Source organism: Sciurus carolinensis, chromosome 5 (genome assembly GCF_902686445.1).
Source record: "Sciurus carolinensis chromosome 5, mSciCar1.2, whole genome shotgun sequence".
NCBI lineage: Eukaryota > Metazoa > Chordata > Mammalia > Rodentia > Sciuridae > Sciurus > Sciurus carolinensis.
In genome coordinates, this window is record NC_062217.1 from 159,037,060 (window position 1) to 159,109,148 (window position 72,089).

The window sequence follows — 72,089 nt, forward strand, 5'->3', positions numbered from 1 at the left end:
GCCAGTTTGTGACTTCTGCTTGCAATTTCACTGCCTGTGGATAACACCAGGAGGTTCCTTCATGGTGACCTCTCCTTGGAGACTTGTTCCAGAAAGCTCACGGGCTTGTATGCAGGCCCACCTGCCGTCAGAGAATTTTCCTTCTTTGATGTGGGTTTGCCAGATTTCCTGACTGTTTGAGGCCAGAGAGATCAGTCTTGTAATAATATTTAAGAAAGTGTATTTGGAACATCTTTCTTTCTGCAGTCCTTCTATTTTAAACGAGTGATATTTGTAAGAATACGCTTTTTACAAATGACAGCGGAAAGTGCTTTTGTTCCTCTCAAACTCGCTGTTACCAACAGTCTTTCCTCATCCAATCTACCTACCAGTCAGGATAGTGCTTCTCAAACTTTAATATGTATAAGAATTACCAGAGGCATGTGTTAAAATGCAATCTCAGGCTTAGAGTGTTCATATAGTTTTTTATTAACATCAGAACACTTTTGAGAATGAAAACAACTGAGTTAGTGGTTGTAAAATGGTTCATGCTGTCAGCTCACCCTGGCCTCCCTTGCATAAAATCTGATTAGGTGGTTCCTATGAACCTCTACTTTTAACAATGTACCCCAAGTAACCAGGATGCAGGTGGTTTGTGGACTGCACTTTAAATGTTGTCTTAGGAGTGAGAAGGGAAGACAGTAGAAAACATTCACATGGGGATGCATGTCCTCTACCCAGAGGACTCATTGAGACCCAGTTGTTTTGTGGTGCTCGATGCCTTGTAAGATAAGCAGCCAGCCAGCAAGGAAAGTTGGCACGAATGCTAATTGCTAATCTCACACTTTCCTTTTCCCAGATTCTTCACAAAAGTAATTTGTTAGCTCTACTTGATTACATAGTACTTGACTGTCTTCAAGTAAATGCCTAAAGGCAACTGGTAATTAATGAGGTGCATGTAAGCATTGTGATGAGCGATAAACATAGGCTGCAGACTTGCATTTTTATGAAGATATGCTAATGAATCTTAGCACCCCAAAACTGAAAGCATCACTCCAGAGAGGTTTCCTTTTTAGACATTCCTTTTAGCCAACAACCAAGTAATAAGTAATGAGTTCACTTGGGACTGATTTTACAGGCTATGGATGCTGGGGTTTCTCTGCTGCAGAAACCCAGTGAGTTCTGTGAGACCATGTTTTCAGGAGCACAAAATTGGCACATAGGATTTGCATTTTATATCTGTTAGCCACAATCATATATCTGCACAATATGAACTGATCAAGAAGCAGCTTCCTTGTTTAATTTTGTTTTTAATCAGCCAACTCTTGCCTGATACATTCAAGTCAGAGGGGTCCAGAGTGTATGGGACTGCTTTCTGTCACTGTGACAAAATACCCAAGAAAAGCCAGCTTAAGGGAGGAAAGGTTTATCTTGGCCCACAGTTTTAGAGGTTTCAGTTGGAGGTCACTTGGTTCTATTGTTTCTGAACCTGTGGTGGGGCAGAACATCAAGGTGGGGAGGGGTGGTAGAGCCAATCTGCTCATCTCATGATGGCCATGAGGTGGAAAGAGAAAGAGAGAGAGTGAGAAGATGCAGGCGGGGACAAAATATGCCCTTCAAAGGCAAGCCCCCAGTGACCAACTTCCTCTAACCAGGCCTCCCCTCCTAAATTTGCATTGCCTCCTCATAGCCCATTAATCTAGGAATCCATCGGGGGTAAATCCACTGAGGAGGTCAGAGCCTTAAGGACCCAATCACTTCTCAAAGACCCACCTCTGAACATCGCTGCACTGGGGACCGAGCTTTCAACATGTGAGCTCTGGGGACACAATTCATATCCAAACCAGGATGCAGGGTGGGGAGGCTGTTTGGACTTCCCAGGGTAACTTGGGTATTCTATGCCTTTTCCAGACAAGCAATAGAGTTTAGTGTTCAGAGCTGAGTCTGGAATCCTGCTGCCCGTGTTTGAATCCTGGCTCTGTGATTCATCTCTGTGTTCTAGAGTTTAACTTCTCTGGGCTTCGGTTTCCCCATTTATAAAATGGGGATGATTATAGTACTTATTTCAAAGGGCTTGATGAATAATAAATGAGCTACAACCTGTGAAGCACTCAGAAGGTGCCTGACAAGCAGCAAGAGCTAAGAATGCGCACAGTGCAGTTCAGAAGACCCCACCTCCCTTGGAACAGAGTTCCCACATAGGAAGTCGGGATAAGGGACCTGGTCTCTCAGATCTTAGCCATGAATCACTTGCCATAGTCCTACTTTGCATCAAAACTGCATCTCAGTTTCCTCTTTTCCCCAAAGTCTTCTTATGACAATACTAACTTTTGGCACAGTCCATCCCATGAGACTGTTGGTTGGTTTGATACAGGAAACAAAGCTGCCAGCTAAAAAGAAGGAAGCTTTGCCCAAGAAGTTTCAGAGTGCAGCCACAGATTGTACCAGAACCCTGGGGGCTTCCTGTTCTTGCTAGCACATGCTAGGCAGCTGCGTATGCTCCCAATGACTGTGCCCTGGCTTTCCTGGGGTCCATGAGCTGTCCTTCCCAGAGTGAAGTTGGACCTTCCCACCTTTTGCCCCAGATACAGTCTACACACCTCCCCCTGTCCCTGACCATCTTCAGGAGAGACTGAAACTCTGTGCAAGCTTCTGTTCCCTCCTCCTCCCCACAGACATTCTGTGTTTAGAATCATAGGCACCTTTATTTTCAGCTTCAAGCAGCTGTTCCAGGCAGAAAATGCCTGCCAAGAGTTCTGAGTTGCATTCAGGCAGTTGAGCACATGCTTTGCTGAACAAAAGTCTGTGCTGACATTCTAAAAAACAGTAACACTCTAGGGCAGCAGTGAGGCATCCCTCTTCTGTGTGGAAAGGGTATTCCTGGGAGAGATTTGAAGCTGCAGAGGAACAATTACAGTGCCTTCTACTTGACATAATTTTACTAAGTTCTCACACATCTGTGATTTCATTAGCATCTTTTAACCACTCTGAGAAGTAGTCATGACAGGCAGTAGGACCATTATTTTATAGGTGACAAGGCTGCAGAGAAGAGATGCAAGCCTTTGACATTCATGCCAGAACTTAGTCTCTTGACTTTCAAACCTGTGTGCTATTTCTATAAATGACATGAGACATTTACACATTGCTTTGATATGCAATTTACTATTACAGGGCTGGGGCCTCCCAGGAAACTGAGGCAGTGCAAATGCCCCCCATGAAATCCCGATTCTTGCAATCAAGTCAGAAAAAAATTCAAATGAGTCACTCAGAGTAACAGGCATGGTTTTATTAGGAGGGATAGTAAAGGGTAAAGGGGACACGCTTTAGGGAGAGAGTGGGTCCTCTAAGAGAGGAGAGGGAAAGTGTGCCTCTCCTGCACTCCAGTTTTATTGGGTATTCCAGAGAAGTTTCCAGAGAGTCCCACCCAGGTCTACCTCTTGATTTTTAACCAACAGCAGGATGACATCAGACTTTCAAGTCCCCCCTGCCATGACTGTAGATCACATTGGCCCACGCTGACCAATCCTAACAGGATTTTATGGTTAGGAGGAATTATCCTTATCTCCCTGAGTTTCAGGATCTGATCCATGAAAAGGTTCACAAAAATTCCCTCTCAAGGGTAACCTGGGTTCCTCTTTTTTTTCATTTTTTCATTTGTTGTTTGTAAATACATATGTCAGTAAAGTATATTTTGACATATTATACATATATAGAGCATATCTTATTCTAATTAAGATTCCATTCTTGTGGTTGTACATGATGTGGAGTTTCACTGTGGTGTATTCATATATGAACATAGGAAAGTTACATCATTTCACTGTCTGTCCTATTCCTATCCCCCTTCCCTTCCCTTCATTCCCTTTTGTCTAAGATGTTCAATGGGTCCCTCTTATTGACATTATTTTGGGCTTACATTTTTCCTGCAGATACTAGGTAGCTTGTTAAGAAATATGACATTTCCTGTCCACTTAAGTCAGGTAGGGCTGCAGGTAAATTGTTTCTTAAAAAGAAAGAATATGGGGTTCAGCACAGTGGGCCCATTTTATAGACTTATTCCCTTAACGTCACGTTCCCACCACTCAGTCCATCTATCCCCTATTATTACCACAAACTAACAAGAGAGCAGTATCAATTTTATTCTCATCAAAGTCTCATAAGTTTGGTGAGGAAATGTTTTAGTCAGGACTGAGTAGGTTATGCTACAGTAACAAATAAAACCTGATATCTCCGAAGCTTAGCCATAGAATGGTTTCTTACTTATTTCATAATCTTGTGAAGATCCAGATAATTCTCTGTGATTTTCCTTCATATAGTAACTCAGGTAGTCAGGTGTTTTGTAAATTATCATTTTTAAATGGAATAATGGAGTAATAGAAGACACTGGAAAAAGGAAACAGAATGTCATCAATTGACCAGAAGATAATATAACTAGGTCTCAAAATAGAGCATAGCACTTTCACTCATATGTGATTGGTCTGAACCCAGGCATGACCTCAATCTACCTGCAAGGGAAAGGTGGTCTGCTTGTGTGTCCAGGAAGAATAAATATAATGCATTTTGGCAAACACAAAGCATTCTTTCTGACACTTTAAATTACACTAGCACTCATACTAGGCTGCCATGGAGGATTGGATAGTAAAACATCACACTCACAATCTTTTGATATCATGCCAACTACATGTTATCAATAAAATACCTAAAGGGCAAATTGAACTCTTTCCAAGATTAAGCTCCCTACAAGCCAGAGCATGTTATTGCATGTCACAATACGCTCCCAGACCAGAGGGAAGGAAGCAGAAGAGGGTGCACACACAAAGTGAAGTAGAGATATTGCTATTTATTCATTCATATTTTTGTATCCCCATCTGTATTTACAAATCATTTGAATTAATGTCTGATCTTAAAGCATACTCAAAAGGAAATAGCAGTTAGAGCAGAGAATTATCTATACTAAATACTTGGGACCAATTAATTATAACAACTGAGCTCTGTGCATGTTGGAAGTTAAAGTAGAAAGGAGAGTAAGGAAATCACATATTTGAATACCTTCATTGTCTCAGTTACTATTTGAACTAAACTGATGTGTGGATCAAATAAGCTGAGATATGCAAAATATTTTACATTAATTAATCATATGATAGTGATAGTAACCATTACATATTGGATGTTTTGTATAGACCAAGTCCATGGTTAAACACTTATACATACTACTATGTAAACCTAACTAATGTATCCATTTTATAATAAGAAAAGAGGAGGCTCAGAGAGAAGACATAAAATGCCCCCAGTACCACCAGTGACCATGGCTAATTTCCAGCTCAGTCCTGATTCTAAAATCCGTGCTCTTGTCCCTTTGTCACATAAAAGGAAGCACATAATTCTGTAGATTGAAGAAAAAATAGAAGATTCATATACTCTCTATTTTACTGAAAGAAAAATATCAGTATCTTAATGAGCTCCAAATCAGCAAGTATAAAATTTTCCTGACTATTTCAAATCCCTGAGGAATCCAGACAGAGTTTACCTCTGAGGACATGGAAGGGGCCTGCAACCTGCTTGGAGGGAGAAGATCTGAAAGCCCAGGGAGGAGAACAGCCAGGTAAACAGTTGGAGCTTCTGTGTAAGGCCACACAGCAAGGCAATGAAGAAGACTGGTCAACCTTACTCCTGCATTCCTTTTATTAGATTGGTTCTGAAGGTTAAAGCACTAGAAAAGAGTGAATTTTCATTTTCATTTTAATCAAAAAGTTAAAAATAATGAAGAGAGAAGAAAACATGTAGTCTACATATTAGTTCCTTTCACTACCACTGGTGGACACACATGGGCTGTCACTGGGTTTATTGAATTTGCTAGTAGCACTGCTGCTTCTCAGTACATCATCTCCCTAATTAACAGCTGTTTTCACGGCACAGACTCAAGTCTAAAAACACATCCTTTCCTAAAGCTAGAGACCAGGTACACCAGCCAGGGGTGGGCATTGGATAAACCTCTGTGCTTTCTTGCCTACTTCACAGCCTCCTGGAAGTGTTTCAGAGATCATGAGCCAAGTGGATGTGTCCTGAACACAACACAAGCAGCCTTCGTTCTGTTTAGTTCTGACGTGAGCAGATTTCAGCTACTGTGGTTTAGTTCCATAACATCAGTCCCCCAACAACACGGTTCAGTTTCTAGTTACCATAATATATTAACTATCCTTGAATAATGTACAAAGTTTGCTTCCAGGTGTCCAAAACACAAGCCACTATGTAAATAACAGAGGCACCCCCTCATCAAAGACCAAGTAAGTCACTTCCTTCAAAGTCTGTGGTGATTGGTCACCGCACACCTATTATTCAGGCTATGCACAACCAGCAAAACATGTTGCTGTGTTGTTTCCTTGTCTTCCTGTGGTGAACCCACGAGGCATTTTACAAAAAGGATAATAAAAAGAGAGAGTTGGCCAACAAAGAGGAAAGTATGGCAAAGAAACAAAAATTAAAACCCTGAAAGTGAGATTCAAATCCAGTGTTAAGGGTGTATAGTAGCTGCAATGGGGAATGGCCACTCTGTTGCTTTGTGAGAGACCAGACACATATAGAGCAACTTGGAGAAGGTACAGTTTCCTTTTTTGTGATTTAAAAAAAAAAAAATTTTATTTGTTCTAATTAGTTATGCTTGGTAGGAAAATGAGGGAAATATTCTAAAAAAATTGGCACCATCAAAAAAATTCACTAAAAGACCTCTTGAAATAAGATATCTTATTTCACAGTATTGTAAATACAAAGAATAAAATGTTGGAAGCCAACTCAAACTTGGAAAGAAGCTTGAATATCCAAGGCACAGAAAAGATGGCCGCACATATTACAACTTATACAAACACAAGAAAGCGGGCACCAAACTAATCCTTATAACATTTTCATAAAAGAAATAAGTCCTTTTGTTCTATTTTAAATATTTTTATAACACTGTACTAAATAAATACTAGTTTCACTATTTTTTTTACATTTCCCTATACATTTATAAGTGACCATAAGAGAGCTTTTAATGTTTTGATGGAAATGTATAAAGGTCACAGAACAATTGTAAATTTCCCCATTGAGTATTAATAACATTCTTTATGGTTTCAATTTGCATGGTCATTTTGTCACACAATGCTACACAAACCATGGACCTCCTGTGTATGCTAGCTCTTCGGTGAGGATTTCTACTCACATAAGGCATCATACAAAATCAGTGACCCATAACAGAGGCCCATAGTATGCCCCAGAGAATAAAGAATGTTGACATGACCCTGTTCATCTGACTGACCTCGGGTGATGTTTCCAAAAACCTGAACCCGGTGCTACCAATAAATGGGAAGATGAACACCACTTGTGACATTTTTTAGGAAAGCGCTCCTGGGAGGTTTAAGTGGTATATAACTGGTGGTATACCAGTTGTCCAAAAGGAAGATGCATGTACCTAAATGGAATAGTCAAGCAGATAGTTGGAGTTTCCCATTTGATTCTCAAAAGAACCAAAGATAGATCATTGAGATGTGCTTTCCTGTTGGTGACAGCAAAGGCCATAAGACACGATTAGGAGTCAACCTAGGAGATACTGAGGTGGGAGTCACTCAGCCTGTCCACATTTCTATTTTTGGCAATGGAAGTCAGGTTTTGGTTAGCTTCACACTTCATGTGGTTCTGTGTCGGGGGCAGGCCTCTCCCTGTCCTTGGGACGTTGAGTCCTGATTAGCCTGATGCTGTGAAGGTCATCCCATGCCTTGTGCAAGGTTTAGGGAAAAGCTGGGATGTGGCTCTGGCCAATGAGAAGTGAAGAGCAGAGGCTTCCAGGGGAGTGTCCCTCACTGACGGTAAGCGTTAGGCACCAAAGTGTCCGTCTCTGGTAGCCAGTGTATATATTGTGGTAGTCCATCATGAGACCAGGACTCTGGAAACCTTACAAGAGAAGAAAGAATAACCTGAGCTGTTGAATTAACCAACCTGCAACTGACCCATGTGGGGATTTCTTGTCATGTGGGACAAAAGTCCTTACATTTTAAACTCTCCCTTGCAGATGGAATATCCTAATATGTCCAGTCAGAGCTTGAGAAATGACACAGGCCGGGGAGCCAAGCAAGGAGACTAGAGGAGTCAGGGAGGAGGGAAGAAATCATGAAGATCCAAAGAGACCTAGGATAGAGAGACTCCTGACTCACAAGGAACTCTCTGACCCAAAGATTTTAAAGCTAACAAGCCACCTTCTCTTCCAAGTGTTAGCCCTCTTTCCAAATCTATATGCACAACAATGAAGACTTACGATTGTAGCACATGGAGGAATAAAAATCACGGTCACCACAAGAGGGAATTGTTACAATTTTTTTCCCCTTAAAAATCACGGTGCCTCTTTCAAGACTCTCAAGGCTTTCAATATGAAATGAAGATGAGCATCTTGGCAGGTGGTATAAAGGGAACAAGCACAGGCAACCAGCAACAACAGAAATGAGATAACCTGCAGCTTTGGTAATGCTGAAATTATCCACAACCCAGGAGCAGATGATTAGGAACAAAAAGTCACCAATAAAGGACCAAATGGAATGCTGAAAACTAGCCCAATCTTGTGTCTGCCTTTCAAATTAAGCAGGATGTGACATCTGTATTTGAGAAGAAATGTCCATGGAGATTTTGTTATATGGGATTAGGTCGGGAGGTCAAGACAGCATCCCCTGCTAACAGACTGAACAATTAAATAAGGGGTCTTTGAGCAACAAATGCTTCATAATTATGATGAGACATTGCTTGAAAGTCAGGGTAGCATGAGTTACTCCTATGGAGTTGGAACTGAAGTTGGGTCCAGAATGATAGATCTCTTTTCCTCATTGTTCTACTACCAGAGATTGAAGAAATTAAATAGCAGTTAAGAGCTTGGGCTTTGAAGTCAGACAAGCCTGGTAATACCAACCCCCCCAATTAATGCAGATGGGTCTTATGCAAGTCACAAAAACTCTGGACTTCAGTTTCCTTGTGTAATAGGAACAGTCATAATATTAGGTTGCATAAATATTTAGTAAGATTTTATTGCAATAATTTAAATGACAAAAATACTAATATTCATTAAACATTTATTATGTGACAGACACATTATGAGAAATGCAAGTGAGAGAGATGAGAGCTGAGCTCATCAGCAATGCCAGGGTAGTGGTGAGAAAATGCATGCTTGCATTGAAAAGGTGCCGAATGTGGCTTTTCTCTGACTGGGCTGTTTGTCATTTCAATAAGTAAGACAGCCGATTTCTTAGACAGACAAGGTGTTACCAATATTGAGTAATCTGAGTGACTGTAAGATTTGCCCCCTGTACTTGCTCCCTATTTGTGTTTGAAATTCAGTTGTTATTCCTTCTGTTAAGCTTTGCCCTCTCCCAGTTCTGTAATGCACATTTATTTTGTTGGCCCATTTCTTCCTTCCTGAATTTTTAATAGCCTCTTGCCTCCTTTGAGCAATGGCACATGCCCCAACTCCAGGTAGTTTTGATAAGGCTTCAGATCCTCCCTCCCTGGATCCTAGCTATCAGACTGAGCAGGGAGGTGAGATGGGTAGAGTATCACATGACATGGACTGATCATTAACACTGACTGCTAGGGTCTCAATGTTTGTGCTTCCCCCAAATTCATGTTGAAACCCAATCCCCAATGCAATAGTCTTAAGAAGTGAGTCTTTAGGAGGTGATTAGGTAATGAAGGCAAAGTCTTCAAGAATTAGATTACTTTCCTTATAAAAGAGACCCAGAGAGCTTATTTGCCTCTTCTGCCATCTGAGGACACGGTGAGAAGGCATATCTATGAAGAAGAGAGTCCTCATGGAACACTGAATCTGCCAGTGTTCACATTTCCCAGTCCCCAGAACTGTGAGCAATAACTTTTTGTAACCAGTCTAAGGTATTTTGTTACAGCAGCCCAGTGGACTAAGGCATTCACTGTCCTGATCCAAGACGGGCAGGTGACTCTAGATTTTAGAACTGGATGCTCAGAGACAGAAACTCTCTGTTCCATGGATTTCAGGCTATAAGGATATGACTCAAGCTACTGGCAGCCAGGATACAACTCCCGGGAAGAAAGATATCTGCAGGAAGAGAAAATGAAATTAACAAAGAGAAGCAGAAGAAAAAGCACATCCAAGTGACGGGAGCCCTGAGGACATTGCTTGGATCACAGATTCAGTCACACCTCAATTTAGCATCTTCTCCATCCCTCCAAGCTATGGAAATAAACAATTCCCTTCTTTGCTTATGCAACTTTGGTTTAATCAAAAGAATTCTGAATATTATAGATCTAATCTAAAAGAAAAATACACAATCCTACACAAAGTTGTAGGATAGAAATGTGTGTAAGTTGCTGGTTTAGAGCACAGATCGACCTCTACATATCTTCCAGTGATCCCTTTGAAATGATCCCTTTGAGATTTCATGTGTCTCTCTGCCCTCAAGGACTTGTAAGTCCCTGAAAAGAACTTTCCTCTTACTCTAGCTCAGTTGGTCTTTAAAATATTATTTGCTGGAATTGTCGAGAAATAAGGTACCATGGAGAGTCCTGAGTCTATTCAAGTCAGGACAGCTAGTCCCAGAGTAAAGTCTGCCTTCAGACTTTCCATATATTCATGGAACACAGTGTTTGATGACTTTGGAGATTGAAAAATAAATTAACTCTTGTCTACAGAGTTAAACTGGGCCTATGTATAGGATGAATTCCTTCTGTCCCCTAGAAGCACAATCAGCTTAATAAACATATTTGACTATGGAACACTTTGTTTTTTGAACACATGTTGTTGTTTTAGATAATAATGTCCACATCCTATGGAGCTATTAGGATTGGTTCATCTAAACTAATAATAGTCTCTTTTATATTGAGTGCTTCCTATGTACCAGGCATCATATGAAGCCCTTGGCCTGCCATATCTCACTGCATTAACACAGCAGCCTTATGATTTAGTGATCCCTGCTTTACAGATGAGGAAGCTAAGCCTCTAATGGTTAAGTGACTAACCCTAGGTTGGTGCTACTCAAAGTACTGCTCAGTGAGGGAATAGAAAACTTACACCAGAATGTAAACCAACACACTGCTTCCTTCAGTGAGAAAGTCTTGTCATAGAAATAGAAGTCAGCAGAACAAACCATGTACCTAGGGACAAGGTTGATTTACATTCTGGGGCAAGCTCCTCATCTCCCTGCTGCCTGGAAACACATAGTTTGTGAACTGGCAGCTGTCTGTGGACTCCACTCTTTATTACCTTCCCCAAGTCCCAGAACTGCATGAGGAGAGGAACCAAGCAAAGATGGCTTCAAAGCCTCCTCTCTTAAAACCACTGTGACCTGCAATCTCCTGGAATTGAATTCTATTGCCATCAACTATTTACCCAGTTTCCAAACTATGATGAGTTAGATTTCTCAAGTTCCTGGAGAAAGGTACCCCAGAAGGGTAATATTTCCTTTCAGAGGTGCACAGAACCAATAGTCCAAGCAGAACCTATGGGGTATGGAAGGCAGGGTGTTAGAGCTGGTGGCCTAGAAGCTGAGAAGATGCATCCATGGAGCAGGCAGTGTCTGAGTCATGTGCTGACACAAGACTGCTCAGGCAGTGGGAGACCCTGCCATGGAGTCCCTTTTGAAAGGTGATCCACTGTAGCTTATAATTAGGATTGTCGCTTTGATAACCAAATGGATTACAGTGAGGCTGACATCAGGGAGGATGACAAGAATTGAAATGGGTAAGTTTTACAAAAATTAATAGCTTGGAAAAAAATGATCTGAAATAATGAGTCAGGCTTCTGGGAAGCCGGTGTCAGAAGTTTCACAAGGCATGACTGTGATGACTTAAACAATAAAGTGCTGGGGACGGCTGCTTTTCTTCCCACCCCTGATTCTCATCTGTATTCGAATTATCTTTGAAGTACATCCTTTCCCTTCTCTAGTTCTTGCAGGGATCACCACTAGTGTCTAGGAGAGAAGGGTAGTTCATTTTAGTTCAGCTCATTCATTCATTTATTATCTCATTTAAACATGTATGAAGTCTTATTTTGTGTTAGGAACTGTATTGAGCACTGAGAAAGAACAAAACTATGCTCAGGCATCATAGAATTTGAGACAAAACCACTCTGCTGTCTTTGACCCAGCCACAGAAATTGAGAGGTAAGGAAAGATCTTAGAATCACACCAGCTTGGAACACATGTCTAGAGATAGACTCTGAGGCCAGGTAGAAATAATAGTAAAAGGTAACATTTGAAGATGAACCAATTACTGAGTTAAGTATGTCACATGCCTTGCTGCATTTAATCCTCATAATTACTCCAAGAGGTAAGTCTTATTATTAGCTTCCTTTTACAGAGAGGGAAACTGAGGAACAGACAGCTAAGTAACTAGTCAAAGTTCCTATTGTGAGTGTTAGATCTTGAGCACAAACCAGTGCAGTCTGGATTCAGAGACATTGTTCTTAACTTTAAACCTTTTCCAAGTAGCCTGTTAGCCTGTTCCTTCTTCCAGCTGAAACCTATTTTCTCTTTCATTTAATTTATCAGGAACAAACAACCTCTGCATTCAAACCACATACCTTTCTAGACTTGGGAAGAGGGAAAATTAAAAGACCTGAGCCATGGTCAGTTCTCTTGGCACTTAGATTCTTACTGGAACACATGTGCACAAAACTTTTGACAGACAAGATGGCTTTTGATAGTACAAAATCATCTCATGCTACAATGCCGAACTGCATGGTTCACTCCATGTGTTAGTCAACTTTCCATGAAAATACCTGAGATAATCAACTTACAAGAAGGAAAGGTTTGTTTTGGCTCACAGTTTTGGAGTTTTCAGTCCATGGTCGATTGGCTCCATTGCTTTTGTGGAGAGGCAGCACATCATGGTGGCAGTGCATGGCAGAGGAAGCTGCTCATCCATCTCATGGAGTCCTGGAAGCAAAAAGAGAAAGGAAGAAGCTGGGGTTCCAACTCCCCCTTCAAGGGCACAACCCTAGTGAACTAAATTTCTTTCACCAGGCCCCACCTCCTAAAGGTTCCATTACCTTCCAAGAGCATCACAGAATGAGAACCAAATTTTTAACACATGATGGATAGTTTATATCCAGATATAGTACTCCATTTGCAAAGAGACAAGAAAGAAATCTAGAGTAATGGTTCCTAAACTTGGTAGCACCTGGTGAGTTTTAAAAATAGTCACATCTATCCCCAGAGATTTGAATTTAATTGGCCATCAGGATTCCTAATGGGCATCAGTCTTAACACCTGCCCTGGTGATATGAATGTGTAGCAAGGTTGTGAGAATGACTGATCTATGGTTCATTGTGTGGCATGTTAGAATGAAAAACCAGAGGTATTACTATAAGCTATATGCTTTATACACAGCTGCTGAGTTGCTTCCTACATTCACATAATTGTCCTTTTACATAACTCATTAACTTGTCAGTGAGAAGCTATTATCATGTCCATTTTACAGATAAGGGATTTAAAATATAGAAAGAAAACAATTTTCCTGGGGCATAAGTCACAGAATCAAGATCTCCATTCAGTCCTGTCTGCCTCTGAAGACTATTCACTTAACCAAGAGCCTATTGCACTTCCCCACAGGTAGAAGAACTCTTGAGGAGATAAATCGGAGCTAGGTCCTAACAGACGGATAGTAAGTCAAGCAGAGAGGGTGGAGGACATGTCATGGTGGGAAGCAGGTGATGGAAAGGCATCAAAGCCTGGAAGCCTCTCAGCACTCAGGGTGACAGATCAGAGGGGTTGCTGAGGTAAAGCTGTTTTTTTCTGCATCAAGACAACTGAAAAAAAAAGTTTTTTTCAAGTAGGTGCTTAGGGTCATCTGAAGAGTTTATTAAAACAGATCCCTGGACCCCACACTCAGAGTTCCTGATTCAGCAGGTCTGGATGAGTGCTCAGTTTAAGTGTTATGTCAGTATTAGAGGCTTTTTTAGTAACGTTAATAGGAAGCAGAAAATGCTTTAACATCCTAAAGCCTAGTGTTCGAAGAACTTTGTAGATTTTAAGAAATCCTTTAATAAGGAGTTAAGCCAAAGTTTTGTTCTAAATGAATTTGTAATTAGATTTGTAAATACATATAAATATATGCATTTACTTATATATGGAGCCTTAAAGAGAGTTCATGAATTTTTCTTCCTATAGGGGTTGAGCAAGAATAAGAATCTTATATACATACAAATATTAACATAGCTTGGGGTCAGTTGTTAGGAGGGGTTTGTGGAGTTAATTGGTGAAAGAGACTGTGTGTGTGTGTGTGTGTGTGTGTGTGTGTATCTTGCCTTTATTTTTACTGAACATGGATTAACACCTTACTGATTTAATGTGAAAAACACAAAATTTAATCTCAGCTAGAGTTTCCTTCACTGTGTCAAGGTCATGATGAACATGTTGGATAGCAGCATTCCCCACATTTTCATTCTGTACTTTGGAGGATGTAAGAGAAAGGGTTGGTCCACCCTAAGGATAAGTAGTGAAGGAAAACCAGTGGACAGGAAAGGCGATTTTGAAGCAGCCATTATGAGACCTGCCAAGAAGCCAAAAACAGCATTTGGCTAGGGTTTTGGGTATCAGGAGCATTCGCTGGGAAACTGGGAGGGTTTGATGAGGATACCTTTGCTGGTTATCTTGGACTCAGTAATACAGGTCAGGTGTCCATCCAAGGTCTAGAGAAATTGGATGCATTCATTCATTCATTCAGCAAATTTATATTAATCTCTTCTATGGCTCAGGCACTATTCTAAGACATTGGGATTATCTGTGAACTGAAGAGAATCACATGTGCTTTTAATGAGCAACTGCTTGTCAGCAAAGTCCAGATGAAAGATGTCTACCACTGCAATGATGAATGAAAGGTCAAGAGGCCTTTCTAATGCTTTCCACATTGAAGCTTGCCATCATTCATGCTCTCAGTCTTCCCTTCCATAAATTGGAGCCTATTCCTACTTTACCCATCCAGTAGCAATAGAGGAAACAAATAGATAATCAAGAACAAAGAATGCAGTATTCATCAACAGCATACTCTCTCCTTGCTTTAAACCTCTTTTCCTGAAAACTTTTATATAATTGCCAGTAACACGTTGCTCAAGAGAGCGGGTGAGGACATGCTGTCTGTTATTCTTCATTTCAGCTCCTGGACTCCTGCTCTCCAGAGGGGCTGGCAGATGATTAACAAGTCATCTGATGAATATGCAACATGATTCGAGTTTAATAAGTCCTGCAGCTGTTGGGAACTTGACAAGGAAAACAAAGCCATAGAAATATGTGTTATTGAAAAACCTCCTGCCCAACTTCACAGATCTCCCAAGGGGGGTCTCCCAGACACAAATGTCCTGGGCTATTCCTGAAACACAAGATGTGCTGGTGTTGGGCCACAGGGACCCTGTCAGTAGTGCCCACTCTAAAGACATCCTCTTTCCCCTTGTAATTTGCCTTCTTATCCGTCGATCTCTCAATTCTGAGCATGTGCACACACACCAGTTTTTTCTAAAGTCCAAAGTAGGGGGCACAAGGGAAAGAGCTAGGCTCCTAAGACAGACCTGAGTTAAAATGCTGCTTCCCCTCTTTATAGATATGCAGTCTCGGCAATTCACTTGACCTGTTAGAGTTCCAGTTTTAACTTTAGTAAAATAGGCATAAGAACTTCTAATCTCTGGTGTTGTGATAAAGATTGTTAGAAGAGTGCTTAGAATATAGTAGTTGCTGAATAAGCAGTCATTATTATGCTAATTAATATTATCATCTCTTCACCATCTCACACAGGAGGAAATCAAATTCTCCCTCTGAATTTTTGTAGATATTTGTTGATTTTCTTGTCCTGCATCTATTGTCCTCTCTTCTGGTATCAGATTCATAATTTTCCTCTTCCCCGATGCATATGGTACAGATGAAACAGACTACTTTCAGTCCATAGATGGGCCACAAAAATTGGTTCTTGGGAAGGCATGCGACCCAGTCTAAGCCAAGAGATGCTTTGGTTGGAACTATTAGATAAAGGAAGTCTTGTTAGGGATGTACCTCAAGAGGTAGAGCACTTGCCAGCATGTACAAAGACCTGGGTTTAATCCCCAGCACTGGATAAATAGAGAAAAGGTAATCTCATTTCGTCTGGACTTCAGTTTGGGAAATACAAATGTGGAATTATTAGGGGAGAAGGGACGGTTGCAACCAACGAAGAAGCAGAGCTGTTCTGAGGACATTTGCCTTAAGTCCCCGAATCCCACAGTCTCTAAAGTCCTAGAACTTTCAGCCACACAAGGAACAAACTTATGGTGTTTAAGCCACTTTGACTTAGTTTTGTCAGGTTTGGTCACACTCAAACTAAATGGTTCTGACTTTGTGCATTTTTCTCTATGCAAATTATAATAATACAAATATAATTTCATATCAACATTTTTCCCCCGAGTTTCATATAGCTCAACATATCTTCTTAGGAACAATTCTCATTGCCACTTCCATTTCTCTATAACTCATTCTTGGCCCATGAATGTGGACCAAGTGCTAAAAGCAGCTGGTTCACACCACCTCCTACACAGAATCTGTGACTTGACACAGTCTTGCATATTCTATGAGGTTAGTGGATGCATTTCACTCTAACAAAGCTAGGTGGTTTTTAATGTCTAAAGATACACAGATTACAACATTTGTAGGCACTGATGTTTGCTTTCTCTTTTCAAGATTATTATTTCAAAATGTGGGGATTTCCCAGGAAACATTAAGGTTTTGTTTAAGTGCAAACTACAGTTTAATTCTGCAAATCAAAGGGAGTTTTATGGGGCTCTTGGAGGGAAATGCACACTGTACCAACCACAGTCAACCTCTTCCAGTGAAGCTTGCTGACATATGGCCACATTTACGTCCTTGTTTTTCCTCGGTAGAGTGTCATTTGTGCTTTGCATTTCTCATTAACAATTTGATTTATTTCCAGGTCATTCAAGTCTGGGCAAAGCCAATAGAAAGAGTACATTTTCTGAAAAGTATCTCCCTGCTGGAGATGTGACAGATAAGCGTAGACAGAGAAGAACCAGAAAGGTCGTGAACAAGCACAGTGGGGCCTTGCCCACTCCCACAACCCAGTTCCAGGAGGAGAAACTGCTGGGAGCATCCTTTTCCCTGTGTTTTCAGTTTGGGGTTCCAGTGACAGCCCACATTATTCTGGGTACACAGTGACAAATCTCCTTTATAGCTACTTATCCTCTTTACCTCCTATTCCGTATCATAGCTTACTTACGTTTTGACTTCTTCACTAGAAGACAAGCATGTTACAATTTCAACATGTACACACTTTTGAGCTGGCCACATTTCTCATCCCGGCAATGTCACCTTCAATCTGAGTCTGGATTTTCTCATCTTTAAAATGAAGACAGGGCTGATTCAGTGACCCAACACCCATGAAGCCCCTAACCTGGGCTCTGGTCCCTAGCAGGTGCTCCACAGGTGTTCACCTCCCGGCTCTCCTGCTCCCTGTAGGATCCCCAAGGACTGCACCCAACAGATCTCCCCTTGGTATTCCTCCAGCTGCTGGGAAAACAGCATGTCCTAAATATTTTTGGAATGAATAAGGATGAGTTTCATTTATTAATAAAATTATTTGACTAATATTTGTCTACACCACTAGACTGGACTAAAATGAACTCATTTTTCTTTCTTTAGTAACAGCACAGCCTGGCACACAGTGCATACTAAATAAGCATTTGTGGAGTGAATGAATGAATGGCCAAAAGACATCATCATTAAAAACAACACTAAGAAGCAGAGTTACATGGGTATGAATGGAGAGTAAGTGTGCATGTGTGAGTGTCTACTTATATTTCACAATCAGAAAGGGCCATTGTATTAGTTTTCTCATAAGTTCCATTCCACAGTTTTAGTGTTCTGGGAGAGGCTGGGGGAGTGGAGACATTGAAATAAAAGACAATGAGAAAGAAGAAAATTGGGGAAAAGTTGGAGAACAAATGAGAGAAGAGTATTAAAATCTGGCTTGGAGTTCACTCTACCAAAGCCATCTTCAAAAGACCAAGGCAATTTGGTCCCTAAACACAAAATCTTAGCGTGCTAATAAAAGCATACATTGTTTTATAGACACCACTCTATGCTAACTTCATTTGCATGTGTCAAATTTATGTTTTCTTTTATTATGACCTGTTAACCAGGTGCATTTCCTCCATTGCCAGGATCAGTACCTGGGCCAGTCTGGCCACCATTTTGGTCCATTGACCCCTTAGATTGCTCTTTCACTATCTACCAGCCCAACCTGAGAAGGATCTAGAACTCAGGAGATTCTGCCACCTTGGCAGCCTGGCTTGCCCTGTGAGTTGCCCCTGGAACCTGCCTGCCTCTGGGTCCTCACTGTGGCTCTGTCTTCCCCCATGTTACTGTGAAATTTCTACTTCTTTATTTGCTCAGCTTATCTGAGCATTATTACTAGCATAATGTAGTATTTATTGTGTCTCTTTTCTGATTATAAAATGTAAAGATTTGGGGGGAAAATAAACATAGAGAAGAAAATCAAGGTCACCTATAATCCTATTCCCAAGAAATAATGACCATATAATACACACACACAAAAAAAACCCTTTTCCCCTCCATGAAACTGAAGTTTTATTCTTCATATATTTGTAATATTTCTGATCTGTTTTTCTTTTCACTAAGAGTACACTGTGAGCATATTTACTCCAACATAAATATTCTGAGTTTTGATTTTAGAAGTTGAAAAATATTCTATGATATGATGTATCATAATTGACTTAATAAATCTCATATTGTTGGGCACAGGGCAGTTTCCCATATTTCACTATTATAAATAAGAATGTTTCTTCATAAGAAATTCTTAGAATGAAATTACTTGGTCAAAGGCTGCATGTTTTTTAAGAGTCTTGACACATGGTAACAAATTGTCTTGCAAAAACAGCAGATTCATTTCCCAGTACAAATATCCCAACACTGAGTACCATACATTTTTTTAATGATTTTTTTTATAATTTAAAAAAATCCAATGCTATTTCCTGTTACAATTTGTCATTCTTTTTGTTCAGGAGTGTGAGGGTTTCTCATATGATAAATTTATTAATTCTTTGTTGTCTGTGGGCACTGCAACTATTTTCCTATATTTTTTCTTTTAGTTACATACATGAAATTTATTGATACACAGAAGATATATTAATTTCTTCTCAAACTACAGCAGTCATTTAAACATATTTCTCTGTTTTAAACTGCTGTTATTACTTTTTCTTTTACATTTAACTTTAAAAACTTTATGATGTGGCTTGTTTTGGTTTGGTTTGGATTTGGGTTTTGTTGTTGTTTAGTAGGCAAAACAAGAAATATTTATAAATACGTACTTTTCCCATTGGTGAAGCAGCTGTCTGAGCATCATTTACTAAGCAATCCATTTAATGATTGATTTGCAATACTGCATGTATTATGTACTAAGTACTGTTTTATCTTTGTATATGTTCACTTATTACTACCTGATAAACCTTATCTAATATTTTGTAGAGCAACACATCCCATAGCCAATTATGTTTATATTTTCTTTCTTTCTTTCAATAAAATGTACTTGTCTGTATCTTCTTTTAAATTGTGTTCTTCCAGATGAATTTTATCATCTTGTTTTACATTTTAAAAAGCTCAATTGGAATTTTCATATTAATGGAATTTAAAGTTGTGTAGAATACTATTTGAAACCTTGAAACTTTCCATCTGGTAAATATTTTATTCATTTAATCTTTTGAAATATGTTTCTATGTTTTTTAGAAGTTTTAAAAATGTTCCTTTATTTAGGTGGTTAATATATGTTTGATTAGGTTATTTATGGATATTTTCTGTTATTAGCGACCATGTGCATGAAATCTTTAATTTTATGTAATTTGTACAATTTTTCTAATTTTTAGGGTATATTAAAGTGACTTCTGTGTATTCAATTTATAACCAATCAACTTTCTGAACTCATATTAGTTTCATATTTATTTCAGTTTGATCCATTTTGTGTTTTCTAGGAAGACCATCTCCATTTACAAACAAGGACAACCGTATCCACATTATATGTTGATTTTTAAATTATTCTTATTCTGTCACATTGGTAGAATTTCTAGGATCAATTTTTGTTTGTTTGTTTTTAAGTTAAGAGACTTTCTTTAGAATAGCAGTTTTAGATTCCTAGCAAAATTGAGTGGAAAAGAAAGAGAATTTTATTTATCCCCCAAAACACATACACATACACACACACACACACACGCACACATACACACACATACACACACATACACTCAATCAAGCTCTCGCACCAGTGTGGAACATTTGTTATAATCAGTGAACCAACATTAGCTTAGCCATATCAACCAAAGTCTATAGTTTACATTAAGATTCACTATGTTTAAATTCTATGGGTTTTGACAAAGGCATAACATCATGTAATATCCACTACAGTATTTTACAGAATAGTTCCCTTGTTCTAAAATTCTTCTGTGTTCTCTCTACTCATCCCTCTTTCTCCAGAGTCCCAGGCAATCTCTGATTTTTTTTTTGCTATCTCCATAATTTTACCTCTTCTGGAATTCCATTTAGTTGGAATCTTCCAGTGTGTATCTTTTCAGATTGGCTTCTTTCCCTTAGCAATTTACCTTCAATGTTTCTGCATAAATTTTTGTGACTTGTTAGCTCATTTCTTCTGAGTACTGAATAGACATATCACAGCTTATTTTCCATTCACCCATTGAAGGATAGCTTGGTTGATTTCAAGTTTGGGCAATTATGAATAAAGCTGCTATAATCATCTGTGTACAAGATTTGCATGGAAATAAGTTTTAACTCATTTCAGTTTAAGTATCAGGAGTGCAAATCGCTGGATTATATGCTAAGATTATGTTTAATTTTGTAAGAAACTGCTAAAATGTCTTCCAAACTTCCCTTTCACCCTAAAAACTGTCCTGATTTGGGATATAAATTATGTAATTTCTACATAAGTGATCCGTTTAAAGCTGCTTGCATGGTGACTATGTAAAGAAAGGACTGATTCCCTCTGAGGGGATATAGGTCCAACACCATAAAGTAATAAACCTTTCAATATAGGGGTGAGAGTCCAGCGAGGGTGTGTATGTGAGAACATATGCCAAGCACTGTACTCACGCGAACACGTGCTCTTTTTAACAAGATATATTTTATTTTTAGTTGTAAATGGACATGATACCTTAATTTTGTCTATTTAGTTTTTTTATGTGATGCTGGGGATCCAACCCAGTGCCTCACACATGCTAAGTGTCTTAGCTATTTCACTGCTGTGACTAAATGACCCAACCAGCATAATTATAGAGGAAGAAAGGTTTAATTGAGGGCTCACGTTTTCAGAGGTCTTAGTCCATAGAAGGAAGATCATGGTGGAAGGGCATGGCAGAGGGAAGCAGTTCACATGGTGATCAGGAAGCACAGAGAGAGAGAGAAAGAGAGAGAGAGAGAGAGAGAGAGAGAGAGAGAGAGAGAGAGAGAGAGAGAGCGCAACTCTACTCTCCAGGTACAAAATATACACCCCAAAGCCGTGCCCCGATTCCAATCTCCTCCAGCCACACCCTACCACTTCAATTAATCCCATTAGGGATCAACTCACTAATTGGGTTAAGACTCTTCCAACCCAATCACTTCTCTGAACCTTCCTGCATCGTCTCACACGTGAGCTTTTGGGGGACACCTCACATCCAAACCATAGCACTAGGCAAACGCCCTACCACCGAGCCACAACCCCAGCCCCCATGTGCACTTCCTTCCATTTGTTTAGATCTCCTTCCTCAGAATCACCCACCCCTTTGGAAGTCATTTCCGAGTCCACTTTTGGAAAGCAACTTCCTAATACATCAGACTTCGTAATCAGAGGCCGTTGCGCTGCTGGGACTCCCTCAATCTCCTGCTCATCATCAGTCTCTTCAGTCCTGGGAAAGCCACATCCGGCACACAGCTTTAGGTGACAGAAAAGGCTGATGGGCCATCATAAGTTGTCAGCCTGCTCAGCCCTGAGCAGTGGGAGGCAACAGCAGCAATTAGGTCCAGAATGAGTGCCAACGCGGAAGGGGGTGAGCTTCCCCCTCCCACCCGTTGCCAGGCAGCCGGGGCCACTGAAGCCCGCCCCCTGCAGCCCGTTTTTAGCCAGGCTAACAAGGGAGAGGTGGGAGGCATTTTGCTCACCAAATACAGAGCAGGCACACTTGGCAACACAGCAGCTCTGTTCCTCCCCAGATAGATCCCCCAGCTCCATCAAGTCCCTAAGCTCCAGCAGAGGCAGGCTAGAGCTTTAATGCAGACCCTAACTTCAACCAGCATCTGGAGGCCCCACCAGGAGCCATACTGGCAGTGGAAAGGAGTGATGCCCAGGGCCAGGGATAGTCATTGGGGCACAAGGTGTTCCCACTCCTACCTTTAAATCCATCAGTGGGCACTTTGCTTTATGCCAAAGAGTTGAGGAAAGGGGGTGACAGCTGACTTCAGCTTTATGCTTCTCCATCTGATCCTGCCCTGACCACTCCTTGTAAAGACAGTGTTCAAGAACACGAGATTGGAATCCAGATAGACCTGGTGCACACCTTTGCTCTGCTCTTACTCACTGGTGCTCTTAGAGAATGCGCTCACCCTCTCTGTGCCGCATGTCTCTCACCCGTAAAACGAGGATGACAGGACACTGCCCATAGAGCCATCATAAGGCATTAGTGAGATGGCATTTACAAAATGCTTAGCATGGCCCTGGCACATTTTTGGGAGTTAATTAATGCATGATTAATATTTGTTGAATGAGGGAGTAGGTGAATGGATGAAAGGAGACTGCATTTGAGGGTAGAAAAGTGAACCATAATTAAGTGACTACTCTAGACAGGCACTGAGTTAGAATGCGGGGGGGATAGGGAACAGAATTCAGATGTCATTCCTGCTGTCATGAACTATATATGGGACTGGAGCCAGACCTTCATTTCAAAAGGAAATACAGCACAGATAAACATACTTTTTTTTTTTTTTTTGGTAACTGGGATTGCACTCAGGGACACTTGACCACTGAGTCACACCCCACTCCCAGCCCTTTTTTGTATTTTACTTAGAGAAAGGGTCTCACTGAGTTGCTCAGCACATCGCTGTTGCTGAGGCTGTCTTTGAACTCGCAATCCTCCGGCCTCAGCCTTCCAAGTCGCTGGGATTACAGGGGTGGGCCACTGCGCCTGACTGATCAACATACATTTTAAAGTGGACTTAAGTGCTACATGAAAGCACACAAGAAAGGAACATGATCTGAGGGAGGGCTTCTCTGAGGATGTGCCATTTCTCAAGATGTGATCTCTGAAGGATGCGAGAGGATTAACCATAGTGACATTCAAGAAGAGCAGAGAACATGCATGAAGCTCTGAGGTAGAAGGGAATGTGGTATAGTCAAGGAACCAAAGGGTAGGGCTGTGCCTTTGTAGTATCCAAATGAGCAGCTGGATTCATGGAGCTAGAAGTCCACGTGAAAGCACCTGTGTCCTCAGGACCCCTCTGTGCCACCCATGAAAGGCATGGGTAAACCATCCTAGGAAACTAAAAGTGAAGTGAGATTTAGGAAGCAAACTAGGAGAATTTGTTACATCAACCAGGGTATTTCAGTCACTAGTGCTGCATAACAAATAGCCCCCAAATGTAATAGCTTAAAATAACCATTTTAATTTGCTCATGACTTTGGGGGCTACAAATTTGCCAAGGGCTTAACTCAGCAGAGCTCACTAGAGGTCTCTCATGCAGTTACAGTCAGACGTCAGCCAGGGCTGCAGTTATCTGAAGGCTCAATGGAGCTGGACACTCAGGATTGCTCACTCACAGAACTGACAGTTGCCACTTGTGATAGCCGGGAGCTCAACTGGGCTATCAACTGGACTGTCTGTACAGGGCCTCTCCACATGTTGCCAACTGGGTTTGACAGACTAGAACACTGCTCAGGAAACATGGCTGAAGTGACGAGGAACAGAGGGGAGGGTGGCTATGGGGGGAGGGTGGTAGAAAGACATTTTTCTTCATTTCTTCCTCCCTCCTTCCTTGCTTCGTTTCTTTCCTAGTGGGGTAGCTTTTAAGTATGTTTCAAGTATTGCAAGGAAGCAAATATTCAGGAGTGGGAAGACATGACTGACAGTTTGAGGTTCCTATGAAGGCTGGGATCAGGGTATTCACATCAAGGGTAGAATTATTAGTCTTACAAAGAAGGAGGGCTGTCTTCCAAAGCCCTTCCCTGTCTCATTGTCTTCACCATTGTGCATCCTCAGCTTCTCCCGCCCTGAAGTTCTCCAGCAATCAAGCTGGCCTCACTCTCCACACAAAAATACATCAGCAATAAATCAGCCCTCATTCTTCATGTGGTTATGTTTTATAGCCTTGGAAAACTGTAAGTACTTGCTCCCTGCTGTAGTTCTCATAGTGCCTGGTGCAGCAAAACTGAGCTCAGTTAAAGTCTCAATCAATGTGCTACTTATCAGTGCATTTGGGTTACAAACTCAGAAACCCCCAAGGATAGAGACACATCATTGTCTGTCTCCCAGTGTGGAAGAGTTCAGAGGCAACATGGGGTCCACAGCGATTTAACAAACCAAACCAGAGACAAATATGCTCCAAATGAATGTTATGAATGTTTTTGAGAGAATGAACCAATAGTGACCACAACCACCTAATCAGCTATTGCATGAGAACTTTTCAGATATATCCCCTGATCAACAGTGAGATTCTTCCAGAGATGAAGATCAGACCTGGTTTTATCCATATTGATTGAGGATCTACTGCTACATGCCAGACACTTTGACTTGGGAAAAATTCATTCCTCTGACTCAACACTTTCCCGAGGCAGTAGATATTGGCCTCTGTATTGTGCATCTTAAATGCCAAATTTCCAGGTGCCTTGTAGCAGGCTGCTTTATTTAGACAGCAAACAAAACTTTTGGTTAGAGGTTTTGAAAATAATGCAATCTATTTTTCCTTTCTCCTAGCTATTTTCCATTCTTATGTAATGTGTGTTCCACAAGATTTGAGCCAAGCAGGAAGCAGAAAGCAGCAGGCACTGTACATCTAATGTGCTCAGAAGCAGGAGGCCAAGGCTTCCTGCCAGCTGGTACTGGACTTGCCAGTTGACTTTGGACTTGCTGGATCCCTTGGTTCAACAAGTCCACAGCAAAACAAGGCATGCAGGTCAGTTCAAACCTGACCGTAGGGATGGATAGACAGTTTAGGGGGAGGCCTGAGCTCGGGACAGTGCTGATTATTTGCAGAATGGACTTCATTGGCTCACCTTTCCTGGAAGAAGGGATAGTTGAGTCAAGGAGATCTGCTCTCAACTGAGAACCTTTCTTTTGGGTCCCCTCTTCATTTTCTTACTAGGAAATGGGGAGACCACAAGGCAGATTTACCTGACAGCACCACCTCCTGACATTTTTCCCTCTCACTGAACCTCCCTCGCCCAACTCCTCATGAAATACAGGAAGCCACAACTGTCAGATTTCTTGTACCCATTCTAACTAGTAGCACTTTTTCTTGTACTCCTAACCCTTAGAGATAGATACATATTTCTATGTTTAATTGAATACTACTTTTTAATAATTGTTCTTTTCAGAGTCTTGAAACACACAGTCCAATCATCTTTAATTCAATATAAGATGTCTCATGATACTCTATGAATCTTCCAATACAAGGAGATACTGTCATTAGCACAAGTGGCTGGAGAATACACAGTAAACTTGGTCTTTCACCCGACACCAATGTGAATATAAATCACTTCAGCTGAAATGAGAAAAGTATAAATGGCAGCCTTTGATATTGAAGTGTGATGGGAAACAAAATTATTTTCTTTCTTTGATTTATTTGCAAAGAATTAGAAAACCTTGCCTAAACTTGTCTTCTATGAAGAAAAAAAAGCAAAGTGAATATTCTCCAGCATAGGTCCTCTAGAAACACAGGAACTTTTTTTTTTTTTAGTTCTTTTTAGTTATATAGGACAGTAGAGTCCATTCTGATAAAATTATGCATGCATAGAATATATCTTATTCTCATTGGGGCCCCAGTCTCATGGATGTACACAGTGGTGGGATTAACTGTGGTATATTCACATATGTACATAGGAAAGTTAGGTCTGATTCTTCCCACTGTCTTTCCTATTTCTATCCCCACTTCCCTTCATTCCCTTTGTCTAATCCTCTGTTCTTCCTCTCCCTCTCCCTTTTTGTGGGTTAGCTTCAGAACTTTAAGGGGTGCTTCCTGCAACCTGAGAGTGAAAGGAGAAGAGAAAGAACCCCTTTAATATCCATCTGCATAGCAGGCATCAGGTAAGTAGTGGGGAAGGGAAGGAGTTAAACATGTGCTCTAAAAATAGACATGGCTACCTGGGCACAGTGGTGTACACTGCTGCTTAGGAGGCTGAGGCAGGAGGATTGCAAGTTCAAAGCCAGCCTCAGCCAAAGCAAAGTGCTAAGCAATTCACTGAGATCCCATTGCTAAATAAAATACAAAATAGGGCTGGGGATGTGGTTCAGTGGTCAAGTGCCCCTTAGTTCAATCCCTAGAACCACCTCCCTGTCAAAAAAAAATAGTCACAGCTATTACGATATCTAAATCCTAGTGTTCTATGCTACCTCTCCCTTAAAGACAGTGTCTTCATATCCACTGGCTTTCAACAATTTTTTAAGCCACATGTTTCTTAAAAGAATCTATCACAGCTCTCAATGCCCAGTAGAATGTATGACGTCATGAAATGTGTGGTACTACCTTATTTTAGCCCTTGACCCTCTTATTTCTCCAATGGCAATCAGTACCAAGTAACATCAGTATTACTTTATAAGCCATTCTCTTCTTACCTTCAAGTTCTCAATGCCTCCCACTGCATAGCCCCTTTAGGTCCTGGATATTATTATTCCAACCACAAATCAGTGTCTAATTCACTATTTTGAACATAAGCGCTTGGGCTAAAAGGAAAGATGAGTTTGAGAATCAGAGAGATTCGAATCTGAGACTCTCTTCTTTCTAGCTGTGTGATCTCTGCAAGTCACTCCGCCTCTCAGAGGCCCTGTCTACTTACCTGCAACACAAGAATAGCAACACTTACTTCACAGAATCACTGTAAGAACTTAACAGAACTATGTGAAACCCCAGTCAATTGCAATTAGTCGTTCATGCATGCCAATGCAGTCTGTAATAATGTCTAAAATAGTCTTACTTGAAGTTCAAGTTTTATCTTTTAAACATTTTGAAGTTGAAAAACAAAAAATAGGGTCCTAGCAGTCATTCCTCTTTTTCATTCAATTCATCATTAGTTCTTTACGAAGTCTGAGACTTCAGTCTCCATTTCTGTGGCCATTCTATGGGAACACTCCCTCACAGACCTGAAGAGCAACAACCCTCTAAGAACATTTCATTTTCTCTGTTCTTCCTGTGGCTCCTGTATCCCTTTAGTTCCCCTGCTTCCCTCATTTCCAATCCACAGTTCCTCACTCATGGCGTCATTGCTGGTAAGGAGAATACTAGGGGCTTTATGTCCCTAAAAACACTGAGGGATCTGACATCTGTGAGACATTCCGCCATGTCATAAATTGAGCTGTGTCTCTGTATTAGTTTCTCATGGCTGTAACCCATCAACCCAGGCTAGTAGCTCCAAAGAACTCACACTATCATACAACTTGTAGGTTAGAATTTCAACATGGTTCTCACTGAGTTAAATCAAGGTATTGACAGGGCTGCATCCTTTCTAGAGGCTCTTGGGGAGATCTATTCCCTGCCCTTTCCTAACTCCTAGAGGCCAAACCACACAATCCATGGCTCCTTTACTCCACCTTGAAAACTAGCAATGTTGTGTCTCTCTAACGGTTCTTCTATCACATCTGCCCCTGATCCTCCTCTTTTGCTTCCCTCTTCCACTTTTAAGGAGCCTTGTGACTTCACTGAACCCACCTGAGTAATCTCCTTATTTTAAAGTGAGCTCATTAGCAACCTTAACATCTTCTGCCACCAGAGTTTCTCTTTCCCTTATAAACTAATGTTCCACTGTTGCATGGATTAGAACAGGGCTATCTTTGGGAGGCTTTTCTTTGGCTTACTAAAGTTTTCATTTCTTTTTCTACTTTGAATTGCACTATCAAATGTCCTCTTTCATTAATCTTACTTCAATAAATTCCACATCCCATTAAAAGAGAATAATTTTTGAGGTCCTAGGAAAAGGGGTAGGGACAAAACATCCTTCTACATGTCTAAAGAATTTAGTAGTATGCCCATTCAAAGACTAATAGATGACAGTCTCTCTACATGTCTAAAGAATTTAGTAGTATGCCCATTCAAAGACTAATAGATGACAGTCTCCTCCCCTTTCCATGGAAAAGCAGCTTCCTATAAACTACTAGATATGGGTGAACTTTCCTGGTCCAGTATTCGTGGAGGTCTATAGTTTGATTCAAGCTGTCCATACATGTCATCATTCCCTGGTATACTCTTTATCTTCAAATGACAATGAAATCCTTCCAGAACCCAATCTCTGCACCAGACGTGGTCCACATGCAGAATAAATATATTTAGCCCAACCCCTTCAAAGGTCTGATATTTAAGAGTTTGTTTGGGTGGAGTCGTTTTGCCATCACTTTCTGCCTAGCTGCTCTTGGCTCCTGGCATGTTCTTGAGCCATTTTCTTCTCCCAGCATATTGGTCAATCTCACCTCTTTTGTGAAACCTTATGTCAAGAAGACATTCTTTCCCAGCTTAAATTCAATGCATACTTTAAGACATGCTCATTATTTGATGCAGTTTTTACATAGCCTTGGGATATCTCCTGGGACATTGAATGTTTATCTCATTTTCCCTAAACAAAATGCAAGTCTCTCAAGGGCAGAAACTGTCTTCCATTTTTTCCTATTGCACAAGTCAAGGAGTGGGTGGAGTTGAGGGAGTGGGGTATTGAGTCTTTATATGTAACAAGTAGGAATTGCAGAATTGCTTTGGAAAAAAAGACTGGAAAAATGTTCAGGTCTTTAGTCCTGGTCACAAATAGGTCTAGTTCTCCTCAGAACATAAGGATTTGTACTTCCCAGTACCCTTGAAGTTAGGTGTGGGAAATGACTCATTTCACCCAGTGAACATATGAGCAGAAATGACAGTCATTTTTCTGAACATTTTTTGAGTATATAACGTGTCCTTCCTTCTTGTCCCCTTTTCAAGTTGACTAGCTAAAGTTAGGTGTGGAAGCTCAAGAACCAGTGCCCCAGAATGAAGCTCCCACTGAATTGAGATGGACCTGGAGCAGAAAAGAAAATTAGATCTGGTCTGGTACATTTGTTACAATTAGTGAGCCCATGTTGACATATATTAACTAAAGTCCATATTTTTTCACATTCCCTTAGTTTTCATGTTATGCCTCTTTTCTGTGCCATGATTTCACCCAGGATACCACTTTACATTTAATTGCCCTAACACTTCTGGGCTCCTCTTGGTTATGACAGTTTCTTTGTGTTTCCTTGCTTTTGATGACTTCAATAATTTTGAGTAACACTGGTCAGTGATATTGAAGGATGCCTCCCTATTGAATTTGTCTGATGTTTTCTCATGATTAGACAGGGGTTATGTGTTTTGAGGGGAAAGAACACAGTGATAAAGTGCTGTTTTCATCATATCATATAAAGGCTATATATTGTCAACATGACATGACTATTGATGTTGACCTTGACCACCTGGCTAAGGTATCATTTTTTAGATTTCTCCATTGTGAAGTAGCTCTATATTTAGCCCTGTTTATATTCTGTACTCTTTGAAAGGAAGTCACTGTGCATAACTCTCACTTAAAGAGTGGGGACTTTGGTTCCCCCTCTTTAGGGTGGAGTATACATATATTATTTGTTGTTTCCTGCATAGGTGATGTATCTTTTTCCCCATTTATCAATTTATATGAAAGTTTATTTATATCAGAATGGTCTCATGAATATCCATCATATATTTGGGGTTACATTCTAATACTACTCTATTTAGTCATACTGATACTACATTCTAGTCCTGCTCTTGATGTGCCAAGTCATGGAAGACTTTACTATATATGTTCACTTTTTAAAAATCGAGTTAAGAGCTTCCTTAGAAGGCATGACTTTTCCTACCTCATTCATTATTCTGAGGTCAAAGGAAAATTCAAGTTAATACAAGGAATGTTCTCTTTATTCTACACTAAATCTGCTTCTTTAAAAGTGTAGAAGATATTATGGACTTTGAGTATTAATGCTCCTCATAACTAGATGATTGTGCTTTTAGGGCCCAGGAGCAGATGAAATCCTACCCTAACCATTTCCCCTTTGCCCACAAACCACTTTTTGGAGACCAGAGAGGAAACAGATCTTGACTGTACCATTGAGGTTTGAAGATTGACAAATTTGAACTCATCAGGGTAGCAGAGAGCCCGACATGAGCCAAAGACAGCCATATAGCTAGTCTTCTGTTATACCCTTATTCTAACCCAGACTGGCCCTTAACTACCAAGCCTGCCTTATGATCATGCCCTTGGAAACTCTAAAATTCATTTTCAATCTTGCTTTTCCTTTAGAAGAGGATCTTAATAGCATTCTGACTGTGACCTTTGAAAGTCCAAAATTTAAGGGGAAAGAATGATAGAAAACTGACTCCTCAAACACATAATACCATTCAATTATTAAATACAGAGCTTGAGTAAACACCAGATTGAATTACTCTGGTTTGCTTCAGAAGCATAACTTCAGGAACATAATGTTGTAACTTAGCCATAATTCCTCAGTGTTGAACTTGGCTTTATATTGAGTACAGCGTTCAGGTATAGTGGGCCTGCCTGCTTGAACTAATCTCCATGACACATACTTGGAAAACTTGTGGTCTGCTTCTTCAGTGGTGGTACAGAATTATGTTTCTAAGTAGCAGCAAATCCCTTGTCAAAAAAGATTTTTTTAAACCTCAGAGACTTGTTAGCGCTGGGTAACTAATAATAAGAGAATACTTGCAGATTAAGAGAACTATACCAATGCTAAGATTGCCTGACATAAAATAGGTAGGAATGTGCATGTGTGCATATGTGCACATAAACACACAAGAACTTTTACACTATAAAAATGTGAGGAAGACTTTCTCTCAAGGCAACCTATCTTATTTTGTGTGTTCATTTAGTAATATTCCTAAATATTAGAAGTATTTAAATACCATACTCAATGCTCATAAAAATTCACAATTAGTAAGTTTCAGAAAACACAAACTTATTAAAATGTCTTACTTGGACATTTTTGTTTATTTCTCAAACTATATTTATACAAAAAATCATCATATACATGCATCCTCTACTTAAGAAAACTATTACCCAGAGTTCTAGCCTATTAAGTGTGTGCTTCCAACAGCCAAGCATTGAGAGCCTTCTAGTCTTAGAACCAGAGGGTCAGCATGCCTCTGTCAGAGCATTGATCTACAACCCAAGCAAGAGACAATAAGTCAAATACAATTTTGAAAATGTAATATGTCAATTTAAAACTGCTGTTCACAGAGGGTTAGAAAACCAATTTTCAGAGGAGCAGGTCAGAAGTGGTAAACAAATTCCCACGGCTAAGCAGTTGCTGATGTAAATTGTCTAAAATGAAAGATATTTATTCATGACCACAGTGGGTTCAAAAAATTAATTCAGAGAAGTTTTTTTTCACCTTCCCTGGAGTATGCAATTCTTAAATAAATGATCAATAGCTGACTTGAGCCAAATAGAAGGACTTGTCCAGGATCAGGCAGGTAATTACTTACAGTGATGAGCCGAGGAAGTAAGACAGCCAGGGACACAGTGGCATTAATCATGGCTTGAAACCATTTCTCCCCTTCTAGCTGCATCATCTGAAAAATCACTGAACAACTTAGTCCACTAGGAAATTCATAGATCAGAGTGTGTATTTCAGATCCCTCTGTTTTCAGAACAACCCCCAGAGCAAGCAGAAAAGATTGTTAATGGGAGGCAATATCATTTTGTACCTTTTAAGAGACATTGGAGCTACTGGTTAGCTGAGGGAGCCTGAGTACATGGGGGTTGGGGAAGGGGAATGAGACGTGAGCAATTTGGGCCTGTAAATATCTGTTTAGTTCCCTGGTGGGAATTGAGAAGAGAACATTTGCTTCATTTAGTCCTCAGAACAAAATACCCACAGCTGGAACCCAAACTTTCTGCCTCTATAAGCGAGGCCAAGACGAAAAGGCTAATGTGGAATCAGTCTGGCATTTCAGCCCTGGAAGTTCCTTTATTTGTTCCCAAGGGTGACTCACTGACAGGTCTATGGAAGAAAATGGCAGGACGTCAAAGCAGAAGGAAAGGAACCCTTGATGTGCGGATATAGTGACCCCACAAATTTCACGTCTAGGAATCCAAGTATAGCTGAAGTTAGAACAGTAAACAATCTAATGTCCATCACTAGGGAGACAGGCTAAAAAAAGTGAATATTCTGTAATTAGAAAAACAAGATAGATATGTGTGTGTGTGTGTGTGTGTGTGTGTGTGTATCTGTGTGTGTGTGTGTGTAGTGCATATGTTGTATGGAATGATTTTCAACATGAATTATTAAGTGAAAAAAAGCAAGAAGCAGAACAAGATGTATAGCTTATTTCCACTTGTAGAAAAATATATATTTATAAACATTTTATATTGTTATCATTCCACATACATAGATAATTTCTGCAAAACACCCAAAAACTATTGACTTTGAAAAATTGGGAAGTCTTGAAAATGAGGAGAGGGATTTATGTTTTCCTTCATGTTTAATTTTTTTCTTACTACAAATGTATATTGATTATAAAATTAAAACACATTTAATAAAAAGCTTCCCTTTACTAAGAGGAACATCAATCTAGTAGTCTGTAGCCCTTAGTGATTAAATCTTTAGTCACTAATGACCAATGAGAAATTACTGAAATCCAAGGTGTTTGAGGTGGATTCTGTCATTTACTAGTTCTATGACCTTGGTTAAGTGTGGGAAGCCATCCTTATCTAGCAGAATCAGTCCATGGGACTCAGATGTCTGGCTTCTAGGAACTGCCAGGAAGCATGTGGTGCTGTGTGGGAGTGGTTCCCTGTCTCCTTCTGGAATATTCCCCTAAGAGAATGGCTCCCCTAACTCCTCCCTATTCTGTCCATCACAGAAACTCCTCCAGGTCTTGGCACCCTTTCCCTGTGTGTCTATACATAAAAGAGACTTGGGCTACTTCATGTTGTAAGAGGCCAGAGCTGGTATGACCAAACCCATAATGACCCCCTCATTTAAAAAGAGTATTGGTCCTTGTGCATTTATTGAGTAGATAAGTTTATGGGTAACTGATTGATAAACAGCCAACATCATCCTCCGGCAGTTAACTCTTTTCTCAACCACTTGGGATGTGGCTGAAAGACCCCCACAGATAAATGCCTTACAGAATTTTTTAGTAAATTAATAGGTCAGATTAGATTTGGGATATTCAAAGAAGAAGGCATATCTGCTGCCTTGGGTGTGGAAGACTAGGGAAGAAGTGGCAGGATTCCAGGTGCTGTTGCCTGTATCTCTGCTTCAAGGGTGGATTCAACCTCATCTAATCTGTTTATATGATGCTTCCATATAGGGTCTAGCTAGAATAAGGATTCTAAAGCTAAAATAAATTGAAAAATAAAAACTCCTGTGAATGTAAGAGATGCATTTCTAACATTGGTTAGCACTCATTGAGTCCTGTTGATACATTGAGCACCAAACCAAAACATTATGTGCAGCATTTCTATTAATCCTTACAATAATTCTATGAAGTACATACTATTGCCATTCCCACTTGAAAGTTAAGAAAGCAAAAATAACCTCTCTTGCCCTGACTGATATCCCACAATAGGAAAGTACTGAAGTCAAGAGAACAAACTCAAGATCTCCCAAGTCTGCTTCCTTGATGACTATGAGATACCCTCTCAGGCATCAGAACAGGGAGAGTGTACTCCTGTCTCACCAAGCCCACCAGGAGGCTCACAGGATGATAAGATGGTACACACTTGGCCACTGCTGCTCACAGAATGGTTTGAGAATAAGCTGTATCACCCGGGAGCTTTCAAGAAAGACAAAATCATGGGCTCCACCCAGGCTGACTAAGTCAGCAACTCTGGGGGTAAAGTCCTGCCATTTGAATTTTAATAAGGTCCCCATGGAATTCATAGGTTCCTTCAGGTCTGGGACGTGGTCTGAACATCACTACCAGATTCTCAATTCAAGTTCAGTGGCCATCAAACATCACCCCTTCTGAACATTAGAATCACCCAGAACATTCTTTAAGACTATCAATGCTCCAGCCCCACTTAATTAAACCTCAGGGGCAGCCTGGAAGAGTTCATTTTTTGTAGCTACCTGGATTATTCCAACATGCAGCCAAAGTTAAAAACCATCATTCTAGACCTAAAATTTCAAAGACCAGTGAGTTTTTGGCTGCATGAAGTCATTTGGGGAGCATTAGCAAGCAATACTGATGTATAGATCCCCGGGGGTTTTGTTTTAGTTGTTCGGGAGAATGACCTGAACTTGGAACTTTTTAACACTCCCCAAGCAACTTGAACCTACAACCAGTTAAGAACTACTTTAGGAGGAGGGAGGGCCCAGCTCAAACCTGACTTCCCTTCCACCTGGTTCATCCACCCATACAGAAGCAACAGAAGCCTGAGGCTAATGACAAAGATTCCAGTGGATTTCCACCAGCACCTAGCCACCCTGAGCAAACTCCTAGACCAGGAACTGTAAGACACTTATTTGTCAACATGGCCACAAAGTAAAAGTTCTGCTGTGTTTTCACTTCCTCTTGACTCCTCCAAACCCTCAGACTGGTAAAATGAGTACAGATACTGCAGTTTGTGAGTTTGACACTTATTTAGCTGTAACCTCAGAAATCTGATTCATCATTCCCAGGGAACATCTAAAATTGCAGCCTGTTGAGAAGGAGATGCTCAAAGGAAATAAACTCAGACCCGAAGTACTCCTGAGAAAATTATGCCTTTTGGGAAGAACAAAGCATCATACCTTTTAATGAACAGGATATATTTGCTTGGGTCTCATGTTAATTTAGAACTCATGCTAATCCCGGTTGAGGAATCAAAATTTGCATTTATATAGAGGCTGAATACTCTATCAAAAGACATCTGTCCTGAAATTCTATTTTTTCTATAGGAAACATGAGGTCAAAAATGATAGCATCTTTGGGTATTGGACAAAGGATAAGCATGTAACTCGGAGAGATTCAAGTTCAAGTCTGTCCTCTACTTTTTACTACTTAAGTAAGTTATTCCATCTCTCTAAGGTACAACTTCCTCATCTATAAAATAGGGATAATATCTCTTTCATGGGTAGATAGATAATAATCAAACAGATTGCTGTGCATACGTCTTCTCACACAATGATTCAAATGCTGTAGGCACCAAATTAATGTTTGTCTCCATCTCTCTCTTTGCCTGCTTTTTTCAAACAAATAGGAGATGAAATGGATTTATTGCCATTAATTGAAACCCATTCTGGTTCCATAATGGGCAGCTGTCAGATGTCACCTACACTGATCAAAGCCAACATTCTGCTTTTGGGGAGTCTTATGAATTCTCTAGGCTCTTCATCAAGCAGAGACTACCATGATTTATACTGGAGCAAATGAGCATCAGAAATTAAGGAGCAGTAAGAGATTGAGAGACATTCAAGGAGGAAATAAGACTAAGAAATCAGAAACCGAAAAAGTGGAATAAACATGATCCAATTTACCTGCAAACTTAACCAACCCAGACTTTCAGAAAAACATGCAGTCTAATGTTTACTTCTCAAGTCCCAGATTCCCAGTCTTCCCATGTTTGACTGTCAGGTACTCTCTGCCTAAGAAATATGCTTTCAGAAATCACTGAAAACTCACTATAAGCAGAGGAGTGGTAAGACTGGGTTGGTGAGCATGAAACAAGATCAGTCCCATGAGGAAGACGTCTGCTGAGCCAGAGCCAGGAATTCACACACACCACCATGTTGCTGGACTCTGCAGGAGCCAGGGTAGCAGCCTCCCGGCCTAGCAACTGTCTGTTGCCTTCTACTCTGAAGAACGTCTTCCTTGGCTGTGTTGATGCCACTCGTATATACAGGGACTTCCTCTTGGACATCTGGCATCTGCTTCCCAGTCTTTGTCTCGTGTTTCTCTTCCTCTGGTCATCCTTTGTATGCCGTGTTCTCCCACAAAGAAGAGAACACAGCTGAAGTCATAAACCTCACACCTCACCCTCACCCATGAGTTCCAGGACAGCATTTACAGGACTACCCCCAGGGCCATTCTCCACTCTGTGCTCCTCTCCTGAGCTCCAAACTTGAATATCCAACTGCCACCAAAACCTGAATCCAACATGTCTAAAACTTAACCAGTATTTTCCCCCAGATTTGTTCTCTTTCCTCTCACTTGGACCTCAGTCAAAGAAGTCTCCAATAAAACAGTTACAAGTCCTTGACCTTTATTCTCTAACATATCTAATCATCAGTACATCCTGGGGATTTGATTGTTTCAGTAATTCATTGAACAGTCCCAGAATAAGTCCCCTTACTCATTTTTGTTTTTCCTTTTGTTGTTGTTGTTGTTATAAATAGTCATACATGATAGTAGAATGCATTTTGACACCTCATACACAAATGGAGTACAATTTCTCATTCTTCTAGGTGTACATGATGTAGAATCATACCGATAGTTACATATGTTCACAGGTTAATAATGTCAGATTCATCCTACTATCTATCCTTCCTACCCCCAAACCCTCCCCTCCCTTCACTCCCCTAATCCAAACTCTATTCTTCTCTCTCTCCCACACCATTGTGAATTAGCATCTGTATAACAGACAAAACATTCAGCCTTTGTTTTGAGGGGATTAGTTTATTTCACTTAGCTTGATGTTCACACCTCCATCTATTTACTGGAAAATGCCAGTATTTCATTCTTCTTTAAGGCTGAGTAATATTCCATTTTGTATATATACCATATTTTCTTTATCTATTCATCTGTTGAAGGACACTGAGTTTGTTTCCACAGTTTAGCTATTGTGAGTTGAACTGCTATAAACATTGATGTGGCTGTGTCACTGTATGCATTAATCTGCAGGATATATAAAGAATTCAAAAAACTTAACACACACAAAAAACAAAGAACCCAATCAATAAATGGGCTAAGGAACTGAACAGATACTTCACAGAAGAAATACAATTGATCATCAAATACTTGAAAAAATATTCAACATCTGTTGTAATTAGAGAAATACAAATCAAAACTTCTCTAAGATTTCATCTCACTCCAGTTAGAATGGCAATTATCAAGGATACAAGCAACAATAAATATTGGTGAGGATGTGGGGGAAAAGGTACACTCATACATCGCTGGTGGGAGTGCAAATTGGTGCAAACATTATGGAAAGCAGTCTGGAGATTACTCAGGAAACTTGGAATGGAACTACCATGTGACCCAGTTGTTTCACTCCTCTGATTATACCCAAAGGACTCAAAATCCACTTATTCTTTGGAAGGCCAGATAACTACATATGAAAAACTAATATCAGTGCAATGTAGTTTCATCAATAAATATTGGTTAAATTTTTATTTCTTGGTAGACATAGGTTCTTGGATAGAGAAGAAAATAAGAGTCTCTTCCTTGGGAAGCTCATAGACTAATACAGGAATGAGGAAAGAATTTATATATCAACAACTAAATTCAAAGTTGCCAATGATGCACTACGCTACAGTGTAATACTTGTTAAAATAAAGTCTCTCAACCTTGAACATTTTAAGGAGGCTCTTTGGGGAGACAGAATTTGAGAAGGAAATACAAGGATAAGAAGATACTACTGTTGTTACCACTGCCTTCACAGGCTTTTATTAAATACCTTACTACATACAAGGTTCTGTGTGCATTTTTCTATGTACATCTCTCATTCAATCCTCACAAAAGTCCAGCATGATAGAGGCTGTGTAAAAATATTTCCATCTTGCTAATGTAGAAACCAAAGCTTCCAGAGACTGACTATGGTCTGAGGACATACAATCAGGAAAGGGCTGGGGTTCAGACACAGGTTCATTCTTTAAATCACCATGTCACATAGAGAACACCATGTCTAGCAGAATGTAAGATAAATTCTATGGAAATGCCACAGAAGGTCAGGATCAAGCTGTTTTCTCTAGTATGATGGCCTCTAGGCCCATGTGGCTTCTGAACACTTTGTGACTCATCCTAAATTGAAAAATGTACTGAAAATATATAGTTCACATTTTGAAGATTTCTTATAAACAAGATCATGCAACATGTCTCAATAAATGACTTTACCTTGATTATATATTAAAATATTATTTTAGATATATTGGTTTAAGCAAAATATGTTATTAGAGTCCATGTCACCTGTTTTTCTTTTTTAGAGCAGTATGGTTATACACAGAAGTTTGGTTCAGTTTGACAAACTTGCACATGCATGGAATTTGATTTACTCCATTTCAGTCCTCATTCCCTCTGACTTTTCCTCCCCTCCTCCCTCCCCTTATTCTCCTTTCTCTAATCTACTTATATTCCTTCCTTCCTTTATTTATTTATTTTTGATTGGTGCTTTCAACATACACATAAAGGTGAAATTCCCCGTGGTACGTTTATATGTGTACATAACATGATGTTGTTAAATTGATTCCATATCCTCCCTCTTTGCCATCTCTCTTTCCTCCCTCTCAATCTCCTTCTATTCCATGATCTTCCCTATACCTTTATGATAGCCTATCTCTACTCTCTGTTACCTTCTTTCCCTTATTTTGCTCTAACTTCCACATATGAGAGAAAACATTTGACCTTTGATTTCTGGGTCTGGTCTATTTCACTTCTCCATTTCCATCCACTTACTAGCAAATGGTATAATTTCATTCTTCTTTATGACTGAAGAAAACTCCATTGTGTATATACAACATGTTTTCTTGATCCAGTCATCTATTGATTGGCATGTGGGCTGATTCCATAATTTGGCTACTAAGAATTGTGTTGCTATAAACATTGAAGAGGCTGTATCATTATAGTATGCTGATTTTCTTCCTTTTGGATAAATATCAAGAACTGGCACAGCTGAGTCATATGGTTGTTCCGTTCCTAGTTTTTTGAGGAATCTACATACTTCTTTCCAGAGTAGCTATACTAATTTGCAGTCCCACCAACAATGTATCAATGTTCCTTTTTCTCTATGTCCTTGTTGGCATTTATTATTATTTGTATTTGTATTTTTTTTTTTTGGTGTTTGGTACCAAAGGGCATTTTAATACTAAGCTACATCCCCAGCCCTTTTTATTTATTTATTTTTTATTTCAAGATAGGTTCTCACTAAATTACTTAGGGCCTTGTTAAGTGGCTGAGGCTGGTCTTATCCAAGAACACGAAATGTCTTTCCATCTTCTAAGGTCTTCTTCAATTTCTTTCTTCAATGTTTTATTTATTGTAGAGCTGCTTTACCTCCTTGGTTAGCATTGATTAATTAATGCTAATTTCCAAGTATTTTTTAGGTTATTGTGAATGGAATGAATTTCCTGATTTTTTTTCTCAGTAGAATCAATGTTGAAGTATAGAGGAACTAGTGATTTATGAGTGTTGACCTTGTGTCCTGCTACTTTGGTGAATTCATTTATCAGCTTTAGAGGTCTTTTGGTGAAGATTTTTGGGGTCTTCTAAACATAGAATCATGTCATCAGCAGAGACAGTTTGACCTCTTCTTTTCCTATTTGTATCCCTGTAATTTCCTTCTCTTGCCCAAATGCTCTGGCTACAGTTTCAAGACCTATATTGAACAGAAATGGTGAGGGTAGAATCCATTCCTTGCTCCCGATTTTAGAGGAAATGCTTTCAGTTTTTTTCTATTTGGTATGATGTTGGCTTTGAGGTTGCCATATATGGTCTTTTTAATGTTGAGGTAAGTACTTTTTATCCCTACTTTCTCCAGCATTTAACATTAATGCCACCTGTTTCTTTTTACCTTTCTGTGTGACTACTAGAAAATGTTAACTTGCATATGTGGTACACATTTGTGGTTTGTGTTATATTTCTATTGGACTGTAATGAGCTAGTGGTGTTGAAAGAGGTATAAAATGACTGTAAGTGGATCAAGGACCTAGATATTATACCAGAAACCCTGAACATACTAGAAGAAAAAGTAGGCCCAACACTCCAACATTTTGGCTACAGAACTGACTTCCTTAACAAGACTCCTAAAGTTTAAGAAGTATAATCAATAATCAATAAATGGGATGGCATCAGACTAAAAATCTTCTTTGCAGCATGGTAAACAATCAAGAGCATGAAGAGAGAGCCTACAGAATAGAAAAAAATCTTTGCCACCTGCACCTGAGATAGAGAATTCATTTCTAGGATACATAGAACTCAAAAAACCTAACTTTAAAAAAAACACCAAATAATACAATAAATGGGCAAAGGAACTGAACAAGCACTTCACAGAAGAAATATGAATGGTCCACAAATATATGAAAAAAATGTTCAACATCTCCAGTAATTAGAGAAATGCAACTTAAAGCTATACTGAGATTCTATCTCACTCCAATCAGAAAGGCAATTATCAAGAATATAAGTAACAATAAATGTTGGTGAAGATGTGGAGAAAAAGGTACATTCCTACATTGCTGCAACCACCCTAGAAAGCAGTATGATTTCTCAGAAAGCAGCAGATTTCTCAGAAAACTTGGAAAGGAACCATCATTTGATCCAGTTATCCCACTTCCTGGTATATATCCAAAGGGATTTAAAATCAGCATACTACAGTGATATAGTCACATCAATGTTTATAGCAGCTCATTTTACAATAGGTAAGCTATGTAACCAATCTAGGTGCCTTTCAACAGATGAATAAAGAAAATGTGACATATATACGCAATGGGATATTATGCAGTCATAAAGAAGAATGACTTTATGACATTTGCCAGCAAATGGATGGATCTGTAGACGATCATGCTAAGTGAAATAAGACAGTCCCCAAAATCAAAGATTGGATGTTTTCTTTGGTATGTGAAAGCTAACCCACAAGAAGGGGGAGATGAGGGGAAGAGTAAAAGTTCAGTAGATTAGACAATGGGGAATGGAGGGAAGGGAGAAGAGATAGGCAAAGGAAAGACAGTGAAATGAACCTGACATAATTTTCCCATGTACATATATGAAAACAACAATGAATCCTACTATCATGTACATCCACAAGAATGGGATCTTAACTAGAATAATATGTATTCCATGCTTGTATAGTTATTACATAAAAATGGGTTCTACTGTCATGTATAATTGGAACCAATAAATAATAAAAAGGGGAAAAAGATGACTAAGAGTTGAACCATATGAGAAGGTATCACAGAAGTCAAGACCTGAATTAAGGACTCTGAAAGACCACTCGACTTTGAATGGGTAGTGAAAGCAGGGGTAGATTTTTTAAGTATAAAAACTAGCAAGAAAAGACAGTCTGTTTTCTATTGGGGAATAAAGGAGAGGGCAGCCAAAACTGAACCATAGAGTTTGTTCAGGGTACCTGTACATAAACTGAAACTCTCATTTAGACTGAGGTCTGTGAATAGGAAATAGCTTTTATCAAATTCTTCACTAGGGACCTATTGTAATTCTATTGCAAAAGGAAGTAAACCTTAAGTTTAAATAACTGTGCCATTTGGAGAACTATTATTCTGTGAAAACATTAGGTAAGGCAGTCCTCAGAAATTTGAGACTGTAAATTGCTCATCCTTGAAATTTTCAAGTACATTATCTCTAAATTAAAGGTGGCACTCTAATAAATTAAAGATATTTTATCTCAGGTGAAAGATTTTACTTCTTACTATAAATTCTGGTCCTAAATACCGGCCTGAAATTTGTGCTAAAATTCCCTTTTTGAAAACATTCAGCCAATGTTGTCTGCAGTGGAGATATCATGTTGGTGTATAAATATGAAGTCAAGGCGACACTCTATGGGAAAGTTCGCAGTTTTGGTGGCAAATAGATCTGAGTTGCCATTCTGGTTCTCCCAGTTAATGATTAGTTGCTTAATTGCTCTGGACCTGAATAACCTCATCTGTAAAATGGGGCCAAGGATACCTACCGATTCACCTACTCACAGAGAAGTCGTAAGGTTAAGTGAATAGAGGTAGACAGTACCTTTGGTAGAGCACTGGATTGTTTTGAAAGCTCAAAGAGTGGTAGACATACAAATGTATACAACTGGTGTGAGAACTGCAGGCTTGGTTTTTTAACATCCAAGCACATGCAAAGCTGTCTAAGAGGTTTCCTAGCATCTATAATCAATCTGCTCCTGGCTGTCGCACGCAGTCTTCAGAATGCTCCATTAGTGACAAATGAACTGAGAATACACCATTTGTAAAATAAGCAGAGATTTCCTTTTCTAACTTCCTTAAACAAGATGGGGAGACAGTCTTTCAGACCAAAAGGAATATCTCAAGAGACTGGGCGTATGTTGATTTGATCCCAAGCCTAGACTTCCAGAGCAATACAGCACAGCAAGAAATAGAATCTGGTCATCCTATCACCCATAATGAATCATTTGCTTTCAGCTCTTCACACAAATGCAAACAACCAAGCCAATTTTGGTTAATCACACACTCGTCTCTGAAAGAGTAGACTGTATATTCCTTTTATTTTACAGTACTGATACTTAAGATACACATGAAGGCTTTGAATTTTGTTTGAACCTCATGGGTGAGGACCATCTTACCCATAACTGAATCCCCAACAATTATTAGCTCAAGTGCCAAAAAAAATTTTTTTAAATGAATGAATGAACCAATGGATGAATGACTGGTGCTAAAAGTAACACATTTTTACATGCTTTCATGGTGAATGAGGCCACTCTAGCACAGGGGAGAAGTGTCATACTGCCAAAGCTTCCTTGTGGTGGTTAAACCTGGTTATGAGCCAGCCATGGAGGTATATGCTTGTCATCCCAGCTACTCCAGAGGTGGAAGCAAGGAGAATCACAAGTTCAAGGCCAGCCTGGGCAACTAAGCCATTACCTTGTCTCAAAATAAAAAATAAAAGGGCTGAGGATGTAACTCAGTGGTAGAGTATCTCTGTTCAACCCTGGAAACACACACACACACACACACACACACACACACACACACACACACACAAATACCTAGTTATCGTTGAAAACCCAGAGAGGTCATTTTAAAATTATACATCCCCTTTGCCCTGACTCTAACATTGTACTTCTCAAATGGGGAGCAACCTCTTCCTCCCAGGCATCTCAGAAAATCAAGCCAACTTGGAACTCCCTGGCTCAGGGGAATACCACACTGGGAGAATACCAACCCTGTCACCAGTGAACTTCACTGAAGCCCCCATCGGAATTCTGAAAATCTTCTACACTGGGAGTAAGATAGCGGTGGGCACTTCAACAAGGAAAACAGATTTCAAATATTTTCAAGTAGTGATCACAACTAGTCCTGACCCCCAGAGGATGGGTATGAGTTCTTTCAATTTGTTAGTGATGTCAGTTTTGTTAGATGAATGCACTCAAAACAAAAAGGCAATGATAAATGACGTCAGCTGAGTCACAGGTAGGGCAGGCTTTTCTCTGGTGATTTTTGTGGCCAAGTTAATAAATGGAAAGTGAGACTCATTGGGGAAATTAGAAGCCAGGTTGACAACCGAGATAATTATTCCCCAAATTTGCTTAACCAGGAAGAAAGGAAAATACCAGTATGGAAGGATACCAGGGAGGGCAGGATCTCCAGTCATCATGTCTTTACTGTACAGCAGGGTAGAATTGTGAAAGGGTAGAAGTAAGCGTGCATCTGAGTGGATGCATTATTCCATAAAGCAAGAGGCAAGGTGGGCAGTCAGGCTTCCTGTGGACATCCAGAGACTAATGTGGGGTAGAGGTGTGGGTGCACCCTCCTCCCCTACACGAGATCCACAGTGGATTCTAGCTGCCCTCCCTCACCTCAGGATGGAGTGTTATTGAGCTTATCAGAAACCCAGCCACTGTGAAAGAATCCAAATGTAGGAGGAAAGAGATTCAACAGCCACCAGACAAGTACTTACTCAAAGCTGAGGTGGCTTGGCTTGGGGTCTCACTTCTAAAGGTCTCTTAGATGATAACAACTTGGAAATGGCCAGGGAGAGTTGCCTGGTTGCTAACAAGGATGGCTTTATATTTCTAAGGTGGGGAGCAATGGAAATATCCAATGGCTATCCAATGCACACAGCATCGGAAGATGGCAGGCTGTGTAGGGAGAGTAGCAAGGGTAGTCAGCAGTCGTCAGTCAACCAGGATTTAGGATTTTAACTCCTGCTCTTCCCTGTGTTGGCTGTATGAACTTGGACAAGTGATTTAACCTTTTGAGCCTGTTCCCCTCTTTAAAAGGGAACAAAAAGAGTATCTTACCCATAAGACTGTCATGGAGGTTAAATGAGGTGGTTATGGTAAATCTCATAGCTGAGTGATTCTGGCCTCTCTGCTCAGATCAGGAATGTCCACCATCTGAAAACATGCCTCAATTTCAAGGTGTGTTTTGGATAGGCAAATAAACCACACTTTCTCCAAAGACTGAGTTATCACTTAAGATAGGGTAACGGACTTTCATTCTTATTCTTCAAGGATGAAATGAAGATGCTGACTTCATTGAAACTAGCTAATCACTTTTTTGACCTGAGTTTGGTCACTCATTCTCCAGGGTGTGCACTATGTAGAAGCCAATCATTTGTAGCACCATAAATCAATATCTAATTTGCGTCAAGTATGTCAACAAGTTAACAAAAAGACAGCAAGACTGGTACTTTAGGTACTGGTAGTCTCTCTGGCAGCTAATTTACAAGCCAAATTGAATCATCAGCACCCAATTAAATTCCTCCTGCATCATGGCACAAAATACTCATTTTTATTTTCTTGATAAAGGAGGGGAAATGGGAAAGGATGTGAGAACCATTTCGTTCTCATCCATATATTTCCTCGAATTAGAGTACATTTCACTCTTGAATTCATCTGGTTTCCCAAGTCTAGTGAAGTAAAGAAATGTTATAATTATATTTCCTGGTTGCCTACATATCTATCTCCTTTGCTATAATCTTGGTTACTCATTAAACTCCCACTGACTCCATCAAGGTTAAAAAATTTATCTGCACAGATCTCAATATCCGCTGCAGTCCCCAAGCACCCATGAGCTAGCAGCTTTTGCATTGAATCTCATCCAGAGTAGGGGTTCATCATTTCTGGATGGAACCTGCCAATGAAATATTAAAGTCCTTGTTGTCTCAACCCCCACCAATAGAAATCAACTGTTCTGTCTAGCTGGGACAAAAGGGACAGTTATTCCCCCTGGAAGGAAGGGTGCCAAGTAAGAAGCCATACTGCCCAGCTGCACTTTCCAAAGTTCTACTGTTAGTACCACTGGTTGCCCTTCTCAATGCTGGATGATAGGCCCATGCCCCACTCAGTGAGATGAGTTGAAAGTATCTCCACCTGCACCAGATCCAATCTCATTTGTGCCTGGATTCTGATTCATGGCCACATCTCCTGTGTGCAACCCCACACTTGCTGCTTTAGATGTGAAGTTTAGATGAGTATGCTCCAAGCATAAGTCAATCCCTTTCTTGAGTAAAGTTCCAGATTGCTCCTCCAGTTTCCCCTCTTTGGTCTACCTTGGGGAAGGTTTTGGTTTGGATTCCTTCAAATAAGATCCTGATGCAAGGATGTGGGTGCAAGATCATGTCAGAAAGCACTTTGAGGGAAGGGAAGAAATCCAATGAGAAAGAATGTGTTCATAAATAGGTTCCTTGTACTCAATCCTTCTAGGAATTGTCCAAGAGATGGTGTGGAAACAACTTAAGAGTTGTCCTATGGATGAGTGAAGAAGGTGGGGACCTTTTCCATAAACATCCATTACTTCTTACTGGTTGAGTGCTGCTGGGTATCTGGCTAGCCCTATAGACCCAAAGAAACCTCAGCAGCCATGGAGTATCTGGGCTGATCACCCAGAATGCTAAAGGGATACAGCCAGGTATCAACAGTCTGCAGGGAGGGCATTAATTCCTGCTCAGCATGAGAAAACCTGATTGGTCAGCTGCCAAATCCAACACCAATCAGAGACAATGCTGTGCAGTTTGCATCCCCTTCCAAGAATACCTTAGACAAAAGTACATAGATGAACACACTGAACCAAATGCATGGGCCACCAACCCTCAGTTGAGGGTTGGAGTTTGTCTACCAGGAAGATAGAAAGTGATGATTGCACAATTCCTATTAATTGCTGGGCAGGGTACAGAAATTTACAAAGGTTTAATTCTCATAATTATATTAAGAAAAGACATTTCTAGTACTCTTTTTTTTTTTTTTTTTTGGTAAGACTGCTGAAATTTGGAGAAACTAACCAATTTACCAAAAGTTCACAGTATGTCGTAAAACTGCAGTCCTCCGAAACCCTCCTCCTTTTGCTGCCCCACAAGCTTCTTGTACCTCCTAATGTAGGACAGGCCTACTGGAGGGACCAACCAGATAGTCTGCTGTCTGCAGGGGCTTGAGGGATTTGGGAAGAACAGCTTCCCTCTCCCCTCACATCCCACACCAGACATGCTAAACGTCCCCATTCCTGTACCTTAACTGACACCTAGCATTCCAAAGTCCCACAGTCATCAAATCATTCTCTCGGGCAAGCAGAAAAAGGCCACAAAATAGAGCAAATAAATCTATTAGACACTGAGCTCATCTGGGGCAAGGACCTTGTGAATCATCACTTTACCTCCAGTACCTACTACAGGGCTTGGCATGTTATAAGGCTCTTAGTAGTCAACTGCTGAATAAATGAATAAATATTAGTGTAAATCAATTTAGGACATATATGAAGAATATAAAGACTAAATATAAGAACAGAAAAGAATAAACTATGCAGGAAAAGGGAACTTAGGACTTTTTCTATTTCCTATTAATCCTATTAACCTGGAAAAACACCTTGCCTTTTGTTTCCTTAATCATTATAGTTAATATTTAGAATGCCTTGCTTCTTTTTCAAAGTTTTCTTTCTTATGTTTACCTTTTAAAGCCCTAAAAGGGCTCTGGATTCCCCTCTAACCTCAATATTCAGAGGGAATCGACTTTATCTATTCTGAATTCCATCATGTACTTCATACCTATATACTATTTTTTTATTTTTAAGTTTTTTTATTGATTGTTTCAATTTAGCTATACATGGCAGTAGAATCCATTTTGACATAATTATAAAAGCATGAAATATATCTCATTCTGATTCAGTCCCCAGTACCTCTCCTTCCCTTCCCCTATTTTTACTCTTTGTCCTAACATAGGATGAGATGAGTTATACCAGTGGGGTCTTCAAAATTGGGTGGCTGATCTTTGCTCCAAAAAAAGTTTATGATCAGAAAAAGGTCAGAATTGGTGTTTACTACAGACTATAAAGAATATCATGACACTCAGGAAAACCAGACATCAATCCTAATCTCTGTCTCTGCACCAAAGGACACAGGTTCTACAGTCTCTCAAACCTATGTGAAAACACTCTCCTTCAATTTGAACTTGAAGGCTGTATCGCTCTTTACATGGAGGATTTGGAGGATACTATGGGAATAATAAAATGTTCCAAGTTTCTACTTACTGGATTTGTCTCTGTGTCTTCTAGATTTACCCCCAAACCTTGGCAGCCCAACCCTGCTAGGGGGTGAATTCCAAACTATGACAAATGTATCAAGTGATGTCATTCAAGTCAGCAAGCCCCTGGGAGTCCTTTCTCTTTCTCGGTCACAGCATTACGAGCAATAACATAAAATAATTTTACAAATTAAGAAACTGAACTAGCAAATGACAAAGTAGGGATTTTAACCTGGTCTTTGGGACTCTGAGTTAAGTACTTTTCTACTGCACCAAAATGATAGGCTATGGGAGTGCTCAAAGGTAACTATTTTTTAAATCAGGTAAAGTTCTGACTCACATACAAATGTAAAATAACACATACCAAAGATTTTACTTTCAGTCCAGGTAAGGAGAGAACCAGTAAAGTATTACAACTGACAAAGTAGAAGCTAAAAATCAGACATAAAGAGACATTCAGCAGCACTGAGGTGAACTTTTTTTAACATGCAAGACTGACCTAATCCATAGGAAGGAAATCAAATGCATTTTTGCTGAATAAAATTCACCTGCATTCCTATGATCAAGAACCATTTGTAGCACCATCAGGTTTCTATAGTTTTACGTCTATCTCTGTGGAATAGAGAATAGTGAATATTTGTAAAATAGACAATAAAAGACCCTCTACAATCAGTTAACCCTGGAAGGATCCTCAAGACCACACCTAGGTTTCATCTAAAGGATGTCAAGTAAACTCTTGTTCATTTCAATGTCTTTCATAATTTTTCCTGGAGATAGCATGACACAAGAAGAGACATATGTGAAGTGTTCAGTTGAAAAAACAATCTAAAAACCCTTCCCACATCTTTCCTAGACTCTTATTTCTTACCTTAAAATGGGAGTTAAGAGCCCATCCTAGGACCCGAGGTCAGGGAACTACACTTAAGTGGAACAGAGAAGATGCTCAAGGAAACCCAAGCTGCAGCATTTTTTAACAGAGTAAAATCACAGTGCTCACTTTCCCCACCCTTCCAGAGCTACTGCCAAGGGCTAATCACACAGATAGAAAGGGGACCAAACACCTTGCCAAGGCAGCCTAGCTTGCTGGTGACCATCTCACAGAAGTAGCTCTGGAAAAAACTGAAAATTAACTGAGAATGCTTTCTGAGTACTAGTTAAGAGTTCTGTACTCTCTCCCTTTCCTTTACGAAACACTAGAGGTACTCCTTGGTGGAGGTAGCACTGGTGGAAAGTCAGGAGGAGGAGAGCGAGTGGTTATAGGATCTGGCTTCACACATGACAACACATTGTTCATCTGAAGATGAGGCGTACAAGAGAAAGGAAACCTAACATGGCATCAGGGAAGACTTGGGGTGTAGACTTTCATGACATTATTTAATCTTAATGATACCTGTGCAGACATTAGAGCTGCATATTAAAGAACAGCTAAGAGTTATCCAGGTCAACAAAGTTGGGGAAATACCACTCCCCAGCGAGGGAAACACTCCCACAGCTGCAAATAACTTTGAGTTGCAGCATAGCAACTCCAATTATTCTTCCTGGACTCTGAGGTCTTGAACCTGATTCTCCTCTCTTCAAGTTCTCCTGCAGTTGAATATCTTGTTCACTGCAGAGCCTGGCTTACAGGAGGACTCACGGTGTCTTGGTGGTGTGAACACAGTTGTAGGATGGACAGAGAGGATCCTGGAAAAGAATCCTAAATCTGAAAGTCAGAGAGATTTCCTGGTCAACATAGAGGCAGAAAGCAAGGCTGTTTTGAATGCTCAATCAGACAACATATAAAATCTTTGATCCAGGATTTGGCACTTTCCAAGCCTTTCATGATTGCTAGCTATGAGGCTCTCTACCTTGCTGTTTTTCTGAGAGCTTTTAGCAGCATGATACTTGTGAATGGATCAGATAAGAGGACAATCTGTTTAGAAATCCTTCAGTCTCTTTCCTGTCTTCAAAATCAGAGTCAGGAGCCCATCCCAGGGGTTAGTGAAGTATGTCTAAGTGTAGGAGAGAGGAGATGATGTGGAAATCTTCAGAAACCCAGGGAAAAAAGCTGCAGTAATTTTTAACAGAATAAAATTGCTTTTAGTAGAAAAAAATCCTAGAAGCCTATCTGATTTTATTCAGTATCTACTGGAGCAATCCCAACATTTGATATCAATCAATTATTTAGTAGACCTTACCATCTGCATTGCACAATCAAAAAAGAAAGAAGCAGGTCTGGTTAGTAAGATTAAGCCTTTCACTTCAAAACTTATTTTCATCCATCCGGAAGGTCACCAGTTAATGGCGTTCATTTTTATATTGGGAAACCATTGTAGATGGTTCCACTAATGAGATGCTTTTAAAAACAGCGGTTCAGTGAGACTCATAGTGTCACATAAAGGACTTTTATGAGACTATTGGCTTTCAGCAAATAATCACTTTAATGCTATATCCTAAATGTAATTGTAAACACTCAGGGAGGCTATTTAACCTTAATGATACCTGAGTCGGGGAAAGCAGAAAAAAAATGGTGGCCTCCCCAAAGAGAAGATGAAAGTTGTAATGGGGGAAGCATTGCCTGATAATTAAACATGATGATCAAACAGTCCATTTGGAGGCAAAGGTGATTGAAAATACAGATTTGGGGCTCTCTGTGCTAACTCTTTGACCTCAAACACAAATCTTAACCTCGCTGAGGCTATTTCCTTTTCTATAATATGATAATCATGTTAAGCATCTCTTGAGATAAATGTGAGAATTCACTTAATAATTGTGACAATGGTCACCATGATGACATGCTAGACTCTGAACACACCGTCATGTCTCTTCAAAGGAGTCACAGATCTTCCTTTTCCTGGGTGCAGTGCAGTAAGGAGTCTCTCAGTGAAAGCTATGTTCTCTGCCAGATAATCAATCCCTCATTCAAAGAGCAAACTAGAAAGAAACAAAAATTTTCTCCAGATTTGTATATAGCTATTTTGTTGTAGGTCTGCTCAAATGAGGATTTTGTAAATAATATCTGTAGTTGAAGAGCTCAGACATGAGTCAAAGAGCAGAGAGTTCCCTCCAAAAATATTTCCCTCTCACTTATTTTTCTGCACTCTATGTGAAATAGAGTTTGGAAATTTCCATTATGCCACCTGGAATCTTTTGCCATGGGGAAAAGAAAAGCGTAGCTTATTTGAGATGATGGTGTACGGTCTATGTTTTTGATCAGACAGACTCCAGAGAAGAGTAGCAAAAAACAAAAAAAAAAAATTGGAAATTGTCAAATACCAAGTTCATACACAGCCTTTCAAGATATGTACCCATCCATACAGATGCAAATTCACACACACACCTGCAGACTATAACGTCAATGTCTAACATTACACCCAGGATGAGAGTTATAGGGTGTGTGCGTATGTGTGTGTGTGTGTGTGTGTGTGTGTGAGAGAGAGAGAGAGAGAGAGAGAGAGAGAAATGATGGTGCAGAGGGGCTAATGAAAGGATGTTTACCAAAAAAAAAAAAAAAAAAAAACAAACTTTAAATGAGATTATTCTCACCCCATCTATATTTCAAAGACAATCCCCTGGCAAAATGAGTCATCTCTTCAAAGATATTTTCCATCAAAGAGAATTCTGAGATTACACAAAAGGTTTCACTGTGGAATCCCAAATAGATCAATTAACTACCTTACTAGAACTTAGTAGTCAGCTCTTATCCAATAATTGAGGACCAACTTTGAAAATCAATTTTAAAATCCTATGCATTCTCAAACCAGTAACCCCCTTAGAATTGAACTATGTAAGCCCTTCATTTTACATATGAGGGACCAAAGTCTTATCAGTCAGAATATTGGTGACAGAAACTCCAGCTCAGAGTGGCTTTAATCAAAAAGAAAACTTCTATTAAAGTAACTGAGAAGTTTAGGGGTGATACCTCCTGACGTGGCTATATCAAAGCAGTTATGCAGTTTCATCAGGCATACATCTGTCTCAACCCCTCCTTCTGGGTGTCTCTGTGTTGCCTCAGTTTCAGACAGATTCTCTTGCTGAAGAAACAAAGATGGCTGGCATCTCCAGCTTACATACAGAAAACCTTGAACTCCAACAGAAATAGAGCCTCCACCTTCCAGAACAGCCCTCCCTAGGACTGACCCTTACTGGTCAACCTGCCTCATGTTGCCATGTGCTCATGTACATAGTCTGACACATATCCATGGTCAGACCTGAACCACATTCTAACCCAAAATCATGAGCCAGAGGGGAGGAGGAAATCACCAGAGGAAAACAAGGCTACTCTTACCCTGGAAGAGAGATGAGGAGATATTGGGACAAAATAAATAGATGTTTATTGCAGACATTGAGAGGTGCTATGACTTGCCTAAATTTACACACAGTTAATGGAAGACAGATCTTCTGCACTATTCTATATTGTCTTTTGACTCACTGGGGTCAAAGGAACTATTATTCAGAGGAATCAGGAAATTACTTGTTTTTGATTCAGCAGATTTATATCAGGACACCTGAACAGTGTACAAGTACACACTGTCAACTGAGGAAAAAAGAATGAGAAAAGTTCTTTGTATTCGGCAACACCTTTAAAATCACTATTAATCATGATGGCATCTACATACACTTGAAAAATAGTCTTTCCAGTATGTTCCAGACATTTTGCTTATTCAGTCTAGAGACAATTCTTGGTGCCCACATGAGTTCTTCAGCACCATGCTGAGTTCACAACCCGGAGAAGTATTAAGAATTATTATTTTAATCTATCCCCTAGACATGCCTGAAAATAAAGCCATGTCTTTGGTAAAACTCAAGCACCAATCAATCTCAGAACTTGAGCTGAATGTTGCTGGAAGGGGACAATTGCAACATGGAGAAGGGGGAGGCTACCATTCGGTGGGCATAGCAGGAGCAGAGGACCTCAAGAGACCAGCCTGGTGGAGAAGAGGTGTGGGCTTAGAGGAGCATGGTGGGCTAGATTCTGGGGAACCAGGAAATCAGCTTCTGGCTCCTGTTTCCTGAATGTGTGCCTTAATGCAGCATTCAATGTGAAGGCGGTGAGGATCCTTCAGTTGGCAGATAACGGGATGAACAGAGTGCTAAGTGACAAAGAAATGAAATCTTTGACTTTCTTAGGAAACCTGTTCTCCTGAATCTGAGGTGTTTACAGAATTATAATAAATTCATTTCAGGGTCTCAGTCTTAGAATGAAGATAAGCCATTGCAGGATCCCCTGAATCTCATTTGGAGAATGAGCAGAGAACCAACTCCTTGTTAGCATTTTACACGAAAGTGGAAAAGGAGGACAGGAGTGGGAAATACTGCTCAGAGCAGCAAAGGCTCATGGCCCACTCTTATTTTGCCAGGGTGATTTTCTTGACGGTGTATAATCAAATCAATAAGAATCAGTTATTTAAAAAGGAAGATTACCAAATTGTAAAAATGAGTCCTGACCTCAAGGGCCCTCTGAGATCCTGGGATCATGACTCTATAAGTTAAGTGACCAAAACCAGCTCCAATGCTCTGCTACTCTTTCTCTTGGCCTTCACTAGACTGATGGGCCTGCACTCTTTATTATCAAGAAGGATGGAGTAGGGGAAAGAAACTGAAGTCAGTTCAGAGCTGATGAAGGCGGAGACCACGTTAGATACATCTCATTCATTTTCTCATTTAACTCTTCCAAACACTCTCATGCTAAGGTAACAGACAGGCTTGCAGAGACTAAGCGACTTATTCAAGGACACAAAGCTTGTAGTGGCTGAGTTGAGTCAAATTGAGGTCAAAGTTCATGAATTTCCTAATAAATTACACGATTTTGACAAATCAGTGCATGAGGTAGCAGGAGTAGCCAAACGATTCTGTCTGCCATTACTCTGTGACTATTCAAATGGAAAACACCCAGGGGCCTTGCATAATGAGAGAGCTTTAGGCGCCCACCTCACATTCCTCTAACTGTGGATCATCACCCATCAACATCTTTCTATCCAATTTATTTTGTACTCCCCCCCCCCCACTAATCTCCTGTAATATGGAAAATACAAATGTTTTTAATCTCATTTGGTTCTCACAGAATCTCAAGGAAGTCGGTACCGTTTCCTCTCAATTAACACATGGGAAATCTAAGGAACAAATAAAAGAAGTAACTTCCCCAGAACTATGCCGAAAATGACAGTGGCTTCCGATCCAAGTCTGACTGAGCCCAAGCTCTCCCCGAGTGGCGGCACCTATCTATGCCTAGTGCTTGATGGCACGCTCACCACCAGTCATTTTGCTCAAAAAACACCTGCCGCAGAGAGGTTCAATTAGGCTAGGGAGGCCCTCTGCCAGCTGAGCATTCAGAAGCCTCCTTACTCAATTATCAACTTCCCAAAAGAATGGAGACTCTAACAGGGCTCCTCTCTGGTCAAGGTACCAGCTGCCAAGCAACAGTTGAGTGTTCCCTGCAAGGCTGAGTGTCAATGGAGTTGCCAGGTGTCATTAAACTGTCAAATCCCTTCCTGGAGCCCTAGCAGCCTGACAAGCTAATTGTCAGGTGTTGAAATCAACAAGTTTCAAAAAGGTTTCACAATTAATCTCCCTCTGCCTCTCAAAACATGATTGTTCTTCCTGCGGAAGCTACACCGCTCTGTTTCCACTGCTCAGTCCTCATATGCCCTTGGCGTTGAAGTTCAAGGAGCCACATTGGTGTTAGCATGGCCAGTGCTAAACATAACTATGGAGGAAAACCAGCTGCAAGAAACACAAGTGTTGTCCCTTTCCCAAACAAAGGCGTGTTGAACTATCTGCTGGTTTATCTGCCATGGAACTAAGAACCTCTGTGATTGCTAAAAATAGAGCAGAGAATGAAAAATTAGACCCTCACACATTGTCCCAATTATTCCCAATTCCCTTCCTTGAGTCTGAGTTAGAAATGTTCTTTCTCAGTTATTCTTTAAAAAAAAAAAAACAAAAAATCTTATATTCACAGATAAATGTACAACCTAAAAAACTACTACATTTATTTAAATTAGCACTGTTGTAAATGAACTTTGAAAGAAAAAAGGAGTGTTTTTTTTTTTGTTGTTTTTTTTTAGCTCAATGTAATATAACAAGTGATGATCTGAATGTGAAACAGAAAATGGATTTGTTGACTCCTCTTTTGGTGCTCTCTCCTTTGGGCAACATTGCCCTTCGGGTATTCTCCTGAAAGCTTAGCTGGTGGCCAATCCAAGTTCAGAGAGCTGGGGGCTCAGGGACTGAAGGAAAGAAGAAATACACTTCCAGAGTGAATTCAGAGCTCTTAAAGATCACATCCAGCCTCACGGGTGACTCTCGCAATTCTAACGGACATTTGCAATCTGCATGTCGTATGTCAGGAAAGCCCCCGATAGTAGAAGCACAGCATTCAGCACAATGTCTCTTTGGGACCTGCAAACTAGTTATCCAACAAGGTTCTACAGTGACACTTGCCCATAGAGAAGGATGTACAATTGCCACAGGAAGTCCAAGGAGGGATGGGTGGGGCAGACAGAGAAGAATAGTACCCTAGGGAAAGAAAGTATGTGCTCAAAGAGCATGCAGATTTCAGGAGTTGTACCTTATGTGTGTGGTGTGCTGGAATGGAGGATGATAAAATAAAGATTAGAAATGTGTGTAGAGATGAAATCCTAAGGGATCTTGAACATTATGAGGTATTTGAACATTTTTCTGAAGCAATGAATCAATTTCAACCATTGAAAAACTTTGATATTATTTAAATTGTATTTTAGAAAACTTCCTCTAACCCCCTCCTCTCACTCTGTCCCCTAATCCCCTCCATTACCCAAAAGAACTAAACCAACAGGCTCCAGCAACCCAGCCACGCACTGTTCATAGCAGCACAAGTCACAATTCACAGTAGCCAAACTATGGAACCAACCCAGATGCCCATCAATAGGTGAATGGATCAAGAAAATGTGGGGTGTGTGTGTGTGTGTGTGTGTGTGTAACACAATGGAGTTCTATTCACTCAAAGAGAAGAATTAAATAATGGCATTTCCATCTTGGATGGAAATGGAGAAAATCAAGCTTGGTGAAATAAACCAAACTCAGAAAATCAAGGGTTGAATGTTTTCTCTCACATGTAGAAAATAAAGCACAATTAAGGGAAGGAAGGCAATGGAGAAGGGGAGCTAATGTTATGAAGATACAGAGAAGACTAGTGCAGAAGAAGAGGAGATAGAAGAAGAAAGGGAGAGAAATATGGAGCTAATTCAACAAAACCATGTTATACCATGTTATATACACATATAAATGTACCAAAGGTGATATCTCCTTTATGCATATGTAAAAAGTACCAATCAAAACTTAATCAACTGGGAGTGCGGAGGGCATAAGGGAAGAATGGAGGAACATTGGATTGTGTAGAGGGAAATGAAAGGAAGGGAGGAGGTGTGGAGAAGGAAAGATGGTGGAATGAGACAAGCATCAATACATCAATACCCTGTGTACATGTATGATCACACGAATGGTGTGACTCTACATCGTGTACAACTGGAGAAATGAAAAGTTGTACTCCATTTGTGTACAATGACTCAAAATGCATTCTACTATCATGTATAACTAAATAGAATAAACAATAAAAAAAACTTAATCAATAAAGGAGTGAAAAGAAGATCAGTAGAGTAGAGAGAAAACGGGGAGGAGGGGCAATGGGAACTGAAAGCAAATTCTTTGTATGTATGTCAAAATGAACCCAGATACCATGTATAAATATAAGGCTCTAAATTTAAAAAAACATTTCCCTGAACTCAAACTGGTAGAAATTGTGGGCCTAACACTCTAACACATTGTCACAGGTACCAACTTTCCTTAACAAGACTCCTAAAGTGCAAGAAATAAAACCAGAAATCAATAAGTGGAATGGCATCAAATTAAAAAGCTTCTGTACTACAAAGGAAACAATTAAGAACATGAAAAAAGGAATCTTTGGGATGGGAGAAAATCTTTGCCACCCACTCCTCAGAACATTAATATCCAGAATATATAAAGAACTTAAAAAACTTAGTAACAATAATAATAATAGCCCAATCATTAAATGGGCAACAGAACTAAACTGACATTTCTAAAAAGAAATATAAACAACCAGCAAATATATAAAAAAATGCTCAACATCTTCAGCAATTAAGGAAATCAAATCAAAACTACATTGCAATTTCATCTCACTTCAGTCAGAATGGCAATTATCAAGAATACAAATAGGGAGTCCTGGCCTGTCCTCCTGCAGGTGTTTCCCGCTTCAGTTAGCAGCCGTCTCCTTGTTCCCAGTTTTGATTTTCACACCCAACTTCTCATCCTTCACATCCCAGTTCCATCTTCAAGTTACTGCAGAATCTGAACCCAGGAAAGAAACCCACGTGCTGCCTGTCCACCCGTGGACAGCCAGACGCCAAGGAGCAAGTACTCGCCAACCTTGCCAACTTCGCCTATGACCCCAACAACTACCAGTATCTGCGACAACTTCAAGTCGTGGATTTATTCCTCGATTCTCTGTCGGAAGAGAATGAGACCTTGGTGGAGTTCGCTATTGGGGGCCTCTGCAACCTGTGCTCAGACAGGGCCAACAAGGACCACATTCTGCAAGCAGGCGGCATCCTACTCATCACCAACTGCCTGTCCAGTCCCAATGAGGAGACAGTGTTGTCTGCAGTCACCACACTCATGTATCTGAGCTCACCAGATGCCAGCTCCCACCCTGAGCTGACCTCCACACCTGTGGTCCAGTGCATGCTGCGCTTCTCTCTGTCTGCTAACACAAGGCTCCGGAACCTGGCCCAGATCTTCCTGGAGGACTTCTGCTCCCCAAGTCAGGTGGCTGAAGCCCGCAGCTGGCAGGCTCACTCTGCCATGGGTATCCCACTGCCAAGGACTGAGGCCCCCCAGCAACCCTGACCAGGGTAGCTCCCAGTGCACGGCACTGTTATTGCTGGGGACCGCAGTCCTGGCACGGAAGTAAGGGAGCATATTCTGCCAAAGTGGTGCCTGTTCTACCATCTTAAAGGTAAAGGTTTTCGGCACAACAGGTGTGATGAAAAGGCAAGAGCAGTGAGGACGCCGGACTTTGAGACCCGGAGGAAGTCAAAGCTAGTGCCATCTTCCTGCGCTGACACTCAGCAGACTGGAGATAAGGGACCTATCCCCATGATACCCACCTCCAGGCGCACACCCTCATGTCAGAGCTGGGGCCTCTAAATCAGAGGGCGTGTGGGGAGCAGAGCCGGAATGAAGGCTTAGGAGTGGCGCCTGTGCCTGAGGAAACGAGAGATTAGCCCTTAACCGGAGTGTCTGGAGTAATTCTGAAGTGGACATGAGAAGTCTCATCTGAAAGGACCTCAGAGGGCAGGGGTGTGGCTCAGTGAGAGTGCGCTTGGCATGCACAAGGCCCTGGGTTTCACCCAGCACTGCAAGGAAAAAGAAAAAGAACTTAAGACCCGGGAAGCTGAGGTGTCACACCCCTCCCTCCAGGGCTGTGGAGGACCTCCCCCTCAAGTCTCCAGGCTGGCCATCTGGACACGGTGGACTCTGACCTGTGTAACTCTGTGGCCTGGGATTAACTGTCTCCACAGCCCTTCTGTCTGGAAGGTACCATATAAAGGTTTCAAAGACGAAGATGTGGCCCCGGACCTTGTGATGCAGCCCAGTGACTGTTCACATGGCCAGCAGGCATTAAGACCAAGGCACTGAGGGTGATGTCACAGCAGGATAAAGGCAGGACCCCTGGGAGCTGCTCTTCTCCCCTCACTCCTCCAAAGCCCCCAGCCAAAAGCCTGGCCCTCCTCTGCTGTCACAGGTAGCAGTCAGGGAGGGGAGGCTTGCCCTGAGATGTTCCCTCAGGCCCTTGGATTTCAGGGGCACAAGAGAAAGGATGATGCTCAGGCAGAGAGGAAGAGAGGAGCATGCACCCCACAGTGCTGGTCAACAGAGAGAAGAGTGTGATCCCAGTGGAAAGTTGTGGTTCAAGAAAAATGGAGGGTCCTGGCCTCTCTTAAGGCGTACCCCTTAGATGGCCATAGAAAGGCCGGGCGAGGAATGCTATTCAAGTGGGTGCGGAAGCAGGGGCAGGAGCCACTGGATGGGCAAGGGAGGGAAGTCCCTTCTCACCAGCCCCTGTTCCAGCTGCACCCACCCAGGGCTCCTGCCCCTCTCCTTTCTCAAATAAAGAATTTTAAAAGACAAAAAAAAAAAAAAAAAAGAATACAAATAATAAGAAATCCTAGTAAGTAGGGGAAAATGTATACTCATACATTGCAGGTGGGACTGCAAATTAGTGCAAACACTCTGGAAAGCAGTATGAAAGTCCTCAAAAAACTAGGAATGGAAAAACCATATGACCTAGCTACCCCACTCCTTGGTCTATATCCAAAAGAACTAAAATCAGCATATTATAGGGATGAAGTCACTTCAATGTTTATAGCAGCACAATTCACAATAGCCAAGTTGTGGAACTCGCCCAAGTGTCCATCAATAGATGAATGGGTAAAGAAAATGTGATATATATATACACAAGGAAATACTACTCAGCCATAAAGAAGAACGAAATTGTGGCATTTGCTGGTAAATGGATAGAACTGGAGAACATCATGCTAAGTGAAATAAGCCAGACCCAGAAAGTCAAAGTGCTAATGTTTTTTCTCATATGTAGAAGCTAGTCCAAAATAAGGAAAAAAGAAAAGGAAGGGGGGCAGTGAATTCCATCAAAATAGGACAAAGATCAGCAGAGTAGAGGAGGAGGGAGGAGGGACAGGATAAAGTTAAGGAAAGAATCTGAACTAACTTTCCCATGTACATACATGAATACACCACTATGAATCTCACCATTATGTATATCCACTAGACACTAATGAAAAAAGAAACTGTAAGTGAACAGCAGGAAGATCAGGGGAGTAGAGGGGAGGGAATGAGGGGAGGGAAAGTGGAAGTACTGGGGTCTGAATTAGAGCAAATTATAGCCCATGCATTTACACTATGTCAGACTTAATCCTAATGTATGTATAACTAAAACAGAACTAATAAAAAGATTTTTAAAAGTTCCTCTGATGATAGTAGGCAGAACGGAGTAGGCAAGAATAGAATAGAAAAGCCTTCTAGTACGGTTATTAAAAAACATTCCAGTTTAAAAAAAAATGATGCAAAACTAAAGTATCCATGGCAAGAGATGGAAAGGCAGGGTTGAATTGAGAGATGCTGAAGAGATAGAAGGGTAGGAATTCATGATGCTCTAGAAGTGGGAGTCAAAAAGACCAAAGGCCACTGAGGGACTCCCCAGTTTCTTATTTGAGTGCTTGGGAAAGGGTCCTGGGTTCACTAGGGAGAAGCAGACTGGAGAGGAAGGTGAGGGTGGACATTTGGGTGTATCAAGTGTGGGACTCATCCAAGGAGGAGGATCAGATCTGCTGATACGCAGGCCTGGGCCTCTGGAGGAAGCTCAGGGAGGCAGCAAAGGAAGGACAGTGCTCCACGGGCAGCCCGCCCCTGAAGCCAGAGGCAAAGATGCCTTGTCCACTGTAGGAGTGCAGGAAGAAGCAGATGAAGCCCTGGGACCCAGCAACACCCGAATCAGCAGGGTCCTGGAAATCAAGGCCAGGAAGAGTCAGGAGCAAAGATCAATAAGGAGCTCCTCGTGAACATTTCATGGAGCACCAGAGAGTCACCGCTAAATGTTTAACAAATTCCTCTGCAATGGGTTTTAGTGACATGTGAAGGGAAATAAATAAAAATGGCACTTTTTTCTTAGAAGGAGGTTATTTCATTAATTTACAGGTAAAGGCCTTTGACTATTCGTGTGTGTGTGTGTGTGTGTGTGTGTGTGTGTGTGTGTGTAAATCAGGGGGAGAAGGACTTCTTGGTCCTGTTCTTATACCTCCAAAGCTTCCAAAGCCCCTAAATCTTTGTTTCTCTGAGCTTTAACCACTTCCCATAATTAACTCTCTTCTACATTCCCAAGGAGGAATGTCACTTTAAAATACAGTGCTCAGATGCAAACTGATAACTGATGCCCCCAGTCGACCTGTCTAAAGATAGTATTGTAGTCAAAGAAGCAATCTAATGCGCATAAACCTCTGAAGAGTTTCTCCAGTTATCCCTTAAAGAACATGAAAGGGGACTGAATTCATAACACACCCCAATTTCCTCAGTGTTCTCCCTCCCCTCTTCCTTTCTTGCACCCCAGCAGCTGCTTGGGAGTCTCACATTAAAACCTATGATTTTTCTCCTTGCACCTCCAAATCTTCCAAACCCGAGAATCCGCGTTGCCTTCCCCTGTCCTTTTAGCCTGAGAGCCAGCTGCAGAGGCTGAGCTCTGTCATCTCAAGAGAGAGGGAGAGAAGCAGGAGCTGAACACACAGAGATTGGATGCTCTCAAAGCCAGCAGTGCTGAGTTCAGGGAAAGGTTGGGAAATGTACATTTTAATAAACTTTTGTTCCAGCAAAATATATAGAACTTTAAACTTTTGAAAACACATTTATATATGTGCCCTCCTGTGATCCTCACACCATGCCCTCTGAGATCAGTGGAACTGGATGAGAAAACACCCTGAGCACTGTGGTGTGAATGTGTTTCTTAAAGCTTCCTGAACGGGAAGTTTGGTCCCAGATACAGCAATGCAGAGGTGGTAGAGTCATTCTGGTGAGGCCCAGAGGAAGGTGATTAAGTCACGGCGGGCATTGCCCTCAGAAGGGCCTAGTGTAGTTCTCATGAGACTCTGGTCAGTTCCCTTGGGAGAAAATATTTAGAAAAAGAGAAAGTCTGGCCCCTGAATCTCTCTGACTTCTTGTCTGGCCATGTGATCTGTTCTGAACATGCTTCTGCCATTTTGATGCCATCTATCATAAGGATCCCATCAGAAGCTGGAGAGATGGAGCTTCCCATTTCTTGGGTTTTTGACTTCCTAACCTGTGAGTGAAATGAACCTCTTTTGTTTATAGAGCACCCAGTCTCAGATATTTTACTATAGCATCAGAAAACGGACCAAGACACTGAAATACCAAATCCCCTGTCTGAATTTTCTCTGGTCACACCAGAGCCAAACTGGACCTCTTGCCCAGAAGTCTCACCCCAGTTACCTCTCCTGTCCTCCCCAAGCCCCCAGGCTCAGCCACAGCCAATGCTAGCTGAGTATGCTCTGGTTGGTGAGAGTGGAGTAGGAGTGTGGGTCACTCATGAATTCTGGCATCTTAAGTACATTCCATGCATACAAAAGAGAACTTGAGCCAATGAAGAATATGGGAAGAAATGAACGCCATTTTCTCAAATATTTACAACAGCTATAGCCTAGGTACCTCCTGCAAACTCAGGCTGTGAGTTTAAATACCAAATTACTTCTTATATGCTTGAATTTTGCATGACTACAATTTTCATTGAAATAACACCATTTCATGCCTCCTGCTGAAAGAGACAGCCCCCCTCAACCTCAGCATCTGCCAGATGCACAAATTTGGAAGGAAATGCTAGAACCCTAGCCCCTTTCTCTTGGAAGATAATTAAGTATGAATTATTCAGAAATCCTGTATTACTGAGCAGTATTGTGGAGGCAATTCTGCCCAGTTTCCATCTTTCCCCATGATAGAACACAAAATTCAGCCTTCCATAGCATATCTTATTTCATATCTCCCTAACTTTCAAACTGCTGGAATTGAGAAGCAAGTCAAAAAAAAAAAAAAAAAAAAAAAGAACTAATTTTTTATAGGAGGAAATCATATATCTAACATCAGATAGTTTCTGTTATTGTGCTCAGATGAAAAGAGAGAATAGACAGCAATTTTAGTAACAGCAGTTCTTCATTTGGTAGCTGGGTAGCAACCTGGTTTGTTTTTTTTTTTTTTTTTTTTTTTTTCTGCCAGCAAAGTCAGGGACTTGAGTTGAAAATAAGTGTTGAAGCCTTGTTTACTCTGCACATCTTGGGGAAATATCACTGCAAAATTAAAAATACTATTGGCACCAGGTGCATGCTAAGAATGTAAGCAGCACTGTTAATTTACTCTAATGAATTAATTACCGTAATGTCCTGGTCTGCAGGGAATTTACCTAGAAAGAGGACTGGAATGGTTGGAGAAATCCAGTGCTGCTTCATGGCTCATGGGAGGAAGCTCACTCAGCCCAGAGGAGCTGCTCTGGGAAATCCAGGGAAGGGGAACAGGTTGAAAACACCCCAGGAGCCTTTGGCATTTCCGTGGTTCTCAGGAAGCAGCAGAACACTTGGAGGGCTTGTTACACAACCCACACTGCTGGGCCCTACCCCAGGTTCAAGTTGAAATCCAAGAGGTCCCCAGGTGACCATTGCTGCCACTACTGGTTCCAGGCACCATGTTTTAAAAACTATGGTTCTAGACAATTGGTCCACAGGGAAGGAGGCAGAGTGGGCTCTGGAATCTGCCAGACCTGAGCTTAATTTCCAACTTAGCTCAGTGGGAGACTCTGGGGAGATGCCCCAACAATCTAAGGGATAGACTGCCCATCCACAAATAGGGATGGCCCCAAGCATTCTGGGGCTGTTGTGAAGAAGGGCCACATGGTCTGACACACCTGTGATCCTTAGCAGGCTTCAGACGGATTGCGGCTGGCAGGTTGACAGCAGCCACCGCAGCTACCACAAAGTCCCATTTTCCCTATGAGCCCCGGCCAGGCTTCATCAGTGCAAAACACAGAAGGGACATGAGTTGGCCCTGGCAGTGTCCTCTCTGTGCCCTTTTGGTTCTGTTTGTTTTCTAAAGCTCTGTTTAGAAGTACATACCAGCATCTCATGCAGCATAAAACACAATACTGAATAATAATGACAGTAACTGTTAGTTAATGGCACTTCCAAGATGCTAGATGCCATGCCAAGAAAGTTACCATGCTTACTTTTAAACCTGATAACCCCTATATGAGGCAGGAACCATTATCAGCCCATAAACAGGGCAGCTGGGGGAAACTGAGTCTCAAATGGGGTTAGTAACTCATTCGGGGTAAGCCCACCAGCCAGCGACAGAAGTGGGATTCAAACCCAAATTGGCCCAAGCCCCGAGCTCCCAGGCCAGCCGTTTTGCTATGGGCTCAGGAGGGTGACCATGATGCTATTTTGCATTTGCTCAGGGTATTCCAGCTTCCACAGCATTTCACCAAAGTCACTAGGTTTGATTTCCTACTTTTGCTACATACTTGCTGGGTGCCCAAAAATGAATCATTGAACACTTTTGATTAGCCTTATGAAAGCCCCAGAAGCTTTATGATTATTTGTAGGAATAAGGAGGGATAGAAGAGGACAAGAAACATCAGGAAAGATAATGAGATTGAACTCCACTAAAAGCTCATCCCGCACGACAGTTGAAGGATTTACTCACAGGTGTTATGGCAGAGGGTGGTATTTTCAAAGCCCGCAGCCCAGAAAGAGATTAAAAAGTGATACAGTTCAGAAATAGCAATAGTTATGAAGAGAAGGAATACAAATTACATCTCTGGGAACCTATTATGTACTGAGCACTCTCATATGAGGCTCTGAATAAATTTGCATATTTAACTTCATCTTTTTAACAGCACCATAGGATTGGTGCAAATGTTCTGGCTTTACGTCTGAGCTTAGAGAAGTCAAGTTACCCAGCTAGACGTAAATGTAGAGCTGCCTGTTCCCAACACCCTCTCTTTCTGTGATAAACCCCATGCAGATTTGGGGATAACAGGGCCTGGCATTCCTATGCCTTCCTGCCAGTGATGTGTGGCAGGGCTTCCCTGTCCATTCTACATGTCTTCCCAATTCCACGCCCATCACATCCCGAAACAGCCATGGTGGAAGTCCTTCCACCATGGAAATCAGCAGGTGCTGCAAAGCAAGACTCTCTCCTCTCCCCCACCTCCTCCCTAGCCCACTTCCCTGCACACAGTTGCCCTGTCTTCTCTTATATTATCTTACCATCAAGGTTTGCCTCCTATCCGGCAATAGAGACATTACAAAGGGCTGATAATGTACTACTTAATATTGCTGGGAGGAAACCAAAGTTGTTTTGATCAAAAACTATTGACTTCAACAGAGACAGTTCCTCCCCCTTCTTTATTCTCTGGATGGTACTCATTATCCCCAGAGTCCTCGCAGAGCATGCGCATTCCAGGTACGCAGTCCCAGGTGTGCTATTAGGCCTCTTCACATCTCTTAGTGGCAGTTGACCACCAGCCTCTGAAGAGAAGAACATCAGCAGGATTCTCTTCTCCATCCCAGAGTCCGTGAAGATACTGAGAAGCAAGGACGGAAAGAGAAAGCTTCACTTATATCCCCTGGATGTTTCTTTCCAGGGACTGTAAGAAGTCATCCTCCCTGGGCTCATGAAAACATGAGGTCTTTGCAATTTCACACTGAAGGACCTCATGCTTCACTCTGGCAGGAAGCAGGAGCATTCCTCAGAGATGCGTCCCTCCCTCTCTTTAGGACTCCATTTCCCTCTTGGCAGGAGGATTAAACGAATCAAAAGGAGGCCTCTGCTTTCCCTCGCCTTCCAATCAGCCTTCACACCCTCACACGCCTGACGCTCATTAGGAGCTTCATGTCTGACGCTTCTTTCTCAGACCTTCACAGGTATTAGGATATAAGAAATTCTGCTAACAGCCTCTTTTGCAATTCCACAAGAGCAGACAAAAAGAAAAAACTTCCTTTTATGTTTCTTCATTTGACAAACATAATTAAAAATAAAAGTTGAAAACAGCGACAAAACCTGCCTGCCTCTTTTCTGTCCCACCTTCAGATAAAAGGCACCTACCCAGTTGATAATCCCCAGGCTTCTGTTCTTGGTGTTCTTCTCGGGGAACACTTTTTTTTCCTGCTCCCTAAAAAGCTCTATACTCGTAGTTTCTCCTGCTGAGGAGTCAACTGGCCATAGCTCAAGCTCAGAGGAGTCCAGGGTGGGCTGCATCCTTGAGAAGCAAAGGAGACACTTGAGCACAAGACAGAGCCTGAGGAATGGAGACCACCCAGGCCCTCCAAGACTCCTGGGAGGGGACCCCAGCTCATCAGAATCATATCTTCAGCCCCATCCCAGAGTTGAAGTACTTCCTTTTTATTAACAAAGGAATAACAGGCATTCACTTAAGAAATAGAACCTTATTCTAATTCCCCAGTGTCATCTTTCAATGGAAGCATGCTATTTGTGAAGTAAAAAAAAAAAAAAAAAACTCATTAACAGAACATACTTCTGGAGTGATATAGAAGGTAAATGGTTAAAAAGTAGAAGGAAATTTTGTAAAACACACAAACACAAAATTGCTGAGAATGGAACCCAAGTATCTTGCTTTTATTTATTTATTTATTTTTTTAATTTTATTTTTTTTGACTCACCAAGTAGATTGGTCAGAGTTTTCCAGAGAAATAAAGCAAATAGGGGTCCTCTAATGGGAGTGGAAACAGCTCCTCTGTTTTTTTTATTTTATACACACACACACACACACACATATATATACATATATATATATATATGGAGAGAGAGAGAGAGAGAGAAAGAGAGAGAGAATTATTTTAAGGAATTGGTTTATCCAGTTGTGGGAGCTGGCTGGCAAGTCTAAACCCTGACAGGCTGGAAGTTCAGGTAAGAGTTGATGCTACAGTCTTGGGAGTTGATGCTCCAGTCTTGGGTCCAAAACCTGGAGGACAGACCAGCATGCTGGAAACTCAGGTTGGATTTCTGTTACCGTTTGGAGGTAGAATTCTTTCTTTTCCAAGAAACCTTAGTCTTTGCTCTTAAGGCCTTTAACTAATTGGTTGAAACCACTAGAGAAGGTAATCTGCTTTTCTTAAAAGCAACTGAGGGTAAATTTTAATCACTTCTATAAAATGTTCACAGCAACAACTAAACTAGTTTCTGACCAACCAGCTGAGCACCACAGATGAGCCAAGTTGACCCACATAGCTAGTCATCACCCCAAAGGATTCTGTTGTGCAGAACAATTACCTTTGAAATAAATTATTTTGGAAGTAATTATTAGGGATTTATGGGAATGTTTAAAAATAGCTTAGGTTCTTAAGAAATTGAATAACTGGGATCATTAGTCAAAATAAAAATTTGTTTCCCTGTTCTCCTTCAATTGAAATGCACATCCTGCGCTTTATAACCAGCATTGATGGAGCATCCGTCCTGTGGATTACTCAATGAGGTCAGAGTCTAGTGAGAAGGATAAAAGATTGTTACTTGTACTAAAACTTCTTGAAGCTATTTAGTTATCATTGTCCTTCTTGCCTCCCTGGATCTCCACAATGATTTTTTCTGACCATTTCTTCTCTCCTGAATCCCCCACCATGTCCTTGCTTCCTTCACTGACACCAGACAAGCTTTCATCCTGTCTTATGGAGAAGATGGTAGCCAACAAAAAAGAGCTATACCCACACACCATGTCCAGTGTCTGTCAACATAGGCCACCTATTGGATGTCCTAGATTAAAATTAGTTATGTGTAGAGGAAGTCTGACTGGAGGTACTATTTTTGGTGCTATGATTTCAGTGTTCCCAACCAGTTCTCCCAGTCACTTCAGACACCCATCTCTTCTCAGTGATGGACAAGTTGTCATGGAGGGAGACACGTTGTCGCCACTTGATTTAGCAGTAAGTGAATCATAGTTTCCCAAATGAGTTATTCCAGAGAAAGTTTTTTTCACTAATCCAAATTTATAGTTCCTAGTGGATAAAGAACTATCATTCTAAATGGTCCCTGAACCTCAGTCATTCATTCTCATCTAGGAAGCCGCTGCTGAATCTCCAGTTGGGAGCAGGCAGGAAATTTCTGGGATTGTCTGTCATCATAACTATGGCAACAGAAACAATGGAAGAAGAATCAAAGCTTTGAAGAACTATGCGTAAAAACAGCTGCTTATGAGAATACTAACAACTCCACACATACATTTTATAATGTAGACAAAATGGATGAATTAATTAAAAAACCCAAATTACCACAACTTACTCAACATGAAACACATAATTATTATCCCTGTAACTGTTAAAGAAATTTTAATTCATAAATCTTAAAAATCCCCAAAGAAAAATCTACAAAATCAGATGGTTTTACCATAACATTTTATTCAACATCAAAAGAATTAGCACTAGGTCTATGCAATTTTTTCCAGAAAATAAAAGAGAATGGACTACTTCCCAAATCATTTCATAAAACAAGTATTACCCTGACACCAAAAACAGACAATGATGATATGATAGCTTAAAAAGAGAAAACTATAGACAAATATTTCTCATGAATTTAACAACAACATATAAGCAAATGAAATTGCTCAAAGTATAAAAAAGAAATAAAGATAGCAATTAAGCACAAGAAAGATGTTCACTAGTCACTAGGGAGATGCAGACTAAGATCACAATTAGATAATACACACCTATCATGACTAAAATATAAAATAGCTGGCAAAACTAGATCTCTTACACATGCCCCATGGGAACACTTGGCAGTTTCTTACACTAAACTTACAGCCACCATAAGGCCCCATAATTGAACTCTGAGGTTTTTATCCTAATGAATTGAAGACTTATGTTTGTGCAAAAACCTGTCAATGAATATTTGTAGCAGCTTTATTCTCACAGCTAAAAAATGGAAATAATCCAAATGCCTTCAACTGGTGAAGAGTTAGACCATCCCAAGTGATACATCCATACCATGGAATACTACTCAGCTATTAAAAAAAAAAAACACACACACAGAACTAGCGATATATACAACCCTCATGTATTGTGCTGCATTAAAAGTATAATCCCCAAAGGTTATTCACTGTATGATTCCATTTATATAACATTTTTGAAATAACAAAATCACAGAAACAGAAAACAGATTAAAGGTTGCTGGTGAAGAGTACAGGATGAAAGTATGATGTGATTAAAAATTAAGGGATCCTTGTATTTTGGACATTTGGGGTATCCTAATTATTAACTATGTCAATATCCTGATTGTGACATTGGACTATAGTTTTTACACTATGCTACCATTGGAGGGAACTCAGTAAAGAGTAACAAGCATCTCTCAATTTTAATTTTTACTGCTACATGAAAATGGGTAGTTTAAACATTTTAAAAGGAAAACAAGCTTTTGTTAAATGTGGAACGTCAGATATCAAGCTTACTCTCCTTGCTGAACAACTTTTAAAAGAAAACAGAAAAAATATAGGAATATAAGAAACAACAGTTTCAAGACATTGGACAACAAATAATTTCCCAGGGACATGCCCGGCCACTTCCACAGCAGGACTTTGCAGTGGTATTCTCTCTGCCTGGAAGCTCTTCCCCCAGCATACTGCCTGCCCATGTCCAGGCCTCTGGTCGAATGTGGACTCAGCCCCCTGTGCAAACTATATCCCATTCACAGGACAATTCCATGAAAAGTCCTCTGTATACCCCTTTTGACCCCATGGTCAAGTAAGGTTTAAAAGATAATAAAAAGAAAAGAAAAATGATCTTTGATTGACGGTACATAAATGATTGAGCCCTATGATTGTTCTACCCAAAGAGAGTTTCTAGGCCACAGCACAGAGAGGGATGTCAGGGGAAGCTTGTATCTTCCTGAGTTTAGGACGTGGTCCTGGGAGTCCAAGGTAGGGGCCAAGGCAAATTGGGTTTATAGATTAGAGAGGAGAAAGTAGCTGAGAGGGAGAGTGTTCTGGACATTTATAGAACGTTCCCCCTTGAGGATTCAGCTGAGGGCTTATCTATACATGAGAGAAACCATCCATAGCTGAGGAAAGTACCACTCAAAACCATGGTAATGGTTCCTGTTTCCACCAAAGTGGAAAACCTAATATTCGTGAGGCATCGGGCAGAGTACTCAAAAGGCTTTTTCTTTGTTATGGGGAGAAAATTCACTTAAAAGCAAGATCTGAAAAGGTCAAACTATTTCCAAGTAACTTTACCATGTCCCCAAAGAAACCTCAAAAAAAAATCATGTGGGTTTGGTTTATTTTACTTAGCGTGATGTTCTCTAACTCCATTCATTTACCAGCAAATGCCAGAATTCCATTCTTCTTTAAAACTAATATTCCATTGTGCATATATACCACATTTTCTTTATCATATGGATAAAAAAAAATAACCAGCATGCCAAATTTTATCTGTTGTCTAGTCAAAATTTACCAGTCTTGTACAGAAGCAGGAGCATATGACCCATCATGAGGAGAAAAATTAATCCATTAAAATCTTGTAAGAAGAAATGAAATGAAACTGATAATAGAATTCACAAGGAATAAAAATAAAATGATTAATATGGCTTTATTCCATATGTTCAAGAAGCCAGAGGAAAGACTGAACAGGGAGAGATGGAAGATTAAAAACAAAAAAGACCTATATTGAACTACAATGTCTGATTATATATAGAAATATATATGTATGCTAAATGAGAATAAAGACAGGTTAGACATTGTAGAAGAAAAGACTATTGAACTCGAAGACATAGCAATAGAAGTTATTCCAAAAGTAACACGAAGACAAAAAAGACTAAAAGATAGGAACAGAGCATCACTGAACTGTATAGCAGGGTTCATCAGTCCAAGACGTGCATGACTGGAAGCTGCAAAAGAGGACCGAGGAGAAACAGAAAAATATTTAAAGAAAAAATGATCCAAGGTTTTCCAAAGTTCATGAAAATTAGAAGTACATAGATCCAAGGATTTCAGCAGATCCCAAACACGCACACACACACACAAAAAAACAAAGAACAACAAAAAAGAAGAAAACCATAAGGTATATCCAAATAAAATTTTAAAATCTAATGATAGAGAAAAATCTTCAAAGTACTCAGAGTAAAAAGGAAACATGTACAAAGGAGAGATGGGTAAACAGCGCTGTGAGAGGAATCTTTCTGAGAACACACAATCATGTCATGCTATTACAGAGGTGAAGCTTTCGTACTGGAATAGATTTATTTAAAATAACATTAGTGGCAAATTACTAAATGTTCAATCAATTATTTTTCAGCAGGACAGATTCTCTTGAATGACAAAGAATGTGCCCGGCCAGTGTTGGTTGCACCAGGAGAGGCCACATGAAGCTCATGGCAGAAAGTGGAGGGAGAACCTTCAGCTTAGGCCCCACTTCCAAGGGCCAGGGTTTCTATGTGACTAATTCTTTGTTTTCTTTTTGTTTCATCTTCAAGTATTTACTAACCCATTTGTCACTGTCTCAAAATCTCTTAGAGTTATCTTTAGAGTATTGGACTTATTAAAGAACATAAATGGTAGAGAAAACTAAGTGACCTAGAACATGGTAGTGACATAGCACAAACATTTATGACACAGAAATTCCAAAGCAAGGGAAAAATTCATATATCAGCTTTTTATCACCTATTCTTCTTTCTTCAGAAAATTCTCCAGGGAATTGTCTTCCCAATATGGAGCTACAGACCTCTTCCCTAGTTTTCTTAACTAGATCGTTAAACTCTCTAAAATGCCTGAGAAGTGACCAAAAATTCTTTTCACTCCCATTCCTCTCATTCAAGAGCAAGGAAGCAGTTTTAACTCGAGACCCTCTCCCGAAATCAATTATCCAGTCCCCAAATTGGATTTCTCAGAAAGATGCAACTGAATAGAGAAAAGGGGTTGTAACATAAGATATTGCCAGGGTAGAAATTTTGTTCATCTTTGTGGCTACCAGAATGTGCGCAAGGAATAAAAGAAAGAACTTGACAGAAAGAAAAAGCCATCACTGACTTAATTCTGTCAAAGACACACACCAAGGTGAGAGCCCATAACAGGGACCCTAAGCTCTGTTCTTCTCCAGGATTCTCACTGTTACCATCTCTAGTCTATCTCTGTTACAATCCTATTGTTCCTGCATCACACAGACTCAATATGGAATAGAGAAAAGAGCACTGGAGTGGAAAGCAGGAGACTGACCTTTGACCCAGAACTTGTCATTTGGATGGAAGTGACCCATCATTTGACTCGACTGTCTGCTCAACAAGGTTGATCATCCAAGGAAGAGCTAAAGGTATAGCTTCACAATTGTTCCAGGTTTCCTATTTTTTGGAAATCAGAATGAGTTATGCAAACTACCCATAAGTAATAACTGCAATGTAAAAATATCTCATTGAAGGAATTCCTCGAGTTTCTCATAAGGAGGTTTTGTTGGTCTTAGGATGTCTCAGAAGTAAGAGTCCCAAGTTTGTTCCTTACAAATCAATCTCATAAAATGCTGGAGGAGGGGAGAAAATCCTAATTAAGTATGGGAATACTACACACGAATCCCCTTCCTTTGAGATTCACAATAAATATGAACAAATTCAAGACTTTAAGAAGTGGACACCTGTATAATTATAACCCAATACTTCCTGAATTTCTTTGAGTAAGGAAGCCATTTGAAGTATCTTAGCATTGGTTTCCTGAGAAACTGACCTAAGATAAGGATTCAAATACAAATAGTTCATTGAGAATAGAGAAAAGCCAGTCCAGGGTGTGTTAATGGGCAGCTTACCTCTGTGGATTCCTCTGGGGATGTGTTGGTTGGACCTCAGTATTGTCCCACATAGGGCAAAGAAAATGGGACTCTCATCTGTAAGCTCCCTTCCAT

The 72,089-nt window shown here is 40.5% G+C and overlaps 1 protein-coding gene across 1 annotated transcript; it reads left to right on the forward strand.

Moving 5' to 3' along the window:
- Positions 1-22,023: 22,023 nt before the first annotated feature.
- Positions 22,024-58,275, forward strand: LOC124985796 (armadillo repeat-containing protein 7-like). The gene is made up of 3 exons (XM_047554402.1): positions 22,024-22,137; positions 26,199-26,290; positions 56,895-58,275. Exons 1-3 carry the CDS (start codon positions 22,024-22,026, stop codon positions 57,475-57,477), a joined length of 789 nt encoding a protein of 262 aa, XP_047410358.1. The 3' UTR covers positions 57,478-58,275.
- The last annotated feature ends 13,814 nt before the right edge of the window (positions 58,276-72,089 follow it).

Excerpts from the sequence above, each read along its gene's own strand:
- LOC124985796 (XM_047554402.1), top strand. The coding sequence starts at position 22,024 with ATGAGTGCCAACGCGGAAGGGGGTGAGCTTCCCCCTCCCACCCGTTGC. Across the intron at positions 22,138-26,198 it reads GCCAGGCTAACAAGGGAGAG|CTTCAGAACTTTAAGGGGTG; the intron begins GTGGGAGGCATT and ends TTTGTGGGTTAG. Across the intron at positions 26,291-56,894 it reads ATCTGCATAGCAGGCATCAG|TTCCATCTTCAAGTTACTGC; the intron begins GTAAGTAGTGGG and ends TTCACATCCCAG.